The 72089-nt window shown below is 36.1% G+C and overlaps 1 protein-coding gene across 2 annotated transcripts; it reads right to left on the reverse strand.

Moving 5' to 3' along the window:
- Window positions 1-18863: 18863 nt before the first annotated feature.
- On the reverse strand, window positions 18864-43972 carry MYL1 (myosin light chain 1). Of its 2 annotated transcripts, none has more exons than XM_023220142.2 (7): window positions 43693-43972; window positions 31369-31396; window positions 27097-27240; window positions 22986-23159; window positions 22450-22527; window positions 19727-19769; window positions 18864-19177 (listed from the first exon to the last, which is right to left on the reverse strand). In XM_023220142.2, exons 1-6 carry the CDS (start codon window positions 43816-43818, stop codon window positions 19741-19743), a joined length of 579 nt encoding a protein of 192 aa, XP_023075910.1. In that variant the 5' UTR covers window positions 43819-43972; the 3' UTR covers window positions 18864-19177; window positions 19727-19740. The 2 variants fall into 2 exon arrangements, with proteins under 2 accessions (XP_023075910.1, XP_023075919.1); XM_023220151.1 differs by lacking the exons at window positions 31369-31396; window positions 43693-43972 and adding exons at window positions 31649-31673; window positions 32416-32483 and having other exon boundaries at window positions 18868-19177.
- Between the last annotated feature and the right edge of the window lie 28117 nt (window positions 43973-72089).

Consider the following 72089-nt stretch of genomic DNA (forward strand, 5'->3'; position numbering starts at 1 on the left):
GAAAAACTAAATGGAACTTGCTAATTCTATAATAAATTGTTTTGGGGTAGGGCATTGTTAATTTCCATCCATATTTCTGGCTTAGTTTGAATGACTAGATTTCTCTGTAGTTTGAACTTGATCTTTGCATGAGTAATATACAAATAAAGTATATCCAGTACTGTGACACATTCATAAACCCAGAGGACTGTACCAGAAAAAAAGAAGAAAAATATGAGTGCTTCCCACATGCCAAATAATTCACATTTTAAAATTATTATTTTAACTGAAACCTAATTATATTTATGGGATAAAATGTTGATAGTTGGATACTTGTACATAATGAGTAATGATCATATCAGTAATTAGCATGTCCATCATGTCAAACATTTATCATTTCTTTGTGTTGGGAACATTCAAAATCCACTCTTCTAGCTGCTTGAAACTATATGATAAATTGTTAGTCACTCTACAGTACTATAGAAGACAAGAACGTATTCCTTCTGTCTAGTTGTATTTTTGTAGTATGTGTTAACCAACCTATGATTATTCCTCCACCCCTGCCTTACCCTACCTCTAGTAACCACTATTCTATTTTTTGCTTCTACGAGATCAGCTTTTAAAGCTTTCACATATGAGTGAGAAGATGCAGTGTTTCTCTTTCTGTGCCTGGCTTATTTCACTGAACATGATGTCCTCCAAGCTCATCCATGTTGCTGTGAATGACAGAATGTTTTTGAATGGCTAAAATCCCATTCTGTGTACATACCACATTTTCTCTATCCATTTGTTGATGGACACTTAGGTTTATTCCCTATCTTGGCTGTTGTAAATAGTGCTGAGATAAATATGCAAGTGCAGATATCCCTTTGATATACTGATTTCCTTTCCTTTGGCAATTGTATTAGTCTGTTCTTATGCTGCTAATAAAGACATACCTGAGGCTGGGTAATTTATAAAGAGAAAGAGGTTTAATGAACTCACAGTTCCACATGGCTAGGGAGGCCTCACAATCATGGCGGAAGGAAAAGGAGGAGCAAAGTAACATCTTACATGGTGGCAGGCAAGACAGCATGTGCAGGGGAACGGCCCTTTATGAAACCATCAGATCTCATGAGACTTATTCACTGTCACGGGAACAGCACAGGAAAAACCCACCCCCATGATTCAATCATCTCCTATCAGTTTCCTCCCATGACACATGGGAATTATGCGAGCTACAAATCAAGATAAAATTTGGGTAGGGGCACAGCCAAACTATATCAGTTAAATACCCAGTAATGGTATTTTTGGATCATGTAGTAGTTCCATTTTTAGTTTTTCTGAAAAACTTTCATACTGTTTTCCATAGTGGCTGGCCTAATTTACATTTCTACCAACAGTGTACAAGAATTCCACTTTCCCCATACCCTCTCTAGCACCCATCATTCCCTGTCTTTTTTAAAAGACAAAAATAAAATAAAATAAAAGCTGTTTTAACTGGAGTAAAATAAATCTCATCGTGATTTTGATTTTCATTTCTCTGTTAATTAGTGATGTCAAACATTTTCTTCATATACCTTTTGGCCATTTGTATGTCTTTTTTCTAGAGATGTCGATTCAGCTCATTTGCCCTATTTAAAATTGGATTATAATTAATCTTGCTATTGAGTTCTTTGTATATTTTGGATATTAATCTCTTGACAGATGAATACATTGCAAATATTTTCTCCCATTCTGCAGATTGTCTTTGTTGTATTTTTTTTTTTTTTTTTTTTTTTTGAGACGGAGTCTTTCTCTTGTCACCCAGGCTAGAGTGCAATGGCACAATCTTGGCTCACTTCTGCTTCACGGGTTCAAGCGATTCTCCTGCCTCAGCCTCTTGAGTAGCTGGGATTACAGGTGCCTGCCACCGCGCCTGGCTAATTTTTGTATTTTTAGTAGAGATGGTGTTTTGCCATGTTGGCCAGGCTGGTCTTGAACTCCGGACCTTGTGATCTGCCTACCTTGGTCTCCCAAAGTGCTGGAATTACAGGCGTGAGCCACTGTGCCAGCCTTATTTATTTATTGCTGTGCAGAAACTTTTTAGTTTGATATTATCCCATTTGTCTATTTTTGTTTTGGTTGCCGGTGCTTTTGTCTTCTCTGTTAAATCTTTGCAGTGTCCTAAAGCATTTTCCCTATGTTTCTTCTAGTTTTTCATAGACATTTAAGTCTTCTTTAATCCATTTTGGGTTGAGTTTTATGTATGGTGAGAGAGAGGGGTCTAGTTTCATTCCTTTGCATATGAATATTCAGTTTTCCCAGCATCATTTATTGAACAGACTGTTCCTTCCTCAATGAATCTTCTTGGTGCCTTTGTAAAAAATCAATTGGTTGTAAATATGTGGATGTACTTCTGGGTTTCCTATTCTGTTCCAGGGAATCTGTTTTTATTCCAATAGCATGCTATTTTGGCTAATATAGCTTTGTGTGTGTGTGTATACATATATATGTGTGTGTGTGTGTATAAAAATATATATATGTAATATAACTTTGAAGTCTAATATTGTGATGCCTCCAGCTTTGTTATTTTTGCTTAGGATTGCCTTGGCTGTTTGATGTCTTTGTGAATCCACATAAATGTAGAATTTTTTTCCTGTTTCTGTGAAGAATGTCATTGATATTTTAATAAGGATATCATTGAATCTATAGATCACTTTTGGTTGTATGGTCATTTCCACAATATTCTTCTAATTCATGAACTGGAATATCTTTCAATTTTTTTTGTATCCTCTTAAAACTTTTCTCATCAGTGTTTTATACTTGTCCTTGTAGAAATCTTTCATTTCACGTCCTTAGTTAAATTTATTTCTAGCTATTGTTTTCTGTAGCAATTGTAAATGGGATTGCTTTCTTGATTTCTTTTTTCTATTTTGTTGTTGATATATAGAAACACTACTAATTTTTGCATGTGGATTTTTGTATCCTGCAACTTTACTAAATTCATAATCAGTTCTTTAGTGAAGCGTTTAGGGCTTTATATATATAATATTATATTGTTTGCAAACAGGTACAATTTGACTTCCTCTTTTCTAATTTGGATGTCCTTTCTTTCTCTTGCTTAATTTCTCTGTCTGGGGTTTCTAGTCCTGTGTTGAATAAAAGTGGTGAATGTGGGCATCCTTGTCTTGTTTCAAGTCTTAGAGGAAAATCTTTAAAAATTTCCCTTTTCAGTGTGTTATTGGCTGCAGGTTTGGACATATAAAACTTACTAAAGGCCATATATGGCCTTTACTTTGTTGAGGTATGTTTCTTTTATACCTAACTTGTTGAGAATTTTTGTCATGAAGGGATGTGGAATTAGATCAAATGTTTTTTTCTGCATCTATTGAAATGGTATGTATTTTCAAGTGGATCTGTCCCACTTGATCATGGTGAATAATCTTTTTATTGTGTTGGTGAAATTTGTTTGCTAGTATTTTGAGAATTTTTGGATCCACGTTCATCAGGGATATTGATCTATAGTTTTCTTTTGTTGTGTTCTTGTCTGGTTTTGGTATCAGGATAATGCTAACATCATAGAATGAGTTTGGAAGAATTCCCTCCTCTTCAATTTTTTGGTAGAATTTGAGAATTGGTTGTAGTCCCTCTTTAAATTTTTGATAGAATTCAGCATGGAAATGATTAGATCCTGGGCTTTTATTGGATGGAAGACTTTTTATTATAGATTCCATCTTGTTACTAATAATCGATCTGTTCAGGTTTTTTCTTGGTTCAACATTAGTAGGTTGCATATGTCCAGGAATTTATCCATTTTCTCTAGGTTTTCCAATTTGTGGGCATACAGTTGTTTGTAATAGTCTCTAATGATCTTCCATATTTCTGTGGTATCAGCTGTAATGTCTCCCTTCTCATTTCTTTTTTTTTTTTTTTTTTTTGTATTGCCTTCTTTTAAATTATCGTACTTTAAGTTCTGGGATACATGTGCAGAATGTGCAGGTTTGTTACATAGGTATACATGTGCCATGGTGGTTTGCTGCACCCATCAACCTGTTACCTACATTGGGTATTGCTTCTAATGCTATCCTTTCCCTACCCCCAGACCCCCCAACAGGCTCTGATGTGTGATGCTCCCCTCCCTGTGTCCATGTGTTCTAATTGTTCAACTCCCACTTATGACTGAGAACATGCAGTGTTTGGTTTTCTGTTCCTGTGTTAGTTTGTTGAGAATGGTGGTTTCCAACTTCATCCATGTCCCTGCAAAGGCGATGAACTCATCCTTTTTTATGGCTGCATAGTACTCCATGCAGTGTATGTGCCACATTTTCTTTATCCAGTCTATTATTATTGGGCATTTGGGTTGGTTCCAAGTCTTTGCTGTTGTGAACAAGCTGCAATAAACATGTCTTTATAGTAGAATGATTTATAAATCGTTGGATATATACCCAGTAATGGGATTGCTGGGTCAAAAGGTATTTCTAGTTCTAGTTCGTTGAGGAATCGGACACTGTCCTCCACAATGGTTGAACTAATTTACACTCCCACCAACAGTGTAAAAGGATTCCTATTTCTCTGCATCCTCTCCAGCATCTGTTGATTCCTGACTTTTTAAAAAAATTTTTTTATTACCCTTTAAGTTCTAGGGTACATGTGCACAATGTGCAGGTTTGTTACATATGTATAAATATGCCATGTTGGTTTGCTGCACCCATTAATTCATCATTTATGTTGGGTATTTCTCCTAATGCAATCTCTCTCCCATCTCCCCACCCACAACAGGCCTCAGTGTGTGATGTTCCCGCCCTGTGTCCAAGTGTTCTTATTGTTCAATTCCCACCTATGAGTGAGGAACATGTGGTGTTTGGTTTTCCATCCTTGCAACAGTTTGCTTAGAATTATGGTTTCAGGCTTCATCCATGTCCCTACAAAGGACATGAACTCATCCTTTTTATGGCTGCATAGTATTCCATGGCGTATATGTGCTACATTTTCTTTATATAGTCTATCTTTGATGGACATTTGGGTTGGTTCCAAGTTTTTGCTATTGTGAATAGTGCCGCAATAAACATATGTGTGCATGTGTCTTTATAGTAGCATGATTTACAATCCTTTGGGTATATACCCAGTAATGGGATTGCTGGGTCAAATGGTATTTCTAGTTCTAGATCCTTGAGTAATCGCCACACTGTCTTCCACAGTGGTGGAACTAGTTTATACTCCTACTAACAGTGTAAAAGCCTTCTTATTTCTCCACATCCTCTCCAGCACCTGTTGTTTCCTTACTTTTTAATGATCACCATTCTAACTGGTATGAGACGTTATCTCATTGTGATTTTGATTTGCATTTCTCTGATGACCAGTGATGAGCATTTTTTTGTGTGTCTGTTGGCTGCATAAATGTTGTCTTTTGAAAAGTATCTGTTCATATCCTTCACACACTTTTTGATGGGGTTGTTTGATTTTTTTCTTGTAAATTTAAGTTCTTTGTAGATTCTGGATATTAGCCCTTTGTCAGATGGGTAGATAGCAAAAGTTTTCTCCCATTCTGTAGGTTGCCTGTTCACTGTGATGGCAGTTTCTTTTGCTGTGCAGAAGCTCTTTAGTTTAATGAGATCCCATTCGTCTATTTTGGCCTTTGTTGCCATTGCTTTTGGTGTTTTAGTCATGAAGTCCTTGCCCATGCCTACATCCTGAATGGTATTGCCTGGGTTTTCTTCTAGGGTTTTTATGGTTTTAGGTCTAACATTTAAGTCTTTAACCCATCTTGAAGTAATTTTTGCATAAGGTTTAAGGAAGGGATCCAGTTTCAGCTTTCTATATATGGCTAGCCAGTTTTTCCAGCACCATTTATTAAATAGGGAATCCTTTTTCCATTGCCTGTTTTTGTCAGGTTTGTGCAAGATCAGATGGTTGTAGATGTGTAGTGTTATTTCTGAGGCCTCTGTTCTGTTGCATTGGTCTATATCTCTGTTTTGGTACCAGTACCAAGCTGTTTTGGTTACTGTAGCCTTGTAGTATAGTTTGAAGTCAGGTAGCGTGATGCCTCCAGCTTTGTTCTTTTTGCTTAGGATTGTCTTGGCAATGTGGGCTCTTTTTGGGTTCCATATGAACTTTAAAGTAGATTTTTCCTATTCTGTGAAGAAAGTCATTAGTAGCTTGATGGGCATGGCATTGAATCTATAAATTACCTTGGGCAGAAAATGGCCATTTTCATGATATTTCTTCTTCCTATCCATGAGCATGCAATGTTCTTCCATTTCTTTGTGTCCCTCTTTTGTTTCGTTGAGCAGTAGTTTGTAGTTCTCCTTGAAGGGTCCTTTACATGCCTTGTAAGTTGGATTCCTAGGTATTTTATTCTAATTGTAGCAACTGTGAGTGGGAGTTCACTCATGATTTGGCTGTTTGTCTGTTATTTGTATATAGGAAGGCTTGTGGTTTTTGCATATTGATTTTGTATCCTGAGACTTTGCTGAAGTTGCTTATCGGCTTAAGAAGATTTTGGGCTGAGACGATGGGGTTTTCTAAATATACATTCATGTCATCTGCAAACAGGGACAATTTGACTTTCTCTTTTCCTAATTGAATAACCTTCTTTCTTTCTCCTACCTGATTGCCCTGGCCAGAACTTCCAACACTATGTTGAATAGCAGTGGTGAGAGAGGACATCCCTGTCTTGTACCAGTTTTCAAAGGGAATGCTTCCAGATTTTGCCCATTCAGTATGATATTGGCTGTGGGCTTGTCATAAATAGCTCTTATTATTTTGAGATACATCCCATCAATACCTAGTTTATTGAATTTTTTGCACGAAGGGCTGTTGAATTTTGTTAAAGGCCTTTTCTGCATCTATTGAGATAATCATGTGATTTTTGTCTTTGGTTCTGTTTATGTGATGGATTATGTTTATTGATTTGCATATGTTGAACCAGCCTTGCATCCCAGGGATGAAGTTGACTTGATCTTGGTGGATAAGATTTTGATGTGCTGCTGGATTTGGTTTGCCAGTATTTTATTGAGAATTTTTGCATTGATGTTCATCAGGGATATTGGTCTAAAATTCTCTTTTTTTGTTGTGTCTCTGCCACATCTTGGTATCAGGATGATGCTGGCCTCATAAAGTGAGTTATGGAGGATTCCTTCTTCTATTGATTGGAATACTTTCAGAAGGAATGGTACCAGCTCCTCTTTGTACCTCTGGTAGAATTTGGCTGTGCATCCATCTGGTCCTGGACTTTTTTTGGTTGGTAAGCTCTTAATTACTGCCTCAATTTCAGAGCCTGTTATTGGTCTAGTCAGGGATTCAGTGTCTTCCTGGTTCAGTCCTGGAGGGTATATGTGTCCAGGAATTTATCCATTTCTTCTAGATTTTCTAGTTTATTTGTGCAGAGGTGTTTGTAGCATTCTGTGATGGGAGTTTGTATTTCTGTGGGATCAGTGGTGATATCCTCTTTATCTTTTTTTTTTTTTTTTTTTGCATCTATTTGATTCTTCTCTCTTTTCTTCTTTATTAGTCTTGTTAGTGGTCTCTTTTGTTGATCTTCTAAGAAAACGAGCTCCTGGATTCATTGATACATTTTTTTTTTATGGTTTTCTGTTTTCTTTTTTTTTATCTCTGAGTTCTGCTCTAATCTTAGTTATTTCTTGTCTTCTACTAACTTTTGAATTTGTTTGCTCTTGCTGTTCTAGTTCTTTTAATTGTGATGTTAGAGTGTTGATTTTAGATCTTTCCTGCTTTCTCTTGTGGGCATTTAATGCTGTAAATTTCTCTCCACACCCTGTTTTAAATGTGTCCCAGAGATTCTGATACACTGTGTCTTTGTTCTCATTGGTTTCAAAGAACATCTTTATTTCTGCCTTCATTTCATTATTTACCCAGTAGTCATTCAGGAGCAGGTTGTTTAGTTTCCATGTAGTTGTATGGTTTTGAGTGAGTTTCTTAATCCTGAGTTCTAATTTGATTGCACTGTGGTCTGAGAGATAGTTTGTTGTGATTTCTGTTCTTTTAAGTTAGTTGAGGAGTGCTTTACTTCCAACTATGTGGTCAATTTTGGAATAAGTGCGATGTGCTGAGAAGAATGTATATTCTGTTGATTTGGGGTGGAGAGGTCTGCAGATGTCTATTAGATCTGCTTGGTGCAGCACTGAGTTCAACTCCTGGATATCCTTGTTAACCTTCTTTCTCATTGATCTGTCTAATATTGGCAGTGGGGTGTTAAAAAAATCTCTCATTATTATTGTGTGGGAGTCTGTTTCTTTGTAGGTCTCTAAGAACTTGCTTTATGAATCTGGGTGCTCCTGTATTGGGTGCATATATATTTAGGATAGGTTAGCTATTCTTGTTGAATTGATCCCTTTATCATATGTAATGGCTTTCTTTGTCTCTTTCGATCTTTGTTGGTTTAAAGTCTGTTTTATCAGAGACTAGAGTTACAACCCATTTTTCTTTGCTTTCCATTTGCTTGGTAGATCTTCCTCCATTCTTTTTTTCTTTTTACTAACACATTTTGAGCCTATGTGTGTCTCTGTATGTGAGATGGGTCTCCTGAAACAGCACACTGATGGGTCTTGACTCTTTATCCAATTTGCCAGTCTGTGTCTTTTAATTGGGGCATTTAGCCCATTTATGTTTAAGGTTAATATTCTTATGTGTGAATTTGATCCTGTCATTATGAAGTTATCTGGTTATTTTGCCCATTAGTTGATGCAGTTACTTCCTAGCATCGATGGTTTTTACAATTTGGCACGTTTTTGCAGTGGCTGGTACTGGTTGTTCCTTTCCATGTTTAGTGCTTCCTTCAGGAGCTCTTGTAAGGCAGACCTGGTGGAGACAAACTCTCTCAGCATTTGCTTGTTTGTAAAGGATTTTTTTTTCTCTCCTTAGCTTATGAAGCTTAGTTTGGCTGGATATCAAATTCTGAGTTGAAAATTCTTTTCTTTAAGAATGTTGAATATTGGCCCCCACTCTATTCTGACTTGTAGAGTTTCTGCTGAGAGATATTGTTAGTCTGATGGGCTTCCCTTTGTGGGTAACCTGACCTTTCTCTCTGGCTGCCCCTTAACATTTTTTCCTTCATTTTAACCTTGGTGAATCTGACAATTATGTGTCTTGGGGTTGCTCTTCTTGGGGAGTATCTTTGTGGTGGTCTCTGTATTTCCTGAATCTGAATGTTGGCCTCCCTTGCTAGGTTGTGGAAGTTCTCCTGGATAATATACTGAAGAGAGTTTTCCAGTTTGGTTCCATTCTCCCCGTCACTTTAAGGTACACCAATCGAACATAGATGTAGTCTTTTCACATAGTCTCATATTTCTTGGAGGCTTTGTTCATTTCTTTTTACTCTTTTTCTCTAAACCTCTCTTCTCGCTTCATTTCATTAATTTGATCTTCAATCACTGATACCCTTTCTTATACTTGATCGAATCAGCTACTGAAGCTTCTGCATGCATCACATAGTTCTTGTGCCAAGGTTTTCAGCTCATCAGGTCATTTAAGGTCTTCTCTACACTGTTTATTCTAGTTAGCCGTTTGTCTAATCTTTTTTCAAGGGTTTTAGCTTCCTTGCGATGGGTTTGAATATCTTCCTTTAGCTCAGAGAAGTTTGTTATTACTGACCTTCTGAAGCCTACTTCTGTCAACTCGTCAAAGTCATTCTCTGTCCAGCTTTGTTCTCTTGCTCGCGAGGAGCTGCAATCCTTTGGAGTAGAAGAGGTGCTCTGGTTTTTAGAATTTTCAGCTTTTCTCCTCTGGTTTCTCCCCATCTTTGTGGTTTTATCTACCTTTGGTCATTGATGATGGTGACCTATAGATGGGGTTTTGGTGTGGATGTCCTTTTTGTTGATGTTAATGTTATTCCTTTCTGTTTGTTAGTTTTCCTTCTAAGAGTCAGATCCCTCAGCTGCAGGTCTGTTGGAATTTGTTGGAGGTCCACTCCAGATCCTGTTTGCCTGGGTATCACCAGCAGACACTGCAGAACAGGAAATATTGTAGAACAGCAAATATTGCTGCCTGATTCTTCCTCTGGAAGCTTCCTCTCAGAGGGGCACCCAGCTGTATGAGGTGTCAGTTGGCCCCTACTGGGAAATGTCTCCCAATTAGGCTACATGGGGTCAGGGACCCACTTGAGGAGGTAGTATGTCTGTTCTCAGATCTCAAACACAGTGCTGGGAGAACCATTTCTCTCCTCAGAGCTGTCAGACAGGGACGTTTAAGTCTGCAGAAGTTTCTGCTGCCTTTTATTCAGCTATGCTCTGCCTCCAGAGGTGGGGTCTACAGAGGCAGGCAGGCAGGCAGGCCTGCCTCGTTGAACTGCGGTGGACTCCACCCCGTTTGAGCTTCCTGGCTGCTTTGTTTACCTACTCAAGACTCAGCAATGGCAGATGCCCCTCCCCTAGCCGGCCTGCTGCCTCACAGTTCAATCTTGGACTGCTGCACTAGCAGTAAGCAAGGCTTTGTGGGCGTGGGACCCGCTGAGCCAGGTACGGGATATACTCTCCTAGTGTGCTGTTTGCTAAGACCATTGGAAAAACACAGTATTAAGACGGGAATGTCCCGATTTTCCTGGTACAGTCTGTCACAGCTTCCCTTGGCTAGTAAAGGGAAATCCCCTGACCTCTTGTGCTTCCTGGGTGAGGTGATGTCCCACTCTGCTTTAGCTTGCCCTTTGTGAGCTGCACCCACTGTCCAACCAGTCCCAGTGAGATGAACCAGGTCCCTCAGTTGGAAATGGAGAAATCACCCATCTTCTGCGTTGATCGCACTGGGAGTTGCAGATCAGAGCTGTTCCTATTTGGCCATCTTGGAACTCAGACTCTCCCTTCATTTCTAATTATATTTTTACCTTACTCCAGCTAATGTGTTGTTGATTTCGTTTATCTTTTCAAAGAATAAACTCTTCACCTTATTGATAATTTGTATTTTTTTTAGTTTCAATTTCATTTATTTCTGCTCTGATCTTTGTTATTTTTTTCCTTCTGTTAATTTGGGGTTTGGTTTATTCTTTCCTAGTTATTTGAGACACATTGTTAGATTTTTTTATTTGAAACCTTTCTTTTTTTTTTTTTTTTTTTTCTTATGAGACAGGACCTTTTCTGTAACCCAGGCTGGAGTGCAGCAGCATGATCATAGCTCACTGCAGCCTTGATCTCCCAGGCTGAAGAGATCCTCCCACCTCAGCCTTCCAAGTAGCTGGGACTAAAGGTGCACACCACCACTCCCAGCTAGCACTTTTAAAATTTTGAGTAGAGACAAGGTCTCCCTGTGTTGCTCAGGCTGGTCTTGAACTCCTGAGCTCAAGTGATCCTCCTGCCTTTGCCTCTCAAAGTGTTGGGATTATAAACATGAGCCATCAAGCCTGTCTTCTTTGTACTTTTTTGATTTGGTTCTTATTGCTATAAACATTCTCTTAATACTGCTTTTGCTGCATCCCATAAGTTTTTGTATGTTGTATTTCTATTTTCATTTGCCTCAAGAAATTTTAAATTTTCTTCTTAAATTCTTCATTGACCCATGGGTTATTTAGAAGCATGTTGTTTAATTTCCATGTATTTGTACAATTTTGAAAGTTTCACTTGTTATTGATTTCTAGTTTTTTTCCATTGAGGTCAGAAAAGATAATTAATATGGTTTTAATTCTTAAATTTGTTGAGACTTGTTCTCTGTCGTATAATGTGGTCTATCCTTGAAAATATTCTGTGTGCTGATGGAAAGAAGAGTGTATATTTTGAACAATTGGGTGAAATGTTCTTTAAGTGTCTGATAGGTCCATTTAGTCTAAACTGCAGTTTAAATGCAATGTTTATTTGTTGATTTCTGTATATATAATTTGTCCAATGATGAGAGAGGGAAGTTGAAGTTTCTAAGTATTGGGATCTATCTCTCCCTTTAACTCTAATAATAATTGCTTTTTATATCTGGATGTTCCAGGGTTGGGTCAATATATATTTATAATTGTTATTATTATTATTATTTTTTTTTGCTAAACGTTTATTATATAATGATCTTTCTTGTCTTTTTTCCACCAAAGTTTTGATGTAAACTATATTATCTAATATAAATATAGCTACTCATGCTTGCTTTTGGTTTCTGTGTGCACAGAATACCTTTTTTCATCCCTTCACTTTCAACTCAGTCTTTACAGGTAAAGTGAGTTTCTTGTAGATAGCATATAGTTGGGTTATGTTTGTAATCCAGTCAACCAGTCTGTTTTTCAAGTGGGAAATTTAATCTGTTTACATTCAAGGTTATTATGGATAAGTGAGGACTTAGTCTTGTCATTTTGTTTTCTGGTTGTTTTGTATATCCATTGTTTCTGCCTCTCTTATTGTTTATCATTGTCGTTGGGTGGTTTTCTGTAGTGACAAACTTTGATTCTTTTCTCTTTATTCTTTGTGTATCTGCTCTACCAGTGAGTTTCATACTTTTGCATGTTTTCATGATAATAATTATCATTTTTTGCTTCCAGATGTAGGACATTCTTGAGCACTTCTTGTAAGGACAGTCTAGTGTTGATGAATTCCTTCATTCGTTGCTTAAGAAAGACTTTATTTCTTCCTCATTTCTGAAAGATAGCTTTACTAGATATAATATTCTTGTTTAGAAATTTTCTTCTTTCAGCACTTTGAATATATCATCCCATTCTGTCCTGGCCTGTAAAATTTCTGTGGAGAAATCTGCTGTTAGTGTAATGGGGATTCCCTTATATGTGACTTGATGCTTTTCTTTTGATGTTTTTGGAATTTTCTCTTTGTCTTTTGACAATTTGGAACAAGCACAATATAGTCATACTTTCTAGAGTAACTTTTATAAAGAAAAGCTTTCATCTGTAGGTGGGTTTTACTGTACCAGTTGAGAACGGTATTGTGATTGTTTCTGGATAGGTGCAGTGGTACAGTCTCTGTGCAGCTGCTTCAGTTGCATTCAATGTCAGGAATAACTGTGAGTGCCTCAGTGGCCTAGGCTGTAGAGGTTTGTGGCAGTGATGGCATAAATTGTTAATGTCATAGGTGTCAAGGGTTTTTGGAGACCTCCTATTCTCATTTTCTCCACAGTGGGGAGACATAACTGAGGAGATCCATCTTGGTATCAGGTCTGAGACAGCCTACAGGCAGGTGTAGTGGCATCAGGTTCCAGGTGCAGGTTTTCAGAGTGGCTGTGGGGATGGAGTCCTAGGTTCAAGGTCTTACAAGTCTATTGTAGTAGCTGAGTCTTGGGGTGCATGTTTGTACTCTGTGACAGAGTTGAATGGAGGTTGTCCACAGAGCCAGGATCTGTGACTCAGGAACCCCCTAGCAGCTTGGGCCCAGAGGGCCAGGTTGTAGCTATGACTCTACCCCTGGAGGGCAAGGCATACTGCTGGCCCAACTCTGGGGAAGAAAGGGTAGTCTGGAGGTTTGTACCCATGGACCAAGGTATGACTGAAATTTAGGCACCTGAGCCAATAGGTTGGTTCAGAGATGACCCTGGGATGGTTGGGCTTGGCAGTATCTCAGACCCTCTGAAGCCAGATGCAGCATCAGCAGCAAGTACCCCAGAATGGCAGAGCTAAGTTGTCTTTTGGGTCCCTAGGGGACAAGGACCCAGCACAGCAATGATTCCACTTCACAGGGAAAGAGGTGTCTCAGCATCTCAGACTCTAGGTGGCCAGCTCCAGAGAAACAAGATATTAGAGTTATTTGTCCTGTAGTGCAGTATGCCTCAGCCTAGCCACTGCTCTGTTTCCCTGTGATGTGAGGTACTATGTCATCTCAGCCCTAGGATGCACAGATGCTCAACACGGCCAGGACAGTTATTCCCGTGGGGTGATGTGCTGCTTCAGCCCAGGCCTGGAGGCCATGACTGTTCTGGGTGGTTTGAACACTATTTGCTTGGGATGTGGAGTGCCACTTCAGCTTAGGTACTAGTGAATGTCCTCTCTGGGCAGCCAAGGTACTGTTTTGTGGGATGCAAGGCACTGCTTCACCCTTAGCACTGGGAAGGCATGACCATTCTGAATGGTCAAAATACTGTTTTACCAGGAGACAGGGTACTGCTTCAACTCTGGCCATAGAGGTTGGGGGTAGGAGTAGGTGGAGCAGGTCCACCTCGAATGACCCCAGTGGGAAAGAATGTAAGAGCTGTGCACAGTTCAGCTCAGGGATGTTGGGCCACTGGCTGTGGTGCCTTGGTAGTAGCTTTGCCTCAGGGATAAAGTGGAACCATAGCTACTCACCCCTCGGACGAGACACACTCCAGTCATAGTCCCAGTTATAAAATGGTGTAGCACAGTAGCTACTTGAGCCATAGGGAATAGAGCACAGTGTCAGCTTCTTCTCTGAGGGAGCACACAACTATGTGGACTCCAGTTGGCTCTCTCAGTGGAGCTTAGTGCCTGTGAGGGCTGCAGGGGGCCTGAGTTGTGAGGTCTGTAGGTGTCCAAGGTGTTGACGGGGGTTGTTGGGGTCCTGAGACTTTACCTTCTTTCTGTAGGAAGTTGCTCCTGGTTCCAAGCTGATCGCAGTTGGGGATGGGGTGGTGGAAACCTGGTGTTTCCTTCTGTTTTCTATGTGACTGTCCTGAGTTTTTGTGCTCACCAGCATTTCTGTTGCTCGTCTGATGCACTTGGGTGCTCTCCCTCAGTTATTTTCACTAAATGCAGTTTATTTGTTGTTCTGGCTGTCTTTATGAGGGGGATGAGTGCTAGGGTCTTCTAGTAAGCCATCTTGCTTTACATTCTTAATTTATTTTAATTCTCAAAACAACTCTTTTAAATTCCATTTTGTAAAAGATGACCTTGAAATTGACTACAAGTAATTTCCTGTGGTCAAACAGCTGAGAAGTGATAGCAGTAGAATTCAAACTTAAGCCTGACCCTGAATCATCCACTCTTTACGGCATGCATTGATTCCTCTCAAGAAGTCTAACAGATGAAGGTGGAAAAGTAAACAGAAGAAAATATGTTTGACATTTAGACATTTTTTTTGAATTATAGTTCAAACTGAACTTCACTAGTTGTCATCCAATGATTACCATGAAGTATACTTTCATAAATATCATGTGTTGAACCTCTAACATAGTTTTTAAAAAGTATAAAAATATTTTTCCCCAAATACACTTTTACTTATTAAAGTTAAACTTTTTTATTGTACCACCAAGCATTATTGATTACTTACTACTATGCTAATAGCATTGTACTTATTCTCATCTTATACAGACTATTATGAGATAAGTTGATTTTTTTCTCTTTCACACGTTGAAAGAAGACAATAGGAAAGGACAATCTTTTTTGTCTTTTCAAGGATGGAAAGAAAAATCTAACCTTCATGCTAGTAAAATTCCTCTTGCTAACTGCATGATTACTGACTAAGGAATTTGCTATCATTTTTTAAAAATTGAAGGAAACTGAGTATTTCTGGGCAATTTCAATATCTGTCCCTGAAAAGTCTGAACTTTATTCCTTTCCAGAAGGTCCACCCCTACATTTATTAGGCCTTTATCAAAAGTACAAACAGAGATACACACCATAAATTTAAATATTTATCAATCAAACTGTTAAATAATAAATACTCTTATGTCTTCCCTTGACAAATACAGCTTTATAATAACTTAGATGACCAGGTTAGAACTTCTGAACTCCTTGGTCATCTTCCCCAGATTACAGTGGCCTGACCTCTTTCAATTCCCATCTTTAGCTCCATCCTGCACTGCAGGGATCTTGTAGGCAACTCATCCTTACTTTAAACAAAACAAAACAAAAACAGCTGTCTTTGGCACATCTTGATTTTAGGATTGAAAACACTAGTGGCAATCTTCCCTTAGGAGGATGGACCTAAGAAGAATCCCACCCATGTCCTGGAAGGGAGCTTAAAGCCAGCCATTCAAGCAAGGTAGTCTGGAATCCTGGGAATTCAGATTGTGGTCTGGAAATGGAGCCACCAGCTCTGGAGCGGCATGCTCTATTTCTGCATAGATTCCTTGGCTTTGTGGGTATGTGGCTGGAGTGGCTCCCTCTAAAATGTAAGATCCAGGGCATCAGCCACATTTGCCGTTGTCTGAGAATGGTACTGCCTTTTGGTTTTGCATGGCCATGGTGGAGGCAAAGTAGCTGTGGATAATCACATTGCCGGCGGATGAAGGCCAGCGCAAGGTATAGCTAGCATTCTTTCTTACCAATTATTAATGATCAACTAAAAAAAAAAATCTATCTTGGTGTGAAATTTCTGAAAAGATTCCCAGCAGGTCCTTGGAACCTCATCACCCTTCCTTTTTGCACTGACTTCTCTTAGCTTAGGGCTCACTCATGGAACTGTAAAGTTAAGATCATTTCTGAATTTATTTCTTCATTTTGTTCTTCATTAGCTTCAGTTATCTTGATGATTCAAGCGAGCATAATTCTTTGAACTCCAAATAATTGTTGTTTAATCTCCTCTTTCCTTTTGGAATATAGAGGTGGTTTACAGAATATATCTATAGATTCAGGACTTCCTCTAGACTTAGAACTTAAATGAAGATTTTTTTCTCTATTCTCTTAAATTTCAAGTTATATTTGCCACCATGGGAAAAGAAGTGTAGATAGAATTCAAGAAAGATACATTATGAATTCTTTCCTTTATAATGTTTGTCAGGTCTCTGAGCCCAAGTGAAGTCATTATATCCCCCGTAACCTGCACATATACATCCAGATGGCCTGAAGCAACTGAAGATCCACAAAAGAAGTGAAAATGGCCTTAACTGATGACATTCCACCATTGTGATTTATTTCTGCCCCAACCTAACTGATCAATGTACTTTGTAATCTCCCCCACCCTTAAGAAGGTTCTTTGTAATTCTCCCCACCCTTGAGAATGTACTTTGTGAGATCCACCCCTGCCTGCAAAACATTGCTTGAAACTCCACCGCCTATCCCAACACGTATAAGAACTAATGATAATCCACCACCCTTTGCTGACTCCTTTTTCGGACTCGGCCTGCCTGTACCCAGGTGAAATAAACAGCCATGTTGCTCACACAAAGCCTGTTTGGGGGTCTCTTCACATGGACACGTGAGACAATGTTTCTTGAATTTTTCCTGTGAAATCTAAAAATTAAATTTTATTTCCCCAATATGATAAGTTTATTTTGTTCATAGAGAATAAATTAAGTTCCTGTTCACTCTTTAAGTTTCAAATTTTCAGCAAAAGTTTGTGTATAGTATTACATTTTGTCAGAAAGGTAACTTGAAGATAACTAAAAAATAAGCTTGAAAATATTTGCTTATGCTGCATAGGCTTCTCAAAAGTTATTTTTAAAGACTGAGGAATTAGGCACCTGTCATTTTTGCCAGCTGGTGTAGATGTTAAAAATTACTGTCACTCTTCCGCCTGCTACTTTATTTTGCACCTGCTGTTACTTGAGTTACAGGCATTTCACACATGGTAATTTAATAAGGTTAGTTCCCATGACAATGTACTAGATATTACCCCATTGAGGGTTAAAGTGGTTTTATAAGGTCTTGAGGGAGAATCACTAAATATAAAACTTGAGATTAAAAATGTACTACCTTGCAGACATCACATTTTTCTAATTAAAAATTTTTAAAGGAGTATAGAATAAATGACACTTAGCCACATATCCCAAAACAAAAATGAGCCTTTTATGATTGAATTATTTGTACCAGTCAACTTCTCTACATAGTGTCATTTGTAATTAAAACAAACACTTTTAATTGCCTGGTATAACACCTGCAGATACATATATATTGAGAGCTGTGAACAGCGGTTCAATATAGTAGTCAAGAGCCACATGTTACTATTTAAATTCAAATTTAAATTAATTAAAAGAAAGCAATTAAAAATTCAATTCCTCCATCACATGGGCCACGTTTCAAATTTTACTTGCTGCATGTGGCTAGTGGTTACCATATAAGACAGAGCAGATATAGATCTTCATTTTCACAGAAAGTTCTACTGGATGATGCTGTGTGATATTTCCAGTTCCTGGTCTTAGGGAAACTTGGCCTTAAAGATCATGAGACTATAGTGCACTTTCCTTAAGAGTGATTGCCGTGTTGCAACATCATCATATTGACTACATAAGCAGAGGCTGAAATCAAAGTTCCGCCACTGAAATCTGAGTGACTTTTGCTAGACAGAAGGAACACGTTGACTGAAGCTCCCAATATCAGAGAGAAAGTTGTTTCAGCTTCCAAAGATCTATAGGCGGCAGGTACTTTTCAAATATTTTTATAATCCTGTATATTACAATAATCTTTTGAGGGTGGTATGGAGAACTATTGACCACTCCTCTCTTCTAAATAGCCATTTTTTTACCCTCAGATTGTGTCCTAAAGAAAAAATGATAGGTGATAGCATTCTTAAATAAAGTTTATACTAAGAACTTTTCTGCTAATTTGTCTTACCACTTTTGACATCTATTAAAAGATTGAACTGATATTTTGGGACATGGGCATGCAAAGGGGAGGGAATTATAGTCGGAGAGAGAATATTAATAAACAGGATCTTGAGTTCTTAAGCAACAGTCCCATCCCAGAGGGTTTTTTAAAAAGTTACAGCTGAAAGGTCACTCTAAATCTTATCCTTGAAGACATTAAGTGAGAAGGATTAAGGTCTTGCTAGACTTTTCTAATAGGCCAGATTGTCACTAGAAGTTAAATAGATCAAGCCATGAACAAAATGATTTACACAAATCCGAAGAAAACTGTTTTCGCTTTAAATTACCTGCATAGTTTTTAGAAAAATGTCTCTTATCCAATTTGAATTTCCTCAGATTTCTATTTCACTTTTTCAATAACATATAATTATCTTTATTATTCAATTTGTTATTGCTATGTAGACTGCAGTGATTTCTTCTTTTAAAAGTTTATAAATTGTCAATATTCTCTACATTTAATAAAATAATTGAAGTTTTACAAATTATTTTCATTAAGAAAATAAAAATGCAATGTGACTTTAACATTCCAGACTGACCATAATTGTTTATTGATTTATTGTTTTAAGAATGTTTGTTGATTCATGGTAGACAATAAAGAATGGTGCTTGGATTTGAGATTGTCAATATTTTATTCTTCTCACCTAGAGTAGCAGACACTTTGTGTGGTATGAATACAATTCAGAGAAAAACTGAAGATGTATAAAAATTCAGGGAGTTGCTCAATCTTGAACAGTCCAGATTGCTTTGTTTTTCTGAATGATGGTAAACAGATCTGGAGAATTTGTCATGGGTGTGATTAAAATACGTTTCCAGCCGATCTTCCTAAACAATGCTTGTTCTGTAAAGAAAACTGGAAAACGAATTAGATATTAATTGCATCTTTTCAGGAATAAAACTCGGGAGGAAATAATGTGAAGTGTAAGAGAAAAAAAGGCACAAAGCAAACTAGCACTTAAAAGATGAGCCATTTCCTAGTTGTAAGAACCTGGTTGCAAGTGCTTGAATTTGGACTGTTATAACATGGTTTTCTAGAGCAGAAACTGTTAAAAACTACTTTAGTTATCCAAAAAACGTTTGCCTGTGCTTTTATTAGTGTTCTGTTCCAATGAAATTAATCAACTAGTCTCTGGTAGTCCACTGCATAATTGTATTACAGCCACAAAGATAGAATTTATGAATGGAAACAAAAACCTCATAAGTTTTTGCTTATACACTCATACAAAAATGCTTTATTTCTAAATAACCCATCTCAAGGTGTTAGTATTTTCTAATTAATATCTCTTAATTAAGAACCAATATTAATCTACAGTATATAAACTGAAGTTGTCAAGTTTTAGAAAACACAATATCAAGAAAGCCTTAAATATTAGAGGGAACAGGTATATACCTTCAGAGCTCCATTCAGATAGACATGATGTGCTTGACAAAAGCTGTAGGGGCAAAATAGACAAAATAAGACAACTTAGAATTAGGAAACAGTCAAATTTAATAAAAGAAAGGTTTAATGAGTTACCTCAATCCTATTTTTAGCTGTAACAGTAGTTTCTTTTCTTTTGTATTTAAGGTGTATAGCTCATAATTCTTAGTAGTGGATTTATGACCTTTGCCCAGACTTTGCAAATTAATTTTTTGAATAAGTGGTACATTCACATGCATTTTTTTTTTTAACATGAACTCTCGTGTTGTCAAGGCGTGACTCAAACTCCTGGGCTCAAGCAATCCTGCTTTACCTCCCAAGCAGCTGGGACTACAGGCACATGTCACTGTGCCCAGCTAGGGTTAAAATATTTTTTTTAACATCTGAAAGGATATATAGCAACAAAGTGTTTCCCATCACTGTCTGCCAGGCAACTGGTTCCTCTTTTTATAGCTAAATTGACAGAACTGTTTATGCACATACAAGAACATGTAAATATGTTTCTAAAAATCTTTTAACACAAAATGGCATATTCTATATACTATTTTGTATTCCTTTTTTCAATTAATAATTTATCTTATAGATATTATAACTGTACACAAGAGTGTCCCTGTTTTTTAGGGCTGCAGAGAATTTCACGTTGATACATTGATGGACATTCGATTGTTTTCACATTGATACGTTGATGAAATTATACATTGATGGACATTAAATTATTTAAAAAATTGGCCATTATGAACAGCACAGTAATGAATAACCATCTATATATGGTCATCTCACTTGAGTGAAAGAATATCTAGAGACTAAGTCTCTCCAGAAGTAGATTTGCTGCTATTAGTAGTAACACATCATCACCTAGGGGTTTTAACAATATGCATTCCCATCAGTAATACATGAAATTGCCTGTTTCCATACCCTCTACTCAGCCCAAAGTGTGCCCAAACATTTAATCTTTGGCAATCAGCTTATTGAAAAATGATTTCGCAGTGTAGTTTATTATTATTATTATTATTATTATTTGAGACGGAGTCTTGCTCTGTTGCCCAGGCTGGAGCGCAGTAATGCGATCTCCGCTCACTGCAACCTCTGCATCCCGGGTTCAAGCGATTCTCATGCCTCAGCCTCCTGAGTAGCTGGGACTACAGGCGTGCGCCATCACGCCCAGCTAATTTTTGTATTTTTAGTAGTCACAGGGTTCCACCATGCTGGCCAGGCTGGTCTGGAACTCCTGACTTCAAGTGATCTGCCTGCCTGGGCCTCCAAAAGTGCTGGGATTATAGGCATGAGCCACCGCGACCAGCTGTCAATGTAGTTTTAATTTGCATTTTTAAAAATTATTAATGTAGTTTGTCATTTTTTTCATTTTGTTTCCTATGAATTGTCTGTTCATGTACTTGCTAATTTTCTATTGGATGTATTTTATTTGTAGTAGTTCTTTTTTTATTAGGAAAATTAGCTCTTTCTGATATTAATTGCAATTTTTTTTTTTTCTGGTTTGCTATCCATCTTTTGACTGCTTTAGTGGCTTTTGCTATAGAGACTTTTAAAAGTGTGTGTTTAAATTTGTCAACATTTCCAATGCCTTCTGGTTTTTGTGTCACTGTTAGAAAGAAAAAACTTAATCATTCCAAAGTTATAAAATGAATTCTTCCGTGATTTTTGTGCTCTTTTTTAGCTTTTACGTTTCACATGTAAATTATTTGAAATTTGTCCTGGCATAAAATTCAGATTTGACTTTTTTTTCTAGATGACTGTCCGCTTGTTCAAACAATATTTATTGAATGATTCTCTATGGAGTGTATTTATGGTAATAGCCAAATGTGAAGAACTATCACGTTAAGAATTAAATTAAGAATTAAAAGTGAAGTTTAATCAAGATTGTCAGTGAAGATAAGCTTGGCTAAACCCTTTCTTTTTGTCCTCTTCTCCCTCCTTTCCTTTCTTCTCCTTTCTTCCCCTCACTCTTGTTATCTTCTCTTCTATGTTTTTCTCTTTGTATCTTTATTTATATGTAACTGGGCTCATTCTCTTTGGGGACAGAAAAATTTTTACATTTTCTTGTAAGAAAATTTTAAATTTTAAATTTTCTTACAAATTAAAAAAAAATTAAATTTGTAAATTATATTATGCGTCTTTGTTTTGTGTAGTGCATTGCTTTCACACCCTCTGGGTGAAGCTGCTAAAAATTGGTGGTAGGAATTAAACAATTGGCAACTGTGGGATGACTTTCATTAAAGCAAGAACACTAGACAAGGAGAAGAAGTAAATTTTAGCACCAGCCTGGCCATCAGTTGTTTGACCTTCACCAAGTAACTAAACCTCTTTGGCCTGAAGTTTCATTTTCATAATTGCTTCATACTAGTAAAAGACATTGAGATTTCTTCAAGTTTAATATTCTATTAAATTTGATTCTGACATCAGCCCTGTCTACCTCATAGGGATGTTCTGAAGCTCTAACAAAAAATATATGTGAAAACACATTTTAAGCTTAAAAACAATGCACAGTATTGCTAAAACACACTGGAATAAATGTTATTTATATGTTCAGATCCTCACATATCTTTTTAGAGTTATGCAATTCGTTGTCATATGTATGTCAATTAGGAAGGAAGAGGAAAAGAAGTTCAAAAGGAGCCCATCATCAGTCTGATCAGTTAAGAGTTGCTATAACCACCAGTGAGCATTGATTCTACCTTCATAGTTGATGCAGCCATTGGAGTCTTCTTGACCTGCCATCAGAGCTTCCACTTCTTCCTCTTTCATCTTTTCACCTGATGAAACAAAACTCTCCTTTCAGAAAGAAGTCCATGTGGTATTTTCAAAATCCACCATAGGTCATCAGCCATAGTGGATTTTAAACTCATGGAGACTTAAACTCTTGGCATGTAGGAATTGTAACTTTCCCATTCTTTTGGTACTTAATATATTGTCAACTAATTGGTTTTTGAACGAGTTAATTAAATACACATTATCCCTTGTCATACAAACTGTATCCTATAAGAACTACCAGGCTTTCCTTTACTTACTCATTACCAATATTTTAAGTTAACATTTTCACCAAACTCACTGCCACTGAGGCCAATTGAAATGGTCATTAACTTTTGACTATTTTTTTCCCCCATTTTCCCTTTGTAGTATTTCCTCCTATTTTGGTGATGACATGATTCTCCTGTTATGTTCTTTCCTATATATTCTGTCTCACTAAGTCCACTGAAATAAATTCCCTTACCCAGGGTGGCTAGAACATGGCGGAGTTCAGCACCCATGACTGTGCCATTGCCTTCCTTGTCAAAGACACGCAGACCCTCAACAAAGTCTTCGTAGGTGCCCTGGTCCTTGTTGTTGGAAATGGCTTGCATCATAGGCAGAAATTGTTCAAACTCAATTTTCTTGGCATTCAGCTCTGTAAGAAATTGCAATTTTGAGGGTTATTAGCTACCATAATACTAACTCTGAGTCACAATTTAAACTTCAAAAGTTATTCTAGGTTATCTGAAAAACCTTGACACAGCTTAAATTTCAGCTGGTAAGTTGCTAAAATATCAAGAATATGATAATAGTTAATAGCATGAGGGTTGGAATTCCAGTGCCTGAACTTTTATTCCTAGTCTACAATTTGCAACTCTGACAGTGCACAAGTTAACCTTTTTGTGCCTCAAGTTATCATCTGTAAAATAGAGATAACTAATAGGGCTATTGTGAGAACTAAATGAGCTAATGAATGCAAAGTTTAACATAATATCTAGGATAAACTGAGTGCTTAATAAGTGGTAGCTTATTTTTAGTATTGTCCATTTAATATTTCCCATAAATACTTGCAAGCCATAGAAAAATGCACTGAGATACAACAAACTCACTAGTGGATTAAGACAGTAAAACTTAACTTTAGTACATATTCCACCTTTGTCCCCAGCTTTTGGAGGGCCTTCCCTTTCTTTAAATTTTAAGTAATTTAAGAAGTTTACAAGGAGAGAGTGTGTGTCAAATATTCTGGGATCTCCGGACTTCTTTGTACCTTAGAAGCCTGGAGATGATAGGACTTTATTGTCTTCTGACAAGGTAAATCTTATTCATGGAAAATCTAGACAGTCTATTTTGTACTATCCGGATGTATGCAAATGGATAAAGTTATGTATTCACCAAATCAAATCTTTTTACTACTCTTCTATATTTCTATTACATGCTATTTATATTTTTACATTGAAATTATATTGAGTAATATTTAAAAAATTAAATTTGAATGCCGAATAAATGAGTATTTTACCAAATAATTTTATGAAAGATGGATGTTTGCTAAGTTGGAAAGTGACATTTAAGGGTTTCAGCCTGGTTGCAGTGGCTCACACCTGTAACATCACCACTTTGGGAAGCCGAGGCAGGTGGAGTCCTTGAGCTCAGGAGTTTGAGACCAGCCTGGGCAACATGGCAAGACCCCATATCTACAAAAAAAAAAAAAAAAGAACAAAAAAGGCCAGGCATGCTGGTACATGCCTGTAGTCTCTAGCTACTTGGGAGGCTGAGGTGGGAGGATTGCTTGAGCCTGAGAGGTAGAGGTTGCTGTGAGCCAAGATCATGCCACCGTACTGTAGCCTGGATGACAGTGTGAGACCCCATCTCAAATAAATAAATAAACATTAAAATTAGGTTTGGCTGGGTGTGGTGGCTCACACCTGTAATTCCGGCACTTTGGGAGGCTGAGGCAGGATTGCTTGAGCCCGGGAGGTTGAGGCTGCAATGAACTATGATCATGCCACTTATTCTCACCTGGGTGACAGAGTGAGACCCTGCCTCAGGAAAAGAAAGAAGGAAAGAAAGAAAAAATAAAAATAGGGTTTGCCCTATTGCTTGCTCACTTGATCTCATGCTCTCGGCTTTTCTGCGTGGTATAATTGGATATTTCCTTCCAAAGAAAATGAAGTCAGCAGGCTGATTTTGAGTTTTGTTGAAATCAAGTTTTCTTTTTCTAACAAAGGAAAGGTCTCCAAAGAATTTTCGTTGTCAAGGGAAAGAAAAGATTATTTGTTATCTCACTCCCCTCTCTCTGTTTCCTAATGGCAAAGATAAACAGCCTGAATATCTATTTGAAAAACTTCAGTTTTGCATCTCTTTCAAAAATTATTTTTTATTGACACATACTTATTGTACGTGTTTATGGGGTAAAGTGTGATATTTGGATACATATGTACAATATGTAATGACCAAATCAGGATAATTAGCATACCAATCACCTCAAACACTTATCATTTCTTTGTATTGGGAACATTCAAGATCAACTGTTTTAGCTATCTGAAAATGAATTGCTGCTAGCATAGTCATCCTATAGTGCTTTAGAACACTGGAGCTATTCCTCCAATCTAGTTATAATTTTGTATTCACTAACCGACCTCTGGCTAGCTCTTATTCCCTCCTCTCTTCATTAAAGATAGATGTTTGGTAAGCTGGGAAGTGGCATTTAAAAATAAGATTTCTGTTGGGTGCAGTGACTCATGCTTATAAACCCAGCACTTTGGGAGGCCAAGGAGAGCAGATGCCTGAGCTGAGGAGCTTGAGACCAGCCTGGGCAACATGGTGAGACCCTGTCTCTACAAAACAAACTAAAACAAAACAAAAAGTAGCTGGGTGTGGTGGTGCACGTCTGTAGTCTTAGCTACTTGGGAGGGACTAGAGCATTAGAATTTATTCAGAACACTAGAATTTATTCCTCCAATCTAGCTATACTTTGGTATTTATTAACCAACCTCTGGCTGTCTCTTATTCTTTCCACCCTTCCCTGTCTCTAGAAAGCACTACTTTCTACTTCTCTAAAATAAAATTTTTTAGATTCTACATATGAGTGAGAACATGTAGACTTATCTTTCTGTCCCTGGCTCATTTTACTTAACATGATGTCTTCCAAGCTCATCCATATTGCAGCAAATGATAAAATTTCATTTTTTATGGTTAAATAGTATCCCATTGTGTGTATGTGTGTGTGTATATATATGTGTGTATATATATATCGTATTTTCTTTATCCATTCGTCTGTTGATGGACATTTAAGTTGACTCCATATCTTGGGCATCATGAATAGTGTTGCAATAAGCATGGGAATACAGATTTTTTTTTTGACATATTGATTTCCTTTTCTTTAAAAATATACCCAGTAGTGGGATTACTGGATCATATAACTGTTCTATTTTTAGTTTTGTCATAAACCATACTATTTTCCACAATGGTTGCACTTACATTCTCAGCAACAGTGTATAAAAGCTCCCCTTTCTCTACATCTTCCCCAGCATTTATTTTGTGTCTTTTTAACAATGACCATTCTAAGTGGGTAAGGTGGTGTTTCATTGTGGTTTTTAATTCACGTTTCCCTGGTGATTAGTGATATTGAACATTTTAAAATATACCTGTTGGCCATTTGTGTATCTTCTTTTGAAGGATGTCTATTCAGTTCATTTGCCCATTTTTTGATTGGATTATTTGTGGGGTTTTTTTTTTTTTGGCTGTTGAGTTTCTTATACATTTTGGATATTAATCCCTTGTCAAACAATTTGCAAATGTATCTTGTCTGTTTGTTTTGAGTGTCATTTTCTGTTAGACTATTATACTTTTCAATAAAACCATTGGGATTAAAAGTAATTTCCTTATTCTAGAATAATGACTGGATTTCTGAATTGAGTAAATGACTTCTGTAATTTAGCCACTTAGATTTCTCACTGATTTTTTTCCTAGGATTATCCTTGTGCTCTGTCTTTTGACACCCTGCTTCTGTCCACTCATAGAAGCAGTGTGTCAAAGGACAGAGCACATGGCAGTCAGCATGTATTTTTCAGTTGCTTGACAAAGTTGCAATTTCATTTCCACAGCTTTTATCAGAGAAGTTCTCTAGAACTGTGCCACTGGAATTTACTGAGAATTGTTTATGAAGTGTTTAAGTCATATTTAACATCTTTGCCAAAATGTGTTTTTGCCTTTGAAGATTTGAAGTCTGAAAAAATGTGCAGATTTGGATATTATTTCATTTCGTTAGCCTTTAATTATGAACATTTGAAATGATGATAGCATTAGGTATTTCTAATATCTAAAGTTAAGCATTGACATTTGACATTAGATATTTTATCATCTTGCAAATTCTCAAATGAAGTTTAACTTATTTTGTAAAGAAAAAGGCTGAGACTATATGGCTAAGAGGTGCACTTACCACAATCAGGAATAAACTGAGCCCTATTATGTGAAACATTTTTAAATCAATCTCTCTCTCACACACACACACACACACACCACACATACCACACACACACACTGCTACACACTTCCCTATACTTCAACACTTCTTGGAAAAATTGATGGGTTACCTTCATTGCTGGGGTTTCCCAGAACTTTCCTGACCTCTGCATTGGTAGGATTTGTGCCCAGAGCTCGAAGGACATCACCAACCTGGCTTAAGGTGATCTTGGAATCACCTGTTCTGTCAAACAGGAGAAATGCCTCCTTGAATTCTGCAAAAAGCAAGAAGCATTAGAATGCTTTTTTTCTTCCTCTAACCTATTAATTAAACCTAACTCAATCAATAATTCAGTTCAAACTCTTCTGTTTTACAACTTTTGCCAACTGTGCAAGTTGTTATTCTGGATTCTCTTTTTGTATCTCCAACTATCATTGGCAAAAACTTAGCATTTCTTTTTGGGATTATTTTAAAGCAGCATTTCCAACTTTAAGTTGCCTGTTATTGTTAATCAGATATGGAAATTGGGGCTCCTAGTCATATTCATATTTCCTTTACCTGCCTGGAAAGCAGGATTGGGTTAAAAAAAATTCCTAGGCCCTGAGAAATTTTAATAATCTCTCATATAATTAACAAGATTAACAAAATTTCAAAAAGAACAAATTTTTAATCAGGCTCATGGTATGTGAGGTTAACTCAAACTTTTCAAATTATATAGAAAAACCTCCTCTTGGGGTACAAATTTCCTAGGTTATCCCTTTAACCAGTTTTCTCCAGGAATAACTTTATTTTTCAGGAAAAATTTAGAAAGGTGAGACAAATCTATACATTCTATAGTTTATTAACTAATGTATGACTCTATTAGTCTCCAGGTATAATCAATTCAGAAGGAGAAATATTTGTTTTGGTATGATAATACCATTGTTATTGTGATAATCTCTTTATACTTTACTGTTTTTTCAAATAATACATATGACATATGTTGCTATATCTACTTTAGAATTTCGGTATGCCTTGTAATTACAGTTTTATGGAGAAAATTGTAGATTCACATGCAGTTGTAAGAAATGATACAGAAAGATCTCTTGTATGCTCTGCCCAGTATCTTCCAGTAGTAACATTTTGAAAAATTATATTATCACAACCAAGATATTCACATTGGTAGACTCCATCAATTTTAGTCATATTTTCCTAGTTTGCTTGATTCATTTTGTGTGTATGTGTGTATATTAAGTATACACAGCCATTCCCATTCTTTTCTGAATACATATTTTAAAGTGTTCTCCATCACACAATGGGGCCTATCATGGGGAGGGGGGAGGGGGGAGGGATTGCATTGGGGAGTTATACCTGATATAAATGATGAATTGATGGGTGCTGACGAGTTGATGGGTGCAGCACACCAACATGGCACATATATACATATGTAACAAACCTGCACGTTATGCACATATACCCTAGAACTTAAAGTATAATTAAAAAAAAAAATAAAGTGTTCTCTATTCTAATTATAATAATAGCATTGCTTACTTTCTCTAAATTTCATCGTTCTCTTTTGATAGAACAGGTTTGACTTTCACAATTATAGTGACAAAGAGTTTAGAAATGAATACCAAAGACAGAAAGGAGTGCTACTATGAATTTGGGGGCCAGGAAAACCATTTTAATTAGAACTTATAAACTAGATTACATTTTCTGGGAAACTCAAAAGTACTGATGGTGACTTGGAGTTAATATCAACCATACTCAAAAAATCGTTTTTGAATAAATTGGTAGAAGTGAAAGCATTTTTTAGGCTATCAGTGGTTTCAGATCAAAAGGTGCTGTCTAGATAGATTACTCAGCAAAATATTCCATCTTACTATTCCTCCATATCCTAATCTAACATCGCACTGACCTTATATTCACAATTCACTGCAGATCATGTTACCATTATTTGTTAAAACTTCCCTCTCAAATTCTATGCAGTTTGGCTACAGATCAATTCCCTACGCTAAAAAACTTGCTGCAGGCACTAGAAGTCATTAGTCAAATATTATTTTTCATCTTTCTAAGGGACATGTGAAACTGAACTATTCTTGTTACTGGCTTCAGGCTTTCATGAACAGACTGCTCAGCAGGTTCACTATTACCCTGGTCAGATGCCGAAGTGGAAATAGGATTTTATGGGCTGTAATAGAATCACTCTGACATTAACACTTTTGGTGATTTAAAGGCGGAGACCAGAAAGACACTATTTTTCTTACTCCAGATTTTTAACCCAAACTTTAGTTATTCTCTTGAAGAATTAATACCAGGGCTGGTTATACTATTTTCCAGGGGCTGGTTGCCTGTTTCTTTTTGATAAAATTTGATTCAGATACAGCCATTCCCATTTTATGAATAGTCTATGGCTTTCTTCACACCTCAGTGACAGAGTGGAGTTGTTTTTACAGAGACTATACTGGCAGCAAATCCTAACTTATTTACTATTTGGCCTTTTAAGAAGAAGTTTGCTAACTTCTGGTGTATAACAGTATTGTTCTAGAAATTTTGGTAATAATGGAATTGTTGTCATTCTGGGCTGCCCAAAAAGGTGACTGTTAACTGTTGCTCTTGAACACTAAAATGTGACTAGTGCAAGTGAGGAAAATGGATTTGAAATTTTATTTTTAATTAATTAAAGTTTAAATAGCCACATATGCCTAGTGTCTACTGGACAGCACAAGACTTAGACCTTTAGAATGCTGTAATTTTCCAGTTTTTGCCCCTTTTCCTTCAATCCTGTGATAGCTTCCAATAGAGCAGCCATGAACAGAATTCTTTAACCGCTAAACAAGGAAACAAACTAAAGAATATTTTCATTTAAGCAACTATAGGTTTTCCACATAATTTAAAATGCTGACATTTGTTTTCCTGCCACAAAGAAAACAGTACACTACACCCATGTTTACTGAACTTCTGTGTCTGAAATCTATTTCACAGACAGAATAAAAGGTTTAATGTTCAACATTAAATCCTCACATCCTTGCAAGGGTTTTTAAGTCTTCCCTTGCCTGATCCTACAATAGTTCGGTCAGAACAACTGTAAATGAGCTATTTGAGAGGACTGGGATGCAGCAGGTGACAATGTAGCAGCATCACTAGTAAAATGCATTAAAAATCAAACAAATTATAGTAGAATCACAAACTGTTTTCAATGAGAAAAAAGTCCTTCGTGGTATAATTTCAAATAATCTTGAGTTATGAGTCACCAAATCATCTAATCTGTCTACATGAGGCCATCAACCATGATGCAGATGCATGTGAGTCTGAACTGCAGTAAATATCCCTTTTTTCTCAATTTGTGTTCAAATATGAACTATTTCAGACACAGAAACAGACTTGAAGAATGGGAATCCTTTAGGTAGAGAACTGAGTATTTGAATAGGTTCTTATTAATCACCTATAATTATAATTATATTTTGCATATCATAATATATGTAATATAGACATACTACTTATGACTAATATTCTAATTTATACAATATTTTGAAGCTAATTTTTTCTCCTCCTTCCATCTATAAGTTTATTTATGTCTAGTTCATTTAGATATGTGACTCTTTCACTCCATAAAATATTCCTCAGTGTACTTCCTAGAAAACATCAAGCTCCTGTGGACTAATGGGATCTGTTGGATCCAAAGACCCAAAGGTGAAAAAGTTGACTTGTTAGGGAAACTATTCAGATTCTCTTGACTCTTAAGAGTTTTGAGTCTCCTAGCTAGTAATTGTTTTTATAAAATAAATTTTTAATCAACTTAAACTAATGTCAGATTTGGATCCTAGCACTAATTCTTTGAGTCATTGACAAAGTCTTGTCACATCTCTGGACTCTGTCTTGCATGTCTCAGGGAGGGGTTAAACCAGGAGACATTTAATGTTCCTTCTACAGTTCTATGCTAAATTAATCCTTCTTCTTTGTTTCTAAATTCATTTTTATTCTACAACTCACTATGTTATCCATTGAAATGATATAGTTTTAGTAATTGGGCAGCTTTATAATCAATTTTATTTTTCAAATTGACAATTCAGACTTGTCAAATCTCTCTTTAGGGATTATATTAGCAATTTAGCCATCTAAAATCTACTATATATATATATGGTATTATCTATTGTATCAAATTGGTTTTATTTAGGTATCAGTAAATATAAGGGCCTATTCTGTGGTGCTTATCTTGTGTTAAACCTTTGATTACTGAGTATCAGCAAGGGTTTCAGGTTGAGCTAATTTATATTTAGAGTGATCGAGAGCAATTTATATTTAGAATGGCAACACCAGTGGGGATAATTAGGAAGAACTAATCTCATCCCAAGGGAGTTGGTTTTCACACATGCCATCTTTATGAGTGTGCACATTTAACAACCATAGCTTTTAAACTTACCATCCTGCTGTTCCTTAGAGAACTCGATCTGTTAGAAAGAAATTGACCACAAAGAATGTTTTAACCAAACAAAAATGTTCTGAGTTTTAGTTGTATCCAGCTCATTCCCTGAGTAATCTTCAAAGTAAGCTCCAAAAGTCAGCCTACTTTTCAGAGTTCAGGCATAGCTTGGACACTAATAGGTTGAGCTGCAATGAAACATGCCTTGAAGATAAGTAATATTGCAGAAACTAGGCAGTGCTGTGCCTACATCTGTAGCAGAGAAACTCAATTCACTTACCAGCAATCTGGTCAGCACTGAAGGACTGCAGTGGTGAGGAAGAGAAAGAAAAAACAAGTACTCTTTCAAATGCATTGACAGAAGAATGAGCGCTGGTTGCTCTGAGATTTTTAGGAAGCTATGTAGGTGTCTTGGCATAAGAAGGTTGCCTTAGGACACTTTTGAATCTAGGAACATAAAAAACTATTGCAAAAGATAATTAGGGAATATCTTTCTGTATCTTAATGATTTAACAAATGCTACATTTAATACTTCCTAGGAATATCTATAGTATATTTAAGATATGTCTAATAAGATACACGGTGTTTGAGTACAGATATACCCATTAAAAAGACTACCTTAAGTCTGTCTTCTATTTAGCCAGTGCTTAAAGAAAAGTATACAAAACCGATGCATCAAAAGCAGTTTACTTAGTTTTAGCTATCAGCATCACTGGATTGTATTTTAAGGTATAATATTTTGCTGTAGCTACAGGTTTTTTTCTTCTAAATTTAGGTATAATGAATCTTATGTGATACAGCAAGAGTTGGTAAAGCATAAAGCACAGCTCTTGGAAGTAACATGTATTTTTCCAGTTGATAAACAGCTCTAATTATTTTCTTCTATCTTTAGTGGATCTCAACAAAACCCAAAAGTAGATACTAAAGACTCATATTGAATATGTTCTCTCCTCAGTTCCATTATTTGCCTATCTTTCTTCTCAATAAGACCATATCCTCTATCTATTTTATCCTATAAATGACAAATCATTGTCTCATAGGACCCACCATGATGGAGCGGCTGGGCTGCAACACAGCAGGAAAGCCGAAGAGTGAGTTGAGGGTTGCTCCGGTCCCTGAGTGGGGTCCTCCCTGGCTGAGGCTTCGTTTTATTTCTGGGCAAGCTTTGACCTCACAGCTAGCATCAGGTTTCAGAGATAAGTTGCCACACCCCTTAGAGAGTTCTTTAGCTTTCTTAGGGCAAAGGGAAAGATGGATCTGTACCCTGAGAGCTATTTTTAGGTGACCAGAACCTGGGAGTGGACAGCCATAGTGAGATGGAAACCTGTCAGTACTTTTATGGTCTTTATTTCCAAGAAGTTCTCTTGGAGCATCTTCTTTTAAGAAGCTTCCTATTTGTTCGATGGCAGAAGAGCCTAGAAGTTCTTTAAGGTCTTGGGCCAGACCCTTCTCTTGATGACCGTGGATTTTGAAAACTTCTAGTCAGCAAGTTTTGGTATTAATGCAAGTTTTTGAATGGGACTGGTTTGGGGTTTCAAATGGCAACTGCTATAGAAGGACCATCCTCTGAAGTGCTATCCTTTATGGTAAGGCTCAGAGGACTTGAAAAGGCCATGCACATTCTGCATGTTTCTTAGGCTGTACCCAAGTGACAATCTGGTCAGGTCTTGCAATCTCCAATTAAAGATCACTCTTTTGCAAGCATCATCTAAACCAGGAATAGTTTTGATCTCTGCTTTTCACCATTCTCCTTTAGTCTCCTGACGTTAGGTCTGGTTATTTTCCTCCCTCCTTGTTATCTTTATAATGGCTGAGTAGTCATATTTTTTTATTTTCAGAAGATTTTCTGGGCAGAAAAGCTGATAGATCATTTTTACATTCTTTTTCTCTCATCCTATACATTTTTTTTTTTTTTAACTATGCATAAGTTCTTACTAGAACATGCTGTTTCTGTTTCTGCTTCTGCCTTGGCAAATACTCTATGGCTCAGTCCCTAGAGCAAGAAGCCAAAAGAATGCATGGCAGTGCTTGTGGAATGCAAAATTGTATCTTATTTTATTATTTTTGAGACAGAGTCTTGCTGTCACTCTGGCTGGAGTGCAATGGCACAACCACAGCTCACTGTGGCCTTGAACTCCTGGGCTCAAGTGATCTTCCCACCCCAGACTCCTTAGTAGCTAGGACTACAGGCATGTGCCACTGCACCCAGTTAATTTTTATTTTGATTTTTTGTAGAGACAGGGTCTCGTTATGTTGCCCAGGCTAGTTTGGACTCCTAGCCTCCAACCATCATCCTGCCCAAAGTGTGGAGATTACAGGCATTAGTCAACTTGCCCAGCTAAAACTGTGTTTTAGAATTTTAAAGGTATCTAGGGGATTGGCCAGCAATGGGTTTTCATGGTAGCTTACCTGAAAATAGCGGACAACTCCCTTCTGGAAATGGTACTGGGAAAAGTGGTACAGGGAAAGATCCTCCTAGGATGTCCACTAAAGTTCAGACAAAATATTTATGAGTTTTCTACATGTTTAAAGCAGCTCACAGGCATACTGTATATTGGAGATTAATTGTAACTTGAGTACTGCTTCAACAACTGTTTTTAAGGGGATGGTCACAAAAAGCATGAAGTCTTTCCTTCTAGAAAGACATATACTTTGTAGCTTCTCCTCAAACCATTTCAGAAGAAATCAGCATTTAATATGCACATCTCTTCTGGCTCTAAGTTTATAAGTAGTGAAAAAAATCTCATAGAATCTTGAGTCCAAAAATGAAGACTGAAAATATAATTTTACAATTATTAGTACCCAGGTAAACATTTTCATAAATAGCTTGACCTTTTGAAAAGTTAATGGGAACTGAAATTTAACAGAAAAATTAAAAATGCTTTGAATCATTAGGGCAAATGGAAGGGAAAGACAAAGGTGGAAATGTGTAAGCTTTGAATATTACAAGGTTTGGAATCTTATAATTTTTGACATAAACGAAAGCATCAGAGCCTACCATGTTATCTTTGTGTTCCTTTTTACTTTTGTAATTATATTTATGTAATTACGTTATTAAATTTGAATTGTCTTATTGAGAACTAGCATATATAGTTAGTTGAGCTAATAACTATAAATAATACAAAATTAACCATCAAAATTGCCCTACTGAACATAATTATTTTCATATTTAATATTTTTTTCAGGTAAAAAAGTGTCCTTGCCTAGATATAAAATATGGTTAATCTGTGTAAAATCTATTGAGTAAACTGGAAAGTAAGTTTAAAATTTGTATTTAGGGCTGGGTGTGGTGGCTCACACCTGTAATCCCAGCACTTTGGGAGGCCGAGGCAAGCAGATCATCTGAGGGTGGGAGTTCAAGACCAGCCTGACTAACATGGAGTAAACCCTGTCTCTACTAAAAATACAAAATTAACCGGGAGTGGTGGCGCATGACTGTAATCCCAGCTACTCAGGAGGCTGAGGAAGGAGAATTGCTTGAACTCTGGAGGCAGAGGTTGCGGTGAGCCGAGATCGTGCCATTGCACTCGTGAAACTCTGTCTCAAAATAAATAAATAAATAAAATAAAATAAAATAAAACGTTTTATTTATGCCAGGTGTGGTGGCTCACGCGTGTAATGTCAGCATTTTGGGAGGCCTACGTGGGCAGATTACTTGAGACCAGTAGTTTGAGACCAGCCTGGCCAACATGGTGAAACCCCGTCTCTACTAAAAATACAAGAATTATCCGAGCCTGGTGGCATAGGCCCATAGTCGCAGCTACTCAGGAGGCTGAGGCAGGAGAAACACTTGAATCCAGGAGGAGGACGTTGCAGTGAGCTGAGATCGCGACATTGTACCCCAGCCTGGGCTACAGAGTGAGACTTCATCTCAAAAAAAAAAAAAGTTGTATTTATGTTATGAATAAGCTATTCCTAATGACTTGGATACTATAAAGTTTGTTATTAAAATAGAAGCAGTTAAGTGATATGCAGTTGTTAACTGTTTCACCCTAGTCTTTCTTCATACCTTTGTCACATAGAAAATGCATTTAGATATTTTTGGTACTTATTGAGAATCAACATAAATATTTGAGCACTTTATTTGACAACAGTAGGGAAGGCTATAGTATGGTCTAGAGAAAAAAAAAACTGTAGTTTAAAAACTAGAAGACCTAGATTCTGTGCTCATAGAATAAATGGGAAATCCAATTTTTTTCTGTGGCACACTGTTTTTTTGTTTTTTGTTTTTTGTTTTTTTGAGATGGAGTTTCACTCTTGTTGCCCAGGCTGGAGTGCAATGGCACGATCTCGGCTCACTGCAACCTCCGCCTCCCAGGTTCAAGCGATTCTTCTGTCTGGTTTACTTTCATAAATGGCAAAACTTATCTTCTCTCTCTTCCTTGGGGTTATAATGTTGGGGTAATCAGTCCTTTCAACAAAGGCAAATTAATTGTGTAATATGAATACACAATGTTGGCTGGTTTTTGCTTGAGTTCTCTATGTCATCCATTAGTTTTAAAAATCAGATTTACCTTTCTTCTCTCTGGAATGTTCTCCTCTCATTGCTTCTTTTTAGAAATTAAATATGCGACAAGCCCTGGTAACATTTGTTTCCCTTGAGAGAAACGTTTCCTATCTGTTTTCCCCAGTATTCAACATCACCCAGCGCTTCATCCCACTGAAAGTTTTTTAACTTTCTTGATTGTAAGCTTCTGGGAAGCTTAGGCCATTCCCGAAGTCATTTGTTCCTGATGTAGAACTGGATGTGAGCCTAACCCAACCTGTCTCCAATAGAACACTTCGCTTGCCTTATTCTTAAGGGTTATCCCTCCATAACTCTCTGTAGAATACCTTGCCTATATTTGAAGCTCAATAGATTTTCATTAAGTTAGAATCATTAGAACATGTATATCCTAAGCTCCCCCTTCAGATATAAACTTCTCCTCTAGAAGGTTGTGTACCATGAGGGAAAAGACTTCACCTGCTCAAAGTTAGCATGCTCATTTTGAATTATTGATACATGCACATTTATATTTCTAGCAGCTTCCTTTGGATGTTATATAAATGTTTTTGACCTGGACTTCTAATTTTCCAATCCCCAATTTGTTTTTTAAGGCTCTTTTAAATTCTAGCCTATATATTTATCTTAGACTCTTAGTAAACTAGTTACATTACACATTTTTATGATTTGTGCTATCATTTGATGTTGGATTTAGGTAATAGTAGTCTACAACATACTGCTACTAAAAAGAATTTATCACAATGTTTACAAATTCTTTTTTACTTTGAGAAGCATCTTTCTAATAGTAATAATGAGATTAAATTAACTAATTAAACATCAGACAATGTATCTATTTGGTTGGTGCAAAAATAATTGCGGTTTTGCCATTACTTTTGTACCAACCTAACAGAAAGAATTGAATTATAGAAAAAGAATATTAAAATGCTGTTAATCAAACAGGCTCTGGAATTGATGTAGGTTAAGCCTTAGTAAAAGAAGAAGAGCTGAAATTAAAGATAACTGGGGAGACATATAATATTGAATACTGGGAGAAAATGCCCTGGGAAGGAACATGGACTACATTCTTCAAATAACTCGATGGTCCTTGCAACATACAATGGGGACTAATGACTAGAAAGGCTAAAGAAGCTAATATAATCAGGGCCAGTTTTCAATCAAAGAAAACACTGCTCTATGCTCTCTGATTTAATGCCTGGCAGAGAGACCAAAGACCTGGATGTATATAAATCCTTAAACTTATTTTACCTAATTTTCACTCCAATCTCACAGAGTTTCTAGGAACCACCATAAAAGGCCAGGAAAAGCACTATTTTGGAACTCTTGGGAATTTTGTGCTTCAGAATAACTCACTTAAGTTGAAGGAAATAAATATTTTTGCATTTTTGACTTCAACATAGGACATACTTAGGCTAGTATATATCTAGGCTAGTTACTATAATATGGTATAAACAGGGGAAATTAAGAGTATTGAGAATATGGCACCAGCCCAGTTTCTCTAATATAAGAGAGATTAGATGGTTAGATTGCATAAATTGATCTGGTCTGAGATAAAATGTTTAATTTTGTGCCATGAAGTCCTAGATTAGTCAACTGAATTCAGTCACATGAGAGCAAAAACTCAATTATTAAAATAAAACAATTCAGACCTACAGGAACTAAGCTAAGTCTAAGTGAATTTTAATAAAAATCTAGAAAACACAACCTGTTACACTTTTTCTGTTTTCTCATTAGCTTTCTTATGATTAATAATTGATAAAGAAATTTAAAGTTTCTTGAGAGCTGCCCATACTTTTGTCTCCTTTGTGCATTTGTTTGCATGTAATTTCTTAAAAACCTACATTGTGTTTTTGTTCATTCTTTTATTTTAAAAAATTCTTTGTGTGTTTTGAGACATAAGTATCTGCTTCTTCCTATTTGGAATAAAAGTTCCTTTTGTGACAACAGGGATAAGAATATTGGCATTGCCATTCTGGAGACTTCGAGAACTTGTGGAAAGAAAGCTAGATTGGGAATTTTGTTTTAGCTTTCTTATCATAAATCATGTGTCTTTTGATTAACTTCTCTCATCTAGGCTATAGTTTCATCAGTATAAAATACTCTACTGCACGATTTCTAGTATTTCTTATGTTTCTGCAAGGTTGTGAGTTTTCCATCCTTTTGTCAGTAGAATCCACTTCAACTCACTCATTTTAATGGAAAAGGAAGGATGCCTAAAAATTCAATAGGTAATATTAGTCTGAAGTAATTTAGATAAACAGGAATTAAGCAAAACATAACTTCATAACATCATATTCAAGCCAGTTGGATTTTTTTCATAAACAGGAGACATGTTCCACTGGGCATTTAATAGGTACTTTATCACAGCGAAAGGAAGAGTATAAAGTTGAGAAGATGTAGTTACATCTTTAGGGATACTTTTCTTCTCTGGCTTCACTTCACTGTTATTAATTTGTGACCAGAATAGCCAGAATTTATCACCCATATAATATACCTTTTAACTAGTATAATTGAAGCCATTTCTACTTTTATATTGTAATTTTTGACCTTCACATTCTGATTTAAGGTAAGAAACAAACTGTAGAAGTTGATATAGAAATAAACCACAGAAGATCTTATTTTTATATGAAAAGTATTTCAGTCTGAAGAGCAGCAGAAGAAAGTGTAGTATCAGCAGACTAAATATAATCCTTTCCACCATGAGTCAGATGGTGCTTAATACTAGGTAATTATGGAATGAGTTCTAAAAACAACTTGCCAGGGGTTCATTTGCAGCACTAAAATGCCGAGAGCTAAATTTGGCGCGGTCACTTTATGGTCTCCTTATCCTGCAAATATTTAGTTTTACTTAAAAGTGTTATTCACTATTAATTGGTGAACAGATCTCTTATTTTCAAAGCTACATTTTCCTTTCAAAGACATTATCCTTCAAAATATGATTCTAGAGAAAATTACAAAATACCCTTTAATATTTTCCCACTTCTCCCCCACCTGTTCTCTTCTGTTACAGCATAGATATTTGAAAGAGGAAATGTGATACTGATACCTAGTAATAGTGTCAAATAATTTCTGATTTGCTCCTGAGGTTATATTCATATTGCAAATGGATTAATATTACAATTGGCTAACATTATAGTTGTATTAAAAATTAATTTGAACTATTAAAAGGCCAGAGTAACAGAAAACAAACTTTTAAGATCATGTAAGGAAAAGTTAGAAACGACCTATACATATTTTTACCTATGTTTTTCTAATTAGAAATTGACTACATGTGTTCTTTTACTCAGAGTAGTTAGGGTTAAGATTTTATCATATTAAACATGTGGCATTGTATTTCTGCATACCATCCCAAAGAATATAGGTTGGGATTTCCAGTTTGAATAATGCTGTTTATTTGTAAACAAAATAGAGATCTCATAGCCTCCTTAGAATATTAGCCTGATGGCAAAAATTGAAGGTCATATTTGATGTATGTGTCTTTAATTGAACAAAAGTACTAAAAAATCTTAATCAGTTTCATTATATCTAATAGCATTTAAAAATATCCATTTTCCATTTACAACATCCTATAGGAAGATGGAACAAAATGAGTAGGAATATTTCTAGGTTCCTGATATTGCACCCTCCTTCTGTAAAACAGAACATCCAAGTTGTCAGGTGCTAAGATAGGGAAATGGAGAACAGAATAGTAGTGAACGGTCAAGGTCAAAAGTCTTGGTGAACTTGCTCTGATGTGTCTGTCATCCCCTCTTCTGGTTACACAGGATTGTGCAGGGCAATATAAAAACAACTCTACCTCATACCCTTACCTCATACCCATACTCTTATGTGTAAAAGGGCTCTTTACACATTCTTAGAAACAGCAACTTACTTTTTATAAATGAGGGTGGTAGTTTCGGATACGGTTAACGCAGTTGACTCTGGATTTTGCTTGCTAAGTTAAACCCTAGGTCCATCACTTAACTACTTATTTGATCATATGTATAGCACTTACCCTCTTTTAATCTCAGTTTCTTTACTTGCAAATTGTGGATACCACAACTTCAGTGTAATATTGTGAGGATTAAATAAGATAACATGGCAAAGAGTAAATTCACAATGAATATTGGTTATTGTTACAAAAAGCTTTATAAACTTCAGAGCCTTTCGTGGAGCATGACTTCATTTGATTTTTCTCAGAAATTCTTCTAAAGGAAACTGGATTTATATTAGCTTTGTTAGAAATAAGAAAAAAGAACTTACAGGTGAACAAAAGTAATCCTATACCTGGGCCAAAACAAATTGGGCGCCACAATGCATATACAACTATCTGCCTCCACTGAATCCCCATCAGTAAGTAGATGCATTTGGGAACATTAGATTTCTACCTTATACATTAAATTGAAAGTTTAAATTTTCCCAAGCATGTGGTCAATTGTTGAAGCAAGATTTCTTATTTGATAGTTTCTGTCAATGCATTCTGTACCTTTACCATGTTTTATAATATCACTCACAATATTTAGTCAGGGCTGACCTGATTAAGTGGTGAATACAATGAGAGTTAAAACTCAAACAGCACAGTGAGAAACATGATTCACAATACCATCACCTCACAGCAATACTGCCATACAGTGCATGCATCATGCAGAAAATTCACTTACACATTGAAGATCTAGAATCTAGGCACATGGTTATGTTATTACTTTCATTATTTTACTTGGTTGCAGTTTTGAGCAATGTGTATTCTTGTTTTTGAACCTACAACCATACTTATGCTGGGTTTTAATTCCTGTAACTGTGATTCTGTTAGGCTGTGTTCTTTTGGTCTGCGCATTGTCACTGGAAGTATTAGCTCTCTGAAGTGCTTAGAACCACCAAGGACAATAACTTTAGTGTTCAAATATCAATAGTACTTTGTTGCTGAAAAGGGTATTTATAGAAAATCCATTAGGATTGGACATCAAGTAAGCACTCCTTCAGAGAGTATCACAAAATTTGTGTCAGAACAATTGAAGAAATGTTGTAAACTAATAACGAACAAACCAGGAAATCAGGTTGGAAAGCACATTTAAGAAGGTGATAAAACTAATTAATTATATTCAAGATTTATGGGGGAATCAAATATATGGCTATTAAATGTAGTATGTTACAATATGAAACATAGATATTAGCTGGGAATACTATGGAGAAATTAAATTTTACCATGGCTGTGACTATAGTACTACACAAAGGCAGGTATGATTAAACTACAGCATTACTCAAAGTCTAAAGGACAGCTAAGTTTCTAATCTTATATGATTTATGAAAGAAAGTTTATAATCCAATTAAGTTTTGTTCTTTGTTGAATTTTTGGAAAGTTAATGAATGCATATAACAGCTCTATTAATTTCTTTAAAGTTCATTTTCTCCGCTTGAAAAAATTGTATAGCTTTTATGAGGTAATATATCTAGAAACATTATTAAGTGATTAAAAGCATCATAATATAAAATGTTTTAATGTATGTTTTAATTAGGCCTGTTACCTCCTGGGATAAAACTAAAGTTTATAAAATTCTCAAGTTGTATCAGTTTCTTTGGCTGTGCTAAGATACATCTAAATATGCACTAATTTATTTCATATTAATGAATGCAAAGCATTGAAGACATTTACATTTCTTTACAAAAGTGTGTTAGTTTCTCTTTTTTTTCTCTGTTACAAATGGGCCTTCTGAATGGAAGATAAAGGTTTTTTTTTTTCTTGTTTCTTCAAGATTCATTTAACTTCTTTTTGATTTGTGTCCCTTACTGGAAACCATCACATCTCTTGCTCTGCAATGAAATAATAAAGATGGAGCATGCCCCATTCTCACAGAGACACTCCAGGGGTATTTCCTTCTTTTGCTTAGTTGTACAAACTCATATTGTATCCTCACAATATCACACAATATTGAGCTTGTACGACTCAATTTAACATATTGACAGAAGAATAAACAAATTTTCAAGATTCTGAAAAGTGTTGTTTTTCTGCTGACTATGAATAAGTAATTGGCTTAATTTCTGGATTAGAAAAGAGATGTTTTCTCTTTTCTTGGAGATCTCTCCCCGGCCAAACTAAATATTTATGTGCTCATTCTTACACAGTCCTCAGGGAAGAAAATTAATGCCTGTTTTTATTAGACACTTCGTTTGCTTCTTAGGTAAAGAGGTACATTTTCTTTTCTTTCCAGAAGTCTGTAATACCAGATACAAAAAGATAACATTGTTTTATAAATCACAATAAATATAAAAAGGAATAGCTTTGACACTGATTCGTATTTCTAATGTTACTATAGAGTGAAGAGTTAAAGATGAGGGACAATCAGAATTACTATCATGGCTATGATCTCACTGTGTAATGTAGTCAGTATGCATCTGTAAAGGATACATTAACTAGGATTGCTGGGATGAAAAATTTGGTTTCCTCTTAAAGAACTGTATGCATGCAGTCCTCAAGGTAGAAAAACATTTATCAGAAGAGCTGACATGCATCTTTTTGTCCTCCTAAGTCGATATCCATTAAGAACAGTTCTTAACCAATATTATATCCTATGACCGATTTTTTAAAATACTTCAAATACCTACAAGCTAAAGATTAAATATTTGTGATAATTTGCTTATATTTTAAACAAAATTTCATGTTTAACTCAAATGTTATACAAATTATGAATATATTTAACGTCATTACATAATGTCTAAGGATGATCTAACTAAATATTTTTGGGACTTAAAAAATTCTTCAGTTATATTAAATAATGAAATGTTTGTTTATGGGTCAGCATCATAGTCACAAGTAAACAATGGTAAATTGGCAAAATTGAGATTTATTACATATACAACTTTTGGTTTAAGTGGAAAGATCACCTCATGGGTACTTTTGCTCATTGGTTTTCCTTATAAGGCAGTTTTCCTTAGATAAAAATTTTCAAATTGTGATATGAGCCAATCAGAGCTCAGTGAATGAAGAGAAGGTGCACATTTAATGAGTCACGTCATTGGAAGTTAACAGACGTATCCATTTTCCAAAAGCAGATAATCTTTTGGCAATTGAGAACTTTGATCACAGCGAAGTGTTGACACAATAATTAATCACATTTTTCTTAGTTCAAGATCAGTATGCAAATACTCTAAGACATAAGCTAAAAGCCATGTAATAACAAGTTTTATAATTAATTTTGTTAGTTTCATTTAGAAGAAACTCACAAATTCTGAATTAAATATTGTGAATAAATAAACAAGATGACAGTTATAGTCACTGAAACACTTGAGTGCCTAATTTTCTGCGCTGAGATCTCATTTAGTGTTGTGTCAAATTTTATTAGGCAAAACTGAAGGGAGAATGAACTTGAATTGCAAAAAATAAAGTAGCTGTCAAATACATACAGGACAACTGGGCCATCAGCTGTTTTAAACTTCTGGAAATAAGTAGGGGCTAAAACTTTCCTTTTGATGTAGTTGTAAGGTAAGGGATCTGGTTTCCAGAGAGATTTTATTTAAAACCCAAACACTGGTTTAAATATTCTTAAATGCTACACCGTTAAATATATATACTTTTCTCCTAAATAGTAAAAGTGCTATTTAGGGAAAAATGGAAACTTGAGAATAAAAAATAGAGCAAGCACAGGCTTCACATATATACCATACTCTAATAATCTTTGAAATTATATGCTGGTATTCATTTTTTAAAGCAGAATTCTCTTCTTCAAAATCTACCAGTTCACTAAATAATGCTATTCCTCTCAATGAAAAATACACGCCTTTGCAAGTTCCTAGAGTTCTTTACTATTGAAAGATGTTTCAGTGACCACACAATTCATCTGTTTAGTTACCTTAATGGCAGAGAGGTCAATTTTTTCTTCTTTGGGTTTGGCTGGGGCAGGGGCAGGTGCAGGTGCCGGTGCCGGTGCCGGTGCCGGGGCAGCCGCAGGTTTCTTCACGTCTTTCTTTGGTGCCATTTTTTTTTTTTTTTTTTAAAGGGTGGGTTAAAAAGAGAAGGAGTTCCTCCAAAAGAACCTGTCAAAATGATTCTTGGAAGAGGAATGGTGGTTCGGTTGATCCACAGCCCAGTGTCTTGAAGGTGGACCCAGAGTGTTAAACGGTATAAGGGCATGCATATATATTTCACTTAGTGCCTAATAGAATCTTGACACATGCGGCTGGATTGGATAGTTCTCTAGTCAAGGGGGATGGCATTCCGGCTCAGACTATAAATGGAATCTAAAGGGTCAGGGCTTCATCAATTTTTTTTAACTCTCTTTCCTTTTTTTTCCCCCCCACACCTCCATATATAAAGGAGAAAGAAATATGACAGAGCCAGCTTCAGATCCTTTGATGACAGTGAGGTAGATTGACTGTACTTTTTCTTGGTAGAATTACAGTTCTGCTGAAGTTGTAAATCTTTTTTTCCCTCCTTGCCTAAGAGACTTTACTGAAGGATTCCATTTCAACTTGGAATTTTGTCAGGGAGTATCACCAACTTTCACACAGCTTCTTTGCTCATGCTCCTCCCTCACTGCCATAATTTGCAAGGAAGTGTTGGTCAGCAAAGAGGTGGTGGTGGTTAAAAATAAAAAAGCAGACGTATAAGGAAAGCCCCATCATGTCTTAAAGTGGCTTCCCTTCTAGGGAGCACAGACTCTGGCAGTCTTTCCTTTAATTGTAGTGAATTCTATGCTAAAAAAACTTCAACATGACTTCCTATAATTTAATTTTCTTTGTATAATTTAATGGAGCATATCAAATGGATGGAAATAACAGCAAGATTTACCTTCTTGCAAAACAAATTTTCTAATAGTAAAGTAGCTTTCAATAAAAGTAGATACTTATTTATTTTCTAAATGGTGCAAAGTCTCATTATTTATCACATAAATCTTTTATCCATATGAGAGAGAAAACATACATTTTTAGAGACATAAAGAGAGAAAAGAGCTTTAATTATCAACACTGTGCAAGTTGTGGTAACTTGAAAGTTTTTCCTTTTCTGTCCTTGGTTTCCTCCGTTTGCAAGGCTAGACTCATATTAAGAAATATAAAACAACCAATGGGCACTTCATAACTTTGCATGTGGTAAATTCTGCCCAGAGAGGGGGTTACAATTAGTAATCAGTTATTGCTCAATCCCACTCTCATTTCTGTTGTTTTAACTTGTGAAATATTTAATTAATGAGTAGTTACTAACCAGTTTAAAAAATAGTTTGGATTTTGAAAGCACATTTATACATTTTAGATATATAAAGGGTATATATACATCACATATACATTTACTTTATGTGTGTATATATACATCCATACATGTATACAAATGTATTATAAATACACACATATTCTAATTGTTAAATGTAGTTGTGTTTAAAGATACAGATTCATTCGCCACTTTCTTGGGTCTGATATAAAAGCATTCACCAACTTGGAGAAGGTCACTATTTCTGTCATATATTACAACTAAGCAAGATTAAGACGCTCAGAGCAGAAATAATTCACCTTAGTTACAATTGACTCACAATTAATCAGTCTCCTATTTCACATGGTGGCATGAACTACTGGATTATTTTATCATGTATGTTACAGGAAAAACATTTTGATAGCTCCTTCCCTTGTTTCCCCATACCAAGGACTCAATCATTACCTAAATTTAGCTGCTGGTGCTCATTTTTTACATACAAGACAGTCAGAAGAATCTGAACATATTTTACCTAGAATACTCTCATATTTAAACAATCAGAATAGATTTTTAAAATAATGCTATGTTTATAACAGAAATACCTTCATAAATAGCAGAAATTTGTTCACCAGTTTTCCTTTGGATCATTCAAATATAGATGGAATTTACTGCAATTACTGATAGATAGATATATTTTGCTTTAACTCATAGTTTGTATCAATACTTTGTTTCATTGCACAAACCCCTTAAAATCTATGACAAAGTTAAACAGATAAAGGAGATTTATGTGTTCTGGGCAAAAATATTTTGATCTTCCTTGCATTCAGAAAAGAAATTAAAACAATATAAAATATATTAATACATATGTTTTATCCACTCACTCAAAATATGCTTTACATTAGTAATGTCACCAATGATCTCGGTCTTAAAAACTCAAATACCCCAAATTTGAAACAGGAGCACTTTATTTCATAATATGAAGGGAAATTGTCTGATTCTACTATATATCTAAATCCCTTTGTGTTATTAACTACATATATTACTGATTTATGAATGCACAGAGGAAAATATGTTGGTGTAGAATTTTTTTCCTCAAAGTAGAAATCACAAAGTACCATTCTTATCATATCAAGGGTATCTGCTATTAGCATAGCATGACATTACTTCGATGTTAACCTTGACCGTGTGGTTGAGGTAGTCTTTGACCACCAAAACCCCAGAGCCCAGTCTAATCATGAGAAAAAGCACCCATTAAATCCAAATTATGGGAATATTCTACAAAATTTCTGACAATAACTTCTTAAAATTGTCAATGTTACCAAAATAAGGACTGTTTGAGAAGCTTTTACTGCCTTGAAAAGCTAAGGAAACATCGTGAGTAAGCGTAATGTAGTATCCTAGATGGAATCCTGAAAAGAAAGGGGCATTAGTGGCCGGGCACTGTGGCTCACTCCTGTAATCCCAGGACTTTGGGAGGCCGAGGAGGGCGGATCACAAGGTCAGGAGATCGAGAACATCTTGGCCAACATTGCCAAACTCCATCTGTACTAAAAATACAAAAATTAGCTGCGTATGGTGGCATGCCTGTAGTCCCAGCTACTCGGGAGGTTGAGTCAGGAGAGTTGCTTGAACCCAGTAGGCGGAGGTTGCCGGAAGCTGAAATTATGCCACTGCACTCCAGCCTGGGTGACCAGAGTGAAATTCCATCTCAAAAACAAACAAACAAACAAACAAAAAACCATATGTGAAAACTAAGCATATCTGAATAAAACGTAGACTTTTGCTAATAATGATGCATCAATATTGGCTCATTAGTTATGACAAATGTACCATATACTGTAAGATGTTAACAATAGAGAAAACTTGGTGTGGGATACTTAAGAACTCTCTGAACTCTCCTCTCAACTGTTTTGCTAATCTAAAAGTATTCTAAAATAAAAAGTTTACTTTAGAAAAAACAACCAAGGACAACCACCACCACCACTACAAAACGTAGAAAATCTAAAACTTCAAAGAAAAGAGGTATAAGATCTCATTCTTAGTCAACATTCTTTTTGTTTTGGGTTAGGTATATTATAGAAGGAAAGTCTAAAAATATTCACAATTTATAGCACTGAGGTCTTTTTGAAATGGTTGATCCTATTGGGCACAATGTACATGTATGTCACATAGGCATTAGTTTCATAGAAATTACATGTGGAGAACAAATTTAGAGGTGTTCTGAAACAATGATCATGAGTAACTTAATATGATACTCAGAACAAAATGAAATTTCTGTTGACATGCCCCCTCCTTTTTATAGTGCTGTGTGACAGGACTTAACTTCTAAGGAGGAAAAAGGGCAACAGCTGAGGATTCATGTTCTTGGTGACAGCTGACATGCTGTGTGTCCAGATCTTCTAAGTATTCCTCATACTTAACCGTACCATTTGCTTAAGTTGTTTTAGATACCAAAATGCAGGGAATGGCAAAAGGAAAAAAAAAAAAAATCATTACTAAAGATGGTCTGTTGTAGTCTATCTCTAATCCATTGTGTTTCTTTTGCCACATAGCCAAGCTTTGCCACGTTATTAATCTGTTTCTTGTAGGATTGTATAAGTTTTTCGGTTCTTTTGGCTAAGATTAATTATTTTCTATTTCGAAATGTTGGGCCTGGGAAGTGAGAGCGACCAGTATTTCTCCTTCATTTCACTGACCAGGCAACCACAGGCATTTACTCATTCCACATATATTTCTCACCTATTACATGCTAGGCATTAGTATTATTGGTTGAACAAGATGAATTTGGTTCTTGTTCCCTTGGAAAACTTAGATATTTGAAAGAGGATATAAACTGGGAATACGCAATCATGGGAGCTGGGAAAACTGACTTGTAGGCATTGGCAGAGGCTTCCTTAAGGAAGGGATAATTGGGTTGGGAACCACAGGAAGAGAGGAGTTTATAGGTGAAGGGAAGAGGAAGAGAACTCCAAGCAAAAGAAGTAGCAGTGTATGAGGCACCTTATAGTATTAAGGAGATATTAAACCAAGTTAGAAAAAAATGTAAAAGAGCGCAAACTTACAAAGTAGGTTAAAAGTGGCTTCATCAATTGTCCTTCCTGCCACCCCACAAAAAGATTGATTTCTCTCTAGATATATAAAATTTAAAAATTCATCTTCTGTGTCTGCAAACTATAGTAGAAATTCCATCTATCCAGAGGACTAGAATAGCAAGTAGGTGACAGCAAACTTTAAAAAATATTGAGATAGCAAAGTGCATAATGAAATTTATCTGCTTTTATAATACTCTTATGAAGGAGGAGTTAGGAAATGTTGTTGCCACTTTGTAATGGAAACACTGAAGGGGGACACTGATCATAAATTCAATGTGTATTTCTTGCTTCCTATCAATCATTTTGCCCAGGTTGAAATTTTTGTGTGCTCCTTGCAGGAATAATTCCTTAAAAATATAGACCTTATTTTATATTTTCTTAAATATTGGGAAAAAATTAAAAGTGTTCAATAAAGTCTTGTTGAATTATAGTTGAATTTGTTGTCATAATGCCTTTATACATTCCTGAAGAAAAGGGATTGTTGGGTAATTAAGTACTTAGCACAGTAATTGTAAAATTTTGAAGTGTGTAGTATGAAATGTCTTTTTCATTTTTATGAATATTTTTTGATATAATGAGGTACTATATTAGGTTTGAAAGCTTATGTTAATTCCCTTTGTCATAGAGCAAAATAAGAATTTAAGTGTGTGAATTAACATGTGTGTGTCTGTGTGTGTATACTTGTATTAATAGTTATTTCTGAGTGGTAGAATTATGAGTTAATTTTATTTGCTAATCTATATTTTTATTTTTCTTCTCTGACGACACTTTGCTTATACAATAAACAATAAAATAAAAAATTAAAAAGTCGACAATAAAGATTAAATATAAGCACAACCATATGTAAAAGCCAACTTGTTAAACCTACAATTAAGTCTCAGGATTGTTTCCCCTTACATTTACATAAATCAGTTCATGTGTGTGATAACTACTTGAAAACTTTTCAATAGTGAGCACTTGAGGTAAGTGGCTTTCACATTATTTAATGACACCACAGTTCCTTCTCAAGATTTTGGCCCTAAGTTGACACATCCACTATCTCCAATAATTTGCTTACCAAGGTTCTTTGGTCAACTAAGGTTTATTTCCTCTCCTGAGCTGTCTATAAGTCACAATCCACATTTGGTGGATGAAATCTATACAGAAGCCACATCATCGTATTGACTTTTTCCCCCTTAACAAGTCGAGTAAAAAGTAGAGTTCATGGTTCTGAATCTCCCAAGCCCTAATAAGTAGCATTTATTGGACCACAGTTTTTTCCGATTTCAACTTGCCTCATTAAGAATCAGACTGCATTTGTGATTGATTCAGAGAATAATTACGGAGTTCATAAAGCCCAACCTCAAAGCTAAAGCAAATAGTAGGTGGTTGAATTACTTTTCTATTAGAATATCGATTTAGTGAGATCTGGTTTATTTCTAACTAGCTACTAGCTGTGTGACTACTGACAATTATTTTAGCTTTAGAGATGCTTAAATACAAAATTAGAGGAATGGATAGGGTAAAATCCAGTGTCTCATTTTTACTGCAAAGTTCTATGGTTTTTGCTTTTTGAAAAGTGTATTATTAGTGGCTATCTGTTGAGGGTTAACATTTCCATTTCCTTTAATCCCCACAATTCTGAGGTAGGTATTATCATTTTCACTTTACGGATAAAAAGACTCAGAGGTAAAGTTACATGCTAGTTACCCACAGTAAAAGTGTTAAAAACAAGCCAGCCACGGTGTGCACACCTGTAGTCCCTCCTTGAAGGGAGGCTGAGGCAAGAGGATCGCTTGAGCTCTGGAGTTGGAGGCTGCAGTGAGTCATGATTGTGCCACTGCACTCTAGCCTGGGCAACGGAATGAGACCCTGTCTCAAAAAACAAACAAACAAACAAAAAAAACAAAACACCCATAAAACAAAAAACAAAGTGTCAAAAACAGAAGTAGAACCCAGTTTTAATGAAATCTAAACCTTACCACTTCCTAATGACTAAGGGAAGGATAATGACATGTGAAAAACAACGAGGATCACACCTCAACTATTCAGTTGTAGTAGAATTACATTTTGCCTTGTTAAAAAAAAATGATACAGCCAGGCACAGTGGCTCATGCCTGTAATCCCAGCACTTTAGGAGGCCAAGGTGGGTGGATCATGAGGTCAGAAGTTTGAGAACAGCCTGGCCAATGTGGTGAAACCCCATCTCTACTAAAATATGAAAAATTAGTTGGGCGTGGTCGTGGGTGACTTTGGAGGTTGAGGCAGGGGAATCATTTGAACCCAGGAAGCAGAGGTTGCAGTGAGCCAAGACTGCGCCATTGCACTCCATCTTGGGCGACAGGGAGAGACTCTGTCTCAAAAAAAAAAAAAAAAAAAAAAAAAAAAGGATCCAATTGAAGGTTATGTTTTAGAAGAAGAGGGCCTCAAAGAAGCAAAAGAATTACTGGAATGTTAGCAATGCCAATGGCAGGGAGATCTTGGGTGTACACAAATTGGAAGAATGCACAATAACTAAGTGATCATAGAAAAGTTTATGTATGTCATTATTCACTAATGGTATCATCGCATTTGGAACTTATAAGATGAACTCCTAACAATGGCCAGCAAGGCTGGATTTGCTCTAGTCCCCACCTGTCTCCCTGAACATCTCTGAGTTCTTGCCACCTTGTTGGTTATATTCTGGCCATTCTGACCTTCTCTCCTCAGTGCCCAACATTGCTGTACCATTTTCTCAGAACACTTTTTCTATATACTCTTTCACAGCTACTACCTAAGATCATTTCGATTTTAATCCGAATGTTACTTTCTCTGAAAGACCTAATGGAATCATGCTACTCCTACTCCAGTTATTACTTAGCCCAGCATCTGTTTTTATTATTTTCATGGACTTTATAATTTTTAAATTTTTATTTGTTTTCTAATATATTTAGGAAGTGAGCTTTATCATATCAGGGACTCATCTTTCTGGTTTTCCAATGAATCTCCAGCTCTCAACTCATAGTAAGCTCAAAACATTTTTTAAAGGAATGGATGAATAAATGAATGAAAGAATGTTATGGGTTTTGGTGTTGCCAGATATACTTAAATGATTCAAGACAGTTTGGAGCCCCAAATCTGAGCCAGAGAAATAATTTTGAATATTTGAATAATTAGAAGAGAAGAATGAAGATGAACAAAATTGACTATTAGAACCCATTCAGAGAAGTTAATGGCTTTGGAAGTATTTAGTTGAAGGAAGAAAATGGTGGCTTAAAAGCAATTTTAATTAATAAAATGTTGCTATTAAGAGAATAGTCATCAGCTGTTCTTTATGTGTGACTATCAGGGATGAGTGAAATAATTTTCAGTTAAAAATAAATAACTTTCTAACTGGGGACTATGAGGTATTCCAAAAATGTTCTAAAATGTAAACTGTTTCCTTTTAAGAATAGATGTTTAAGTGCAAGCTTGATAAAGGACTGGGACTGGATAATAAAGATGATTTTTTTTTAAATGTTTACACTCCTTTCGTCACTAAGTTTTAAACTAGTATTGTTTCTTTAACACTTAATAAATCCAATCCTTGTGTAAGTGAAGACTGGTATTTTTCTTCTTTTGCTCTCAGAGTTACCTTGTTAGAGGTCATGATGTATCCAGGGCCAGCCTGGAACTGGTGCTCAGGAATCTTGTTTTATGAAGCAGATAGTAAGTCATGTAGAAATTGAGTCAGCGTGATTCTTTACATGGTTAACATGCTGCTTCCCCTGGAGTTGGGGGTGTAGGATTTCTCAAGGAAGGACATTTATAGTGATTAAAATTGCTCAGAGATTGCTTCACTGGGTAATTCTGATGCTGTAGTATGTGATTCTGGCAAGAGGCGGGGAGTATGAAAGGGACAGAAAATCCCAGACCATGGCAAGGAAGGGCACATGATGCAGGGACTACCTCAAGAAAAGGGGCTGTGGCAGTAAGAAAACAGTAAGCAAATGGTCAGACTAGTGATCAGAAATCCTTCTTGGTTGCCTCCTGAGAAGAAGTTGAGAGCATAAATGTACAAGGGCAATGACTGCTCATTAACTCATCATCATCCTACAATATTTAGCATAATTCCAAGAACAAACTGGCAAAAGACATTTTGGCCGCTGATATTTTTCTGGGAAATAAAGTGGAAAGCACCGTCCAGGACCAAAAGGCCAAGAATAAATACTAAACATGTGCATATCTTAAAAGTCAACAATTTCGCTCATAGTCATATGTCCTACACAGATGTGTATGTATATGCATAAAGATGTACATAGGCTGGGCATGATGGCTCATGCCTGTAATCCCAGCATTTTGGGATGCCAAGGTGGGTGGATCACCTGAGGTCAGGAATTTGAGGTCAGCCTGACCAACATGGCAAAACCCTGTCTCTATTAAAAAAACAAAAATTTAGCCAGGTGTGGTGGTGGGCACCTGTAATCCCAGCTATTTGGGAGGCTGAGGCAGGAGAATTGCTTGAACCTGGGAGGCAGAGGTTGCAGTGAGCTGAGATCACACCATTGCACTCCAACCTGGGTGACAAGAGCAAGACTCCATCTCAAAAAAAATGTACATAAACATCTTTAACAATAATATTCATAATTGCACAAAACTGGAAACAACCCAGCTGCCCATTAGCAGTAAAATGGATAGAATATCATATATCCTTGTAATGGAACACTACACAGCAATAAGAATGAACAAACTACAGGTAAATGTAATAAGATGAATCAGTCTCACATAGTGTTATGGTTCCATTTATATAAAGTTCAAGACTAAGAGAAACTACCTGATGGTATTCAAAGACAGGATAGTAGTGGAGAGGAGTGTTGGGTAGTGGAGAGGAGGATCAGGTAGTGAAGGAGCTGTTGGTTACACGAATTTGTTCACTTTGTGATAATTCAAGTTGTACACTTAAGATTTCTGCATTTTTCCAAATGTATGTTATGCTTTAATACAAAGTTTGATAGGGAGAAGAAATAATACTGCCTTCCAAGGTAAGATGAATGACATTAGGTGGGATAAAAAACAGAGGGACCCTGTGTCAAGCCTGCCTTAGGGTCTTCAGACAGCATGAGTCTGGCTGTCTCCATTTTGAAGATGGGCAACAACTGCAGGGACAAGAATAGCCCGTGGCTGACAGTGCATTTGCTTCTACTTGTCCTGGTCAAGGTTTTCTAATTCGGGCCCAAGAGAGTATTCATGTCTCCAGGAGGCCACCCTATGGCACGTTAGGCATTCTGGAGGCACTGGCAGCCCCAGTCCTTGTGTTTGGAGCAGTTCTGCTAGAGGAGGAAACAGCACAAACGGCACCCTTATGCTGCTCTAAACCAGGGCCAGGATTTTTAAAATGTGAGATACCTGTTTCCCTGTAATTATTAATTTCCACTTGAGGTCTCTAGCTTTTTAATTTGCTGGATACATTCTTTTATGTGAAATGTGATGGGCATTTCTGACATGGAAGAAATTGGGACCAGTAAAGCCAGGAAGAAAGCAAAATGGGGTAGCAGGGGCCCTTTTCTCAGCTTCTAATGAAATATTTGTAGTCAAGATCAAGCACACATATTGATTCTCATCAAGTGTGAAAACATCGGCAGCCCTGGAGGTGAGCCCCACAGGACCATTTCTGTCGCACTCTTTCAAATGAACGGATTAAATCTCTCGTAAGATGCTGCTTTTGACACACTGGTACTGCATATATTAAAATCCTCCCTGGTGCCCTTTTGGCAGTTAGGATTCAGGTAGTTTCAGTGCATCACAGCCTGTGTACCAACTGGAAAGGAGATTTTTTTTCTTCCCCGGAATATGTAAAGGAAGAATTATATTGCTGTTTGTTGAAAGAGACTGTGTATCTCACAAGTCCCATTTCAATAATCTTCTAGAAGCAAGAATTTGGGATTGGAAAAGGCATTACAACATGGCCAAATAAATAGCAAGGGGTCCCTCAACACCTGGCTAGCCTGCAATGTTACAATATGACTTCTAGGCATTACATTTCAGTCTCTTTCTTCAACAAACAGTCTGAAAGGTCTTACACAAAGACAGAATTTTAAGTCTGAACACTCAAGAAGCGTGGTCTTCAAACTCTAAAGTGGTCACATAAGTCCTTGAGAAGCACCAGAAACTTTCTGACTAAACCTTTTTATGTCTCCAATAATGGTTAAATCCAATATACCTTAGGGTTTCCCTCAAATTTAGTCTTCATATTCTTTAGCTTTTGCTAAATAATTTTAGCAAAATTTCTTATTTTGCATTTCTCTAGCTTCATGACTGGGCTCTGTTATTGTAGGTATATAAGACCGTGTACAGGGCTGTGCATTAATATTGCAAGTCTGGAAGTTCCACATATCTTGGCAAAGGGAGAAACACCTTCTAGTTGGAGCATGGAGGATGAGGAACCAACAGGTTCTGAGTCCTCATGTCTTATGCTTAGTCTGATTCCATTTCTTCCCTCAAATTATAAATACTTCTTTAGGTGTAAAGGAGGGGGCCTATCTAAAGCAGACCAGTGCGTGAGTAGAGTTATTTTTATACTGTGTCCTCTCCTAGTGATTTATGTTTCCTAGAATATTCATGAGAAATGGATGAGCTCCCACAACATCTCATGTCACTCTCCCCCTCACATATTGGAATACAGTCATTCTGGCCTTCTTCAGTTCATTATGTGGTATGATATGCTGTTCTTTCTTCCTGAACTGTTCTTCTAATCTTTCTTTCAATGAATGTTTTATTCAAGTCTTACCTTAGAAGTGAGTCCTCTCTTCAGAGGGGTCTCACCTTTCACACTATCTGAAGTAGGTTCCACTCCTCTCATCCCATATTGCAATACTTCATTTGGGGGACTCATAGCTTATAATAATTGAATCGTTTATTGATTATTGTCCATCTCACTTAGACCATAAATTCCATGAGACAGTGCTCAGGGTTACATTGTTTACTGAATTGATTCTAACCCAAGTGTCTATCAACAGACAAATGGATGTTTGGATAGTGCTATTGTGATATAGCACTATCTAGGACTAAGACAAACATGCAAGTACAGATATTCATGTACTGATTTCTTTTTCCTTTGGATAAATACTCAGAAGTAGAATTGCTGGATTGTATGGTAGTTGTGTTTTTAGTTTTTAACGAAATCGTCATACGATTTTTCATACTGGTTGTACTAATTTACTTTCCCATCGACAGTGTGTAAGAGTTTCCTTTTGTTTGCATTCTCACCAGCATCTGGTATTTTTTGTCTTTTTAATGACAGCCATTCTAACTGGAGTAAGATGATATCTCATTGTGGTTTCCATTCACATTTCTCTGATGCATAGTGATGTTGGGTATTTTTTCATATACCGTTTGTGTATGGCCATTTGTATGCCTTATTTTCAGAAATATCTGTTTGTGTCCTTTGCCCACTTTAATATGATTATTTGTGGGGTTTTTTGGTTGTTGAGTTGTTTGAGTTTCTTATCTATTCTGGATATTAATGCCTTGATGGATGAATAGCTTACAAACATTTTCTCCCATTTAACAGGTTGTCTCTTCACTCTCTTGGTTGTTTCTTTTGATATGCAGCAGCTTTTTAGTTTATTACACTACCATTTGTCTATTTTAATTTTTGTTGCCTGTGATTTTGAGGTCTTAGCTGTAAAATCTTTGCCCAGACCAATGTACTGAAGAGTTTTCCCTCTGTTTTCTTCTAGTAGTTTTATAGTTCTAAATGTTATGTTTAAGTCTATAATCTACCTTGAATTAATATTTGATGTAGTGAAGATAGGGGCTTAGATAGAAGATATCTATATTCTTCTGTATGTAGATATCTAAATTTCCCATCGCCGTTAATTGAAGATACTGTCATTTCCCTAATGTGTGTTCTTGGCACCTTTGTCAAAAATCAGTTGGCTGTAAATACAAGGATTTATTTCTGGATTCTCTCTATCTTTTTTTTTCCTGAGACAGAGTCTTGCTCTGTTGCCCAGGCTGGAGAGCAGAGGCAAATCTCGGCTCACTGCAACCTTTACCTCCTAGGTTTCAGCGATTCTCCTGCCTTATCCTTCTGAGTTGCTGGGATTACAGGTACATACCACCATGCCTGGCTAATTTTTTATATTTTTAGTAGAGATGGGTTTTTGCCATGTTGGCCAGACTGAGCTCAAACTCTTGGCCTTAAGTGATCTGCCTGCCTCGAGCTCCCAAAATGCTGGGATTACAGGCAATAGCCACTGCACCTGGCCTGGATTCTCCATTCTATTCCATTAGTCTATGTAACTGTTTTTTTTTTTTTTTTTTAAATAATACTATGCTGTTTTAGTTATAGCCTTGTAATATATACTGAAATCAGGTAATGTGATGCCTCTAGCTTTGTTCCTTTTGCTCATGTTGCTTTGGCTTTTGGGGCTCTTATTTGGTTCCATGAAAATTTTAGGATTGTTTTTTCTAATTCTGTGAAAAATGACATCGGTATTTTGATAGGGATTCCATTGAAACTGTTGATTGCTTTGGGCAGCATGGCCATTTTAACAATATTAATTCTTCTGATCTATGAGCATGAAATGTATTTCCATTTTTTGTGTCCTCTTCAATTTCTTTCACCAGTACTTTTTAGTTTTCCTCGTACAGGTCTTTTATCTCAGTTAAATTTATTCCTAGGTATTTCATTATCTTCTTGTAGCTATTATAAGTGGTATTGCATTCTTAATTGCTTTCTCAGCTACTTCATTATTGTGTATACAAATACTACTGATTTTTGTAATTGATTTTTGTATCCTGAAACTTTACTGAATTTATCATGTCTAAAACGTTTTTGGTGAAGTCTTTAGGTTTTCCTAGACATAAAATTATATTATTGGCAAAGAGAGACAATTCGACTTCCTCTTTTCCAATTTGGCTGCCATTTATTTCTTTCTCTTGCCCGATTGTTCTGGCTAGGATTTCTAGCACTATGTTGAATAGGAGTGGTGAAAGTGGGCATTCTTGTTTTATTCTAGTTCTTAGAGGGAAGGATTTCAGCTTTTCTTCATTCAGTATGATCTTAGCTATGGGTTTGTCATATGTGCCTTCCATTATGTTGAGGTACATCCCTTCTATGCCTACTTTGTTGAGGTTTTTATCATGAAGGGATGTTGAAATTTATCAAATACTTTCTCTGCATTCATTGAAATAATTGTATGGTTTTTATTCTTCATTCTGTTGATGTGAGGTGTCACATTCATTGATTTGCATATGTTGAACTATCCATGAATCACTGGGATAAATACCAGGGATCATGGTATATTATTTTTTGATGTACTGTTGGATTTACCTTGCTAGTATTTTGTTGAGGATTCTTGCATTTTGCATCTATGTTCATCAGGGCTATTAGTCTACAGTTTTTTTTAGTGGTGGTTTTGCATTCTTATCTGATTTTAGGCTGAGGGTAATTCTGGCCTTGTAGAATGAATTAGAAAGAATTCTTTCCTCTCTAATGTCTGAAATAGTTTGAGGAGAATTGGTGTTAGTTTTTCTTTAAATTTGGTAGAATTCAGCAGTGAAGCCATCTGGTCCTGGACTTTTCTTTGTTAGAGGAATTTTTATTACTGCTTTGATCTCATTACTTGTTATTGGTCTGTTTGGGTTTTCTAATTTGTTTTTATTCAGTCTTGGTAGGTTGTATGTGTCTAGGAATTTATCCATTTCTTTTAGGTTTTCCAGTTTGTTTATATATATTTGTTCAAATAGTCTCTGATCTATTGTATTTCTGTGGTACCAGGTGTAATATGTTTTTTATTTCCATTTTGTTTATTTGTCTTTTCACTTTTTTTCTTGGTTAGTATAGAAAGTAGTTAATTTTTTATTTGTTTGAAAAAACCAACTTTTTGTTCCATTAATTCTTTGGTTTTTTTCCCCTGTATTTTATTTACTTCTTCTCTGATCTTTATTTTTTTTCTTCTAATTTTGGTTTGGTTTGGTCTTGTTTTTCTAGTTACCTGAGGTGCATCATTAGATTGTTTATTTTAAGTCTGTTTTTTGATGTAGGTATTTATGGCTATAAGCTTTCCTTATAGCACTGCTTTTGCTGTATCTCATAGGTTTTGGCATTTTGTATTTTGATTTCATTCATTTTATTTTTGATTTCCTCCATTTATTTTTTGACCCAATAATGGTCATTCAGGAGCATATTGTTATTGTTTGATTTCCATTTATTTGCACAGTTTCCAAAGTTTCTCTTATCGTTTTTAAAAATTTTAGATTCATGGGGTAAATATGTAGGTTTATTACATGGCATAATGATGAGGTTTGGGCTTCTATTGATCCTGTTACCCAAATAGTAAATATAGTACCCAACAGAGAGTTTTTCAACCTTCCATCCCCCCAACTTCCCTTTGGAGTCCTCATTGTATTATTTCTATCTTTATATCTGTGTGTATCCAATGTTTAGTTTCCACTTTTAAGTGAGAACGTGGTATTTGCTTTTTTGTTTCTGCATTAATTTGCTAAAGATAATGGCTGCCAGCTGCCTTCATGTGTTGCTGCAAAGGAAATTTTATTCTTTTTATAACTATGTAGTATTCCATTGTGTATATGTACCACATTTTCTTTATCCAATTCACCATTGATGGGACCCTACGTTGATTTCATGTCTTTGTTATTGTGAACATTACTGTGATAAATATGAGTGCAGGTTTTTTTTTTTTTTTTTTTTTTTTTTAGCAGAATGATTTAAAATCTCCAAACTCCTTTCCACAGGGGCTATTGGTGATAGAAGTGCTACTGATTTTTATACATGATTTTGTATCCTGAAACTTTACTGAAGTTGTTTATTAGGCCTTGGAGTCTTAGGCAGGATCTTTTGTTTTTTTTAGATATAGGATTATATCATCAGTGAAGAGGTAATCTGACTTCTTCTCTTTCTATTTGGGTGCCATTTGTTTCTTTATCTTGCCTGATTGCTCTGGCTAGGACTTCCAGTACTATGTTGAATAGGAGAGGTGAGAGTAGACATCCTTGTCTTGTTTCAGTTCCTAGGGGGAATGCCTCCAACTTTGTCCATTCAGTATGATATTGGCTGTGGGTCTGTCATAGACGGCTCTTATTATTTTGAGGCATGTTCCTATAATGCCTAGTTTTTTGAGAGTTTTTATCATGAAGAGATGTTAGATCTTATCAAAAGTTGTTTCTGCATTTATTGAGATGATTTTTAATTCTGTTTATGTGGTAAATCACATTAAGCTTTTTTTATAATTTCAACTTTTTTAGTTTCAGGGAGTATGTGTGCAAGTTGCTACATGGGTATATTGCATGATGATGAGGTTTGGGTTACAAATGACCCCATCACCCAGATAGTGAGCACAGTACCCAACAGTTAGTTTTTCAACCCTCGCCCTCTTCCTCACTCCCCACAGTAGTCCCCAATGTTTATTGTTCCCATATCTATGTCTAGAGTACCCAGTGTTTGGCTCTCACTTACAAATGAGAATATGCAGTATTGGTTTTCTTTTCCTGCATTAATTTGCTTAGGATAATGGCTTTCATGTTGCGCAAAGGACATGATTTTGTTCTTTTTTATGACTACCTGGTATTCTATGGTGTATATCTATCACATTTTCATTATACAATTGACTATTTATGGGAAACTAGGTTGATTCCATGTCTTTACTACGGTGAGTAGGAATCATATTTATTGATTTGCATATGTTGAAGCATTCTTGCATCTCCAAAATAAAACTCACTTGATCACAGTGAATTAACTTTTTAATGTACAACTGAAGGCAGTTTACTAGTATTTTGTTTAGAATTTTTGAATCTATGTTCTTCAGGAGTATAGGCCTATGGTTTTCTTTTGTGTTGTGTCTTTGCCAGACTTTTTATCAGGATAATACTGGTTTCATAGAATGAGTATGAGAAGAATCCCTCCTCAAGTTTTGGGAATAGTTTCAGTAGAATTGGTACCATTTCCTCTTTGCCTGTCCTGTAGAATTTAGCTGTGAATCCATCTGATCAGGGGCTTTTCTTGATTGGTAGGTTTTTGAAATTACTGGTTCAACTTTGGAACAAATTATTGGTCTGTTCATGGTTTCCATTTCTTACTAATTAAATCTTGGGAGATTATGTGTTTCTCAGAATTGATGTATTTCCTCTAGATTTTCTAATTTGTTTATATATGTAGGGGTTCATAATAGTCTGTGAAAATCTCTTGTATTTCTGTGGGATTGGTTGTAATATCACCTTTGTCATTCCTGATTGTGCTTATTTAGATCTTTTCTTTCTTTTTTTCTTTATTAATCTAGCTAGAGGTCCATCCATTTGTTTATCTTTTCACCACCTTTTCATTTAATTGACTCTTTGTGATTTTTTTTTTTTTTTTGGTCTCCATTTAATTAAGTTCTGCAATGATTGTAATTATTTCTTTTCTTCTGCTAGCTTTGAGTTTTGGTTGTCTTTGTTCTAGTTCCTCTGGGTGTGATATTAGATTTTTAACTTGAGATTTTTCCATATTATTGATGTAGGTGGTTAGTGCTATAAATATTCCTCTTAACACTGCTTTTGCTGCATCCAGAGGGTTTGGTATGTTGTGTGTTATTTTCATTTGTTGAAATGAATTTTTAAATTTCTGCCCTAGTTTTATCATTTACCAAAAAGTTATTCAGAAGCAAGTTCTTTAGTTTCCATATATTTGTGTGGTTTTTGAGAGTTCCACTTGGTACTGATTTCTGGTTTATTCCACTGTGGTCCAAGAAGATGCTTGATATGATTTCAATTTTGTTGAATTTATTGAGATTTACTTTAAGACTCAGGATGTGGTCAATCTTAGTTCATGTTCCATGTGCAGATTAGAAGAATGTATATTCTGTGGTTATTGGATGGAGTATTTTGTAGATGTCTATTAACTCTCATACGTCAAGGGTTAAATTTAAGTTCAGAATTTCATTGTTTTCTGCATCAATGATCTGTCTAATGCTATCAGTGAAGTATTAAAGTCTTCCACTATTATCATGTGGCTATCTAAGCCTTTTCTTGGGTCTAGAAGTAATTGTTTTATAGATCTGGTGCTCCAGTTGGGTACATACATATTTAGGATAGTTAAATCTGCTTGTTGAGTTGAATGCTTTATCATTACACAATGCCCTTCGTTGTCCTTTTTTACTGTTGTTGGTTTAAAGTCTGTTTTATCTGACATAGGAATAGTGACTCCTGTCATTGGTTCTGTTTATGTGATGGATTGCATTTATTGATTTGTGTATGTTATACCAGCCTTGCATCCCAGGGATGAAGCTGACTTGCTCATGGTGGATCAGCTTTTTGATTTGCTGCTGGGTTCAGTTTGCCGGTATTTTATTGAGGATTTTTGCATCAGTATTCATTAGGGATATTGGCCTGAAATTTTTTTTGTCGTGTTATCTGCCAGGTTTTCGTATCAGGGTGATGCTGGTCTCCATAAAATGAGTTAGAGAGGAGCCCCTCTTTTTCTATTGTTTGGAATAGTTTCAGAAGGAATGGTACCAGCTCCTCTTTGTAGCTCTGGTAGAATTTGGCTGTGAATCCATCTGGTCCTGGGCTTTTTTTTGGTGGTAGGCTAATAATTACTGCCTCAATTTCAGAACTTGTTATTGGTCTATTCAGGGATTCAACTTCTTCCTGGTTTAGTCTTGGGAGGGTGTATGTGTCCAGGAATGTCTCCATTTCTTCTAGATTTTTACATTTATTTGCATAGAGATGTTTTTAGTATTCTCTGATGGTAGTTTTGTATTTCTTTGGGATCAGTGGTGATTATTTCAGTACAGGCAGAAAAGGCCTTTGATAAAATTCAACACCCCTTCGTGCTAAAAACTCTCAATAAACTTGGTATTGATGGAACCTATCTCAAAATAATAAGAACGATTTATGACAGACTCACAGTGTATCATACTAAATGGGAGAAAGCTGGAAGCATGCCCTTTGAAAACCAGCACAAGACAAGGATGCCCTCTCTCACCACTCCCAGTCAACATAGTATTGGAAGTTATGGCCAGGGGAATCATGCAAGAAAAATAAATAAAGTGTATTCAAATAGGAAGAGAGGAAGTCAAATTGACTCTGTTTACAGATGACATGATTGTATATTTAGAAAACCCCATTGTTTCAGCCCCAAATCTGCTTAAGCTGATAAGCAACTTCAGCAAAGTCTCAGGAGACATACTTAAGTGCAAAAATCACAAGGATTTCTATACATCCATAATAGACAGCCAAATCATGAGTGAACTCTCATTCACAATTGCTACAAAGGGGATAAAATACCTAGGAATAAAAATTACAAGGGATGTGAAGGACCTCTTCAAGGAGGACTACAAACCACTGCTCAAGGAAATCAGAGACTACCCAAACCAATGGAAAACCAATCCATGGTCATGGATAGGAAGAATCAATATAGTGAAAATGGCCATACTGCCCAAAGTAATTTATAGATTCAATACTATCCCCATCAAACTACCATTGACTTTCTTCACAGAATTAGAAAAAACTACTTTATATTTCATATGGAACCGAAAAAGAGCCTGTATAGCTAGGATAATCCTAAGCAGAAAGAACAAAGCTGGAGGCATCACACTACCTGACTTCAAACTATACTACAAGGCTACAGTAACCAAAACAGCATGGTACTGGTACCAAAACAGATATATAGACCAATGTAACAGAACAGAGGCCTCAGAAATAAAGTCATACATCTACAACAATCTGATTTTTGACAAACCTGACAAAAACAAGCAATGGAGAAAAGATTGCCTATTTAATAAATAGTGTTGGAAAAACTGGGTAGCCATATGTAGAAAACGGAAACTGGACCCTCTCCTTACACCTTATACAAAAATTAACTCAAGATGGATTAAAGACTTAAAGGTAAGACCTAAAACCATAAAAACCCTAGAAGAAAATCTAGGTAATATCATTTAGGACATAGGCATGGGCAAAGACTTCATGACTAAAACACCAAAAGCAATGGCAACAAAAGCCAAAATTGACAAACGGGATCTAATTAATCTAAAGAGCTTCTGCACAGTAAAAGAAACTATCATCACATTGAACAGGCAACTGTGGAATGGGAGAAAACTTTTGCTATCTATCCATGGATATGGAATGGGAGAAAACAGATGCTATCTATCCATCTGACAAAGGGCTAACATCCAGAATCTACAAAGAACTTAAACCAATTTACAAGAAGAAACCCCATCAAAAAGTGGGCAAAGGATATGAACAGACACTTCTCAAAAGAAGACATTTATGCAGTCAACAAACATATGACAAAAAGCTCATCATCACTGGTCTTTAGAGCAATGCAAATCAAAACCACAATGAGATACCATCTTATGCCAGTCAGAATGGTGATCATTAAAATGTCAGGAAACAACAAATGCTGGAGAGGATGTGAAGAAATAGGAACGCTTTTACACTGTTGGTGAGAGTGCAAATTAGTTCAGTCATTGTGGAAGATAGTGTAGCGATTCCTTAAAGATCTAGAACCAGAAATACCATTTGACCCAGCAATTCCATTACTGCGTGTATACCCAAAGGATTAGAAATCATTCTGCTATAAAGACACTTACACACATATGTTTACTGCAAGACTGTTCACAATAGCAAAGTCTTGGAACCAATGCAAATGCCCATCAATGATAGACTGGATAAAGAAAATGTGGCACATATACACCATGGAGTACCATGCAGTTATTAAAAAGGACAAGTTCATGTCCTTTGCAGGGACATAGATGAAGCTAAAAGTCATTCTCAGCAAACTAACACAGGAAAAGAAAACCAAACACCATAACTTCTCACTCATAAGTGGGAGTGGAACAATGAGAACACATGGACACAGTGAGGGGAACATCACAGACCAAGGTCTTTCGGCAGGTGGGGGGTTAGGGGAGGGATAGCATTAGGAGAAATACCTAATGTATATGATGGGTTGATGGGTGCAGCAAACCACCATGGCACATGTATACCTATGTAACAAACCTGCACGTTCTGCACATGTATCCCAGAACTTAAAGTATAATAATAAAAAAGATTTCTATTATTTTTGTTTTTCATTTACATAATAGAACTTTCTTCATCCCTTTATTTTGAGCCTATAAGTGTCACTACATGTGGGATGGGTCTCTTGAAGACACTAGAAGGATGGGTGGTTTTTAAATCCAATTTGCCACTCTGTCTTTTAAGTGGAGTATTTAGGCCATTCACATTTAAGCTTAGTATTGATATGTGAGGTTTTGTTCCTATCATAGTGTTGTTAGTTAGTTGCTTTGTAGTCTTGATTTTATAGTTGCTTTATAGCATCTGTGGGCTATGTTTTTACACCTGCTTTTCTGGTAGTGAATATCATTCTTTCACTTCCATGTTTAAAACTCCCTTAAGCATCTATTATAGGACTCATCTGGTGGTAAAAATTTCTGGTAGCAATTGCTTGTGTGGAAATACTCTAGTTCTCCTTCATTTATGAAGCTTAGATTGCCAGGATATAAAATGGTTGGCTGGTATTTCTTTTCATTAAGAATGTTAAAAATAAGAAACCTGTCTCTTACTCTGATGGGTTTTCTTTTATAGGTAATATGGTCCTTTTCTCTCACTGCTTTTAAGATTTTTTCTCTTGTGTTGACTTTGGATAGTCTGATGACTAAGTGCCTTCAGGATGGTCATCATCTATAGTGTTTCAATGGAGTTCCTTGGTGATATGGTTTGGCTGTGACCCCACCCAAATCACAACTTGAATTATATCTCCCAGAATTCCCACATGTTATGAAAGGGACCCAAGGGGAGGTAATTGAATATCGTGGGCCAGTCTTTCCCATGCTATTCTCATGAGAGTGAATAAGTCTCATGAGATCTGATGGATATCATGAGGGTTTATGCTTTTGCTTCTTCCTCATTTTTCTCTTGCAGTCGCCATGTAAGAAGTGCCTTTTACCTCACACCATGATTCTGAGCTCTCCCCAGCCATGTGGAACTGTAGGTCCAATTACACCTTTTTTGTTCCCAGTTTTGGGTATGTCTTTATCAGCAGCATGAAAATTAACTAAGACACTTGGATTTCTTGTATCTGCATATTGACCTCTCTAGCAAGACTGGGGAAATTTTTTTGAATTATATCCTCAAATATATTTTCCAAGTTGCTTACTTTCTCTTATTCTCTCTCAGAAATGCCAACAAGTTGTAGATTTGGTCACTTTACATAATTCTGTATTTCTCAAAGACTTTGCTCATGTTTAAAAAATTCTTTTTTCTTTATTTTTGTCTGACTTAACTGATTTGAAGGACTGGTCTTTGAGCTCTGAAATTCTTTCTTCTGCTTGGTCTGGTCTGTGGTTAAGGCTTTCAGTTGTATTTTGAAGTTCCTTAAGTGAATTTTGCCATTCGAGAAGTTCTGTTTGGTTCTTTCTTATATAGCTATGTTGTCTTTCAGATCCTGGATCATTTTCCTATTTTCTTTGTGTTGGATTCTGAATTCAGCACCTCTCATTTCAGACATTTCATTCTGGTTAAGATTCACTGCTAGGGGGCCCCGCGCGTTGGCTCACTCCTATAATTCCAGCACTTTGGGAGGCCGAGGGGGGTGGATCACAAGGTCAGGAGATCAAGACCATCCTGGCTAACACGGTGAAACCCCGTCTCTACTAAAATACAAAAAATTAGCCAGGTGTGGTGGCTGGGGGAGCCTGTAGTCCCAGCTACTGGGGAGCCTGAGGCAGGAGAATGGCATGAACCTGGGAGGCGGAGCTTGCAGTGAGCCGAGATCCCACCACTGCACCCCAGCCTGGGTGACAAAGCGAGACTCCGTCTCCAAAAAAAAAAAAAAAAAAAGATTCATTGCTAGGGAGCTAGTACAGTCTTTTGGAGGTGACAGACTCTCTGGATTTTTGTATTGCCAGAGTTCATGTGCTGATTGCCTCTCAACACAGGGAGCTGACACTTCTTTTTGGAAGCTGATATCATTTGGATTGGGATTTTTGACTTTTTATTCTTTTTCCCTCGAGGGTGTGACTCTGGTGTATGTGTGTATAATCACTTGGTTTTGTTTCTGGGTGCTTTTAGAGGACCAAACATCTGTATGGGTCTTTTGGCTGCAGTTAGGTTTGTGCAGTGACTTTCTTGTGGTGAGAGAGAGATGTATATAATATATACTATATATTATATACTATATATCAAATATGATACGTATTATATATACTATATATAATATGTATATACTATATAATATATACCATATATAATATACACTATATAAGATGTATATATTAAATAATATGTATAGATTATTTAATGTATATATACTATATATTAGGTATGCTATATATTCTATATACTATATAGAATAGTATATAGTATATAATGTATAGTATGCTTTGCTATCTATCCATGGATATGGAATGGGAGAAAACAGATGCTATCTATCCATCTGACAAAGGGCTAACATCCAGAATCTACAAAGAACTTAAACCAATTTACAAGAAGAAACCCCATCAAAAAGTGGGCAAAGGATATGAACAGACACTTCTCAAAAGAAGACATTTATGCAGTCAACAAACATATGACAAAAAGCTCATCATCACTGGTCTTTAGAGCAATGCAAATCAAAACCACAATGAGATACCATCTTATGCCAGTCAGAATGGTTTTCTCCATTCGCTTTTCTCCATAGCCTCTCCAATATGTGTGTGTTTGTGTGTGTGTGTGTGTGTGTGTTTTACTTTTAAATAAGAGCCAGTCTGACAGATGTAAGATGGTATCTCACTGTGATTTCGATTTGCATTTTTCTATGATTAGTAATTTAGAGCATTTTTTCCAATGTTTGTTGGTTGCTTGTATGCTTCCTTTTGAGAAATGTCTGTTCATGTCTTTTGACCATTTTTTGAGTGAGGGGGTGTTATTTGATTTTTGCTTGTTGAATTGTTTAAGTTCCTTATAGACTCTGGATATTGATTCTTCCAGTCCATAAGCATGGATTGTTTTTCTACTTGTTTCTGTCCTCTATGATGTTTTTACAGTGTTTTATAATTCTCATTGGTAAAGAACTTCCACTTCTTTGGTTAAATGTATTCCTAGGAACTTTTTTGTGTTGATATTGTAAATGGGATTACATTCTTGATTTGAATCTCAGCTTGAATGATATTGATGTGTAGAGATGCAACTGAATTTTCTACATTGATATTGTATTGTGAGACTTTACTGAAGTTGTTTATCAGTTCCAGGAGACTTTTAGGGTTTTCTAGGTATAAAATTGTATTGTCCATGAGGAGACATACTTTAAGTTATTTACTTGTTTGGAAGCCTTTTATCTTTGTCTTGCCTGATTGCTCTTGCTAAGATTTCCAGTATACTATGTGGAATAGGAATGGTGAAAGTAGGCATCCTTGTGTTCTTCCAGTTCTCAGAGGGAAGGCTTTCAGTTTTTGCTGGTTCAGCAGGATGTTGGCTCTGGGTTTGTCATAGATGACTCTTACTATTTTGAGATATGTTTCTTCAACTCCTAATTTCTGAAGGGTTTTTATCATGAAGGGATGTTGAATTTTTTTGGAAGCTTTTTCTGTATCTATTGAGAAGATTATATGGTTTTTGTTTTTAATTTTGTTTATGTGATAAATCACATTTATTAATTGGCCTATGTTGAACCAACCTTGCATCCCAGGAATGAAGCCTACTTGATCATAGTGAATTAACTTTTTGATGTTGAATTTTGTTTACTCATTTTGTTAAAGATTTTTGTGTCTATGTTCATTAGAGATATTGGCCTGTAGTTTTCTTTTGTGTGTGTGTCTTTGCCAAGTTTTGGTATCAGAGTAATGCTGGCTTCATAGAATGCATTAGAGAAGAGTTCTTGCTCCTTGATATTTGGGAATAATTTCAGTAGAATTGGTACCAGCTCTTTTTCATATGTTTGGTAGAATTTTACTGTGAATCCATCTGGTCAGGGGCTTTTTAAGTTTTTTTTAATTACTGATTCATTTAGAAACTCCTTATGGGTCTTTTCAGGGTTTCAATTTCTCTCTGATTCAATTTTTTTTAAATTTTATTTTCCTGTAGGTTGAGGTACAGGTGGTGTTTGGTTACATGAGTAAATTCTTTAGTGGTAATTTTGTGAGGTTTTGGTGCACCCATCACCTGAGCAGTCAGTATACACTGCGCTCTATTTGTAGTCTTTTATGCCTCACCCTCCTCCCACCCTTCCCCCTAAGTTTCCAAAGTCCATTGTATCATTCTTACGCTTTTGCATCCTCATAAATTAGCTCCTACATATCAATGAGATCATACAATGTTTGGTTTTCCATTCTTCAGGTACCTCACTTAGGATAATAGTTTCCAATCTCATCCAGATGGCTGTGAATGCTCTTCATTCATTCCTTTTTATGACAGAGTAGTATTCCATTGCGTATATATACCACAGTTTCTTTATCCACTCATTGATTGATAGGCATTTGGGTTGGTTCCACGATTTTGTAATTGTGAATTATCCTTCTGTAAACATGCATGTGCAAGTATCTTTTTTGTATAATGACTTCTTTTCCTCTGGGTAGATACCCAGTAGTAGGATTGCTGGATCAAATGGTAGTTCTACTTTTAGTTCTCTAAGGAATCTCCACACTGTTTTCCGTAGTGGTTGCATTAGTTTACATTCTCACCAGCAGTGTAGAAGTGTTCCTTGATGTCCCCCATCCATGCCAATATCTACTGTTTTTTGATTTTTAAATTATGGCCATTCTTGCAGGAGTAAGGTGATATCACATTGTGGTTTTGATTTGCATTTCCTTAATAGTGATGTTGAGAATTTTTTATATGTTTGTTGGCCATTCGTATGTCTTCTTTTGAGAATTGTCTATTCATGTCCTTAGCCCACTTTTTGATGGGATTGCTTGTTTTTTTTTTTTTTTTTTTCTTTTGATGATTTGTTTGAGTTTGTCATAGATTCTGGATATTAGTGCTTTGTCAGATGTATAGATTGTGAAGATTTTCTTCCACTCTGTGGGTTGTCTGTTTACTTTGCTGCCTTCTTTTTGCCATACAAAAGCTCTTTAGTTTAAGTCCCAGTTATTTATCTTTGTTTTTATTGGATTTGCCTTTGGGTTCTTGGTCATAAAATCCTTGCGTAAGCCAATGTCTAGAAAGGTTTTTCCAATGTTATCTTCTAGAATGTTTATAGTTTCAGGTTTTAGATTTAAGTCCTTAATCCATCTTTAGTTGATTTTTGTATAAGGTGAGATATGAGGATTCAGTTTCATTATCCTACATATGGCTAGCCAATTATCCCAGCATCATTTGTTGAAAAGAGTGTTCTTTCCCCACTTCATATTTTTGTTTGCTTTGTCAAAGATCAGTTGGCTGTAAGTATTTGGGTTTATTTCTGGGTTCTCTATTCTGTTCCATTGGTATATGTGCCTGTTTTTATACCAGTACTACGCTGTTTTGGTGATATGGCCTTATAGTACAGTTTAAAATCAAAATCAGGCAGTGTGATGCTTCCAGATTTGTTTTTTGCTTAGTCTTGCATTGGCTATGTGGGTTCTTTTTTGGTTCCATGTAAATTCTATAGTTTCTTTTTTATAATTCTCTGAAGAATGATGATGGTATTTTGATGAGGATTGTATTGAATTTGTAGATTGCTTTTGGCATTATGGTAATTTTCACAATATTGATTCTACCCATCCATGAACATGGGATGTGTTTCCATTTGTTGGTGCTGTCTATGATTTTTTTTCAGCAGCATTTTATAGTTTTCCTTGTAGAGGTCTTTTGACTCCTTGGTTATGGATATTCCTAAGTACTTTATTTATTTTTTGCAGTTATTGGAAAAGGGGTTGAGTTCTTGATTTGATTGTTAACTTGGTCACTGTTGGTGTATAGAAGAGCTAGTGATTTGTGTACATTAATATTGTATCTAGAAACTTTGCTGAATGCTTTTATCAGTACTAGGAGCTTTCTGGAGGAGTCTTTAGGGTTTTCAAGGTAAACAATCATCAGCAACAAACAGTGACAGTTTGATTCCTCTTTACTGATTTGGATGCTCTTTATTTTTTTCTCTTGTCTGATTGTTCTGGCTAGGACTTCCAGTACTATGTTGAAAAGGAGTGGTGAGAGTGGGCATTGTTGTCTTGTTCCCATTCCCAGAGGGAATGCTTTTAATTTTTCCCCATTTAGTATTATGTTGGGTGTGGGTTTGTCATAGATGGCTTTTATTACATTGACGTATGTCCCTTGTATGCCAATTTTGCTGAGAGTTTTAATAAAAGGAATGCTGGATTTTGTCAAATGCTTTTTCTGTATCTATTGAGATGATCAGGTGATTTTTGCTTTTAATTCTGTTTATGTGTTATATCACATTTATTGACTTGCATTTGTTAAATCATCCCTAATCGCTGGTATGAAACCCACTTGGTTATAGTGGATTATCCTTTTGATATGTTGTTGGATTCAGTTAGCTAGTATTTTGTTAAGGATTTTAGCATCTACGTTCATCAGGAATATTGGTCTATAGTTTTCCTTTTTGGTTATGTCCTTTCCTGGTTTTGGTATTAGGGTGATGCTGGCTTCTTAGAATGAATTAAGGAGGGTTCCCTATTTCTCTATCTTATGGAATAGTGTCAATAAGATTGGTAGCAATTATTGTTTGAATGTCTGGTAGAATTCTGCTGTAAATCTGTCTGGTCTTGGACTTTTATTTGTTGGTAATTTTTTAATTGCTATTTCAATCTTGCTGCTTGTTATTGGTCTGTTCAGGGTATCTAATTTTTCCAGATTTAAGTTAGGAGGGTTGTCTTTTTCAGGAATTTATCCATCTATTCTAGGTTTTCTAGTTTATGCGTATAAAGGTGTTGACAGTAGCCTTGAATTATCTTTTATATTTGAGTGGTATCGGTTTTAATATCTCCTGTTTTGTTTCTTATTGAGGTTATTTGGATATTCTCTCTTCTTTTCTTGGTTAGTTTTGTTAATGATCTATCAATTTTATTTACCTTTTCAAAGAACAAGGCTTTTTGTTTTATTTATCTTTTGCTTCAATTTCATTTAGTTTTTCCCTGATCTTGGTTATTTCCTTTCTTCTGCTGGGTTTGGGTTTGGTTTGGTCTTGTTTCTCTGGTTCCTTGTGGTGTAACCTTAGAATGTCAGTTTGTGCTTTTTCAGTCTCTTTGATGTAGGCATTTAGGAGTATGAACTTTCCTCTTAGCACCACCTTTGCTATATCCCAGAGGTTTTGATAGTTTTTGTCACTATTGTTGTTGAGTTTGAAGAATTTTGTAATTTCCATGTTGATTTTGCTTTTGACTCAATGATTATTCAGGAGCAGGTTATTTAATTTCTATGTATTCGCATGGTTTTGAAGGTTCCCTTGGGAGTTGATTTCCAGTTTAAAATTTTTTTTTTTTTTACATTTTACTTTGTTTTGGGTACATATACAGAATATGCAGATTTGTTACATAGGTATACCTGTGCCATGGTGGCTTGCTGCACCTATCAACCTGTCATCTAGGTTTTAAGCCCCACATGTATTAGGCATTTGTCCTAATGCTCTCCCTCCTTTTGCCCCCACCCCCCAACAGGCCCTGGAGTATGATGTTCCCCTCCCTGTGTCCATGTGTTCTCATTATTCAGCTCCCACTTATGAGTGAGAACATGCAGTTTGGTTTTCTATTCCTGTGTTAGTTTGCTGAGAATGATAGTTTCTAGCTTCACCCATGTCCCTGCAAAGGACATGAACTCATCCTTTTTTATGGCTACATAGTGTTCCATGGTGTATATGTGCCACATTTTCCATATACAGTCTATCATTGATGGGCATTTGGGTTAGTTCCATGTCTTTGTTATTGTAAATAGTGCTGCAGTAAACATATGTGTGCATGTGTTTTTATAGTAAAATGATTTATAATCCTTTGGATATATACCCAGTGATGAGATTGCTGGGTCAAATGGTATTTCTGGTTTGAGGTCCTTGAGGAATTGCCACATTGTCTTCCACAATGTTTGTACTAATTTACACTCCTACCAACAGTATAAACCATTCCTA

This window comes from Piliocolobus tephrosceles, chromosome 11 (assembly GCF_002776525.5).
Source record: "Piliocolobus tephrosceles isolate RC106 chromosome 11, ASM277652v3, whole genome shotgun sequence".
Classification (NCBI taxonomy): domain Eukaryota; kingdom Metazoa; phylum Chordata; class Mammalia; order Primates; family Cercopithecidae; genus Piliocolobus; species Piliocolobus tephrosceles.

Bases quoted from the DNA above. Each gene is read 5' to 3' on its own strand.
- MYL1 (XM_023220142.2), bottom strand. From the start codon at position 43,818: ATGGCACCAAAGAAAGACGTGAAGAAACCTGCGGCTGCCCCGGCACCG. The intron at 22,528-22,985 runs GTAAGGGAATTT...TTGTTTCATCAG, and splicing joins CCATGTTCTAGCCACCCTGG to GTGAAAAGATGAAAGAGGAA. The intron at 19,770-22,449 runs GTAGAATCAATG...TTGCCCCTACAG, and splicing joins TGGCTGCATCAACTATGAAG to CTTTTGTCAAGCACATCATG.